Source organism: Xenopus laevis, chromosome 6S (assembly GCF_017654675.1).
Source record: "Xenopus laevis strain J_2021 chromosome 6S, Xenopus_laevis_v10.1, whole genome shotgun sequence".
Classification (NCBI taxonomy): Eukaryota; Metazoa; Chordata; class Amphibia; order Anura; family Pipidae; genus Xenopus; species Xenopus laevis.
The window spans coordinates 80,819,044-80,891,132 of NC_054382.1; the positions used below are offsets into that span (position 1 = coordinate 80,819,044).

Sequence of the window (72,089 nt, forward strand, 5' to 3'; positions counted from 1 at the left end):
AAAAAAAATTTTAATTTTTTTTTTTTTGGGGCCCCAATTTTTTTTATAAGGGGGCCCTGACCATCAATAGCTTTTTACAACTTGTGTGGGGGGGGTTACTTTTTTAGCGCTGATGTCTGTGTGGTCTTTTAACTGCGATGTGGGCGGGATATGGGGCGGAGCTTGGTCGTCAGTGTGGGCGGGGCCCAGGGGGCCCCAAAAATTTTGTTGTACGGGGCCCCGTGATTTCTAATGGCGGCCCTGGGTATGAATATGTTAGGAATTCTATTCCACCAGTGACTATAAATGCTACCTTTTTCCCTGGGCTCACCTGGTCTTTGAAAAATTTCAAACATCAAAAATATTTAACACTATCTCCTTCTCCAGAAGTAGCACTATTGTGCCTACCATACTCAAAGCTCCTACATATTTATAATAAGCTACTCTCTCAAATACTGGAGTTGGCACATTGAGTTGTGGCTTTAAACTGGTTGGCCTCAAAATTGTAATTATTACAACTGCACCAGAGACTCAACCATATTCAAAATATGCATTACCTTACACCTACATTGGAATTCTCTTTAGATGTTCTTTCTGAGAAGCAGTCTCACTTACAGAACCACTATGATCACACCTATAAACTGATATTATGTCAAATGAAATTATTTTCTTTTCTTTGAATGGCTTCATGTTAATACTATGAGGATATTATGTTGATATCTCCATATGAATGCTTTTGCAGTCAACATTGAATATGTAATGTCCATGGTATACTTTTTTCATTTTTCATTTGCATTATTATTTTTTGTGTGATAAAAACGTTACAAAAGTATAAATAAAGAGATATAAATAATGGTTATTACTATTACATTGCAGCACTGGTTCAGTTACAGTTAGGCCACAATCTGCACAGAGTTTGCATATTCTTCCTGTGCTTGCATGAGTTTCTTCCAGGCACTCTGGTTTTCTTTCTGCTCTCCAAAAACATAAAGCCAGGTTAATTTGTTCTTGATGTAACTGACCATTGTGTGTAAAATCAGTCAGGATCTTAAGGTGGCCCTATACACAACGATATTCAGTGCGTGTATGGTGGGAGAGAGGCGACCGATATCGGCAGAAGCCTTGGATATCGGTCACCTTGTCAATAGGACAGGATGGAAAGATTAATGCTGAATTGTGATAGAGGTGGAATTCTTTTGTTTCTACCTGCATATATGACGAGAAATCTTTCCCATTACCAATGGAAGAAAAGATCCTAAATGTTACATGTATGGCCATCGTGTAAGCTTTGCTAGGGCATGAACTGATGCATATAATGTATATTTTCTGTAAAGTGCTGTGGAATGTGTTGGTGCTATAAAAAGTATAATTTTTTTCTGCACACATCTGTGCCATTCCCTACTCCATAGTATCCCTTGCACTGAGGTGGGTGCATGTGTAGTACAGTAAGGCACCAAGAATTTAACGAAATGCCCATGTACCTGCCCTGGGCAGTGCAAGGCATACTTTGATGCAGCTAGAAATTTGTGGTGTGGTACTCTGCCTCCCCAGGGCAATGCAAGGGATAGCTGGAACCAGTGTAAACTCAATTTCAATTTTGCACGGTTTGCCTTCTCAGTTTTAACAGTTTCCTTTTATGTACTGGAGCCAAAATGCACTGTATACTCTAGACAGGGCATCTGTACTCATCATCAGCACAGTGCAGTGAATGAAGCAGTAGTACTGGCAGATATTATCAGTGAAGGAATATGCTGGGTGCCTAACAGCCCAACATAAATTCCAATATAAGGATCATATAATTATAGAAGAATATATATGACCAGCCTCTTTCTCCTGCTTGTTACCGAGGCCTGCCGGTGGAGACAGAAGCCTGATAAGTGTACCACTACTTAAAGGGGTGGTTTACCTTTAAGGTAACTTTAAGTATGTTATAGAATGGCCAACACTAAGCAGCTTTTCAGTTGGTCTTCATTATTTTTTATAGTTTAATAGTTATTTGCTTTCTTCTTCTGACTCTTTGCAGCTTTCAAATGGGCATCGCTGACACCCTCTAAATGTATTGTTATTGTTACTTTTTTATTACACATCTTTCTGTTCAGGCCTCTCTTATTCATATTCCAGTCTGTTGTTCCAACCAATGCATAGTTGCTTGGGGAATTTGAACCTTAGTTACCAGGCTAGAGTCCTGCGTGGGTACATTTTTTGGAACCCGTACCTGCAACCCATTCTTACCAGCTTGGACCCGCCACCTGACCGAACCCGCAAGTACCTTATCCGCAACCCGGACCCTGTGACCCGCTGACCATCAAGAATCAGGAAGTGCTGTCATTGTAAACCGGAAGTGACATCATCGGAAGTAGGCTTGATCAGAAAAAAGGAGTAAAAATCGCTATTCAAAAGATCCACGGCCCGACCCACGGCCCTGTGACCCGCACCCGGAACTTCTACCTGCAGGGTACCGACTCGCTGCAGGACTCTATACCAACTGCTTAAAATGCAAACCGAAGAGCTGCCGAATAAAAAGCAAAAAAAAATAATAAACAATGAAAACTAAATGCAAACTGTCTTAGAATATCACTCTCTGCATCATACTAAAAGTTATCTCAAAGGTGAACAACCCCTTTAAGTGGCAAGCAGCATAAAAAAGCACCCATACCACAGAGCAGAGTGGGATGCTAAACTATGACAAAAAGATTTTCCAGTAAGAAATTCTACTTTTCTACATACAGCACTGTCGGTGCAGGACAACTGAGGATTTACCAAAGCTTTCTAAAATAAGGGCAAGGAATAAAACAGAACAAAACAGCCACTAGATTGGAAAAGGTCCACTGAACTAAACTACAGTATAGAGTAATTCATAAACTCTTAGATATATAAAAGTCGAACATAAGTGATTTTTTATATAGTCAAAGAAAAACATTATATAATTCAAATTTTACTATACTGCATATGCGCAAGAGCACTGTTAAACATAAGTAAAATGGTTGCGTTCTAATAGTTTTTGGTGCGTTAGGTCCAACCCCTCCCCCACCAGGCCCGGACTGAGAATTAAAATAGGCTCTGGCATTTCAGGTACACAGAGGCCCAAAAAGCCCATATAAAGGCCCAAAAAGCCCATATAAAGGCCCAAACAGCCATCACCCGCCCACTAAATACTGACTTTCTATGGCACCTTATAGCAGCCCATCTGGCATTTGCCAGAACCCACAGATTGCCAGTCCGGGCCTGCCCCCCACCAATACTGTATCTATAACAATGGTTTTGAACGATCCTTGTTGCTGTACACTTGTATACTGTACACTGTGTCTATGACATAGTTAAAATCATGAGTTATGTTTTCTTCTGACATTGACTTCCAAAACTGGAAAGCTAATCTGAGAGACAAACAGGAGAAGGCTTTGAAGGCAGATGGTGGGAAACTGTGCTGTGTTTCAAAGAACGAGGCCATGAGGTGGACAGAAACAGCTACAGTACAGCCTTCCAGTTGAGACTGGAAAGAGATCAATCAAATAAGTGCAAAAATATATATAAAAGCTATAAACAATAATACCTCTTATTTCAACGGAAACATGCTATATTTCATAAAAACTACAAATGACTGCTTTATATATTACAAGCTAAACACCCTAGACTAGTCCTGATATGCTTTTCTGAAGCCTTACCTCATGTTTTTTGTTTCTTGCTTTGGGAATTGTGGATTGCTGTTGTGCTGCAACCTAAACAGCTCATCATATCCCGATGGAGTGCATGTGTATGTGTTCAGTAACAGAACCCTAGAGACAATCAATGAAACATCCCCACAGCACTGATACTCAGATGCCCAAATCCCTAAGCTGATGCACATAAGGGCCCAGACACAAAAGCAACAGGTTAAAAAAAAACAGTATAAATATCAAATGCCTCCACCATTTGCATACTTTAAATAAAGGCTGTTTATTATTGTGCCTTTTCCATTCTCACCACACATGATGTATACGACATAAGGTATGTATTGAGATCTTTACAGAGTTAAAATTATACCCCAATAATCAGTGTAACAGACTAACAGACATATTTCAATACAATGGTCTATTAAGTAAGTACACATTCTAAAAGCGGACATATGGAATGGGAAGGGAAATTGTTTTAATTTTTGAGTTTCAGGGGGAATGTAATCATAAAAAGAAAAAGCTATTGGTCTACTAGAAAATCATGTAAATACAGGTATGGGACCTGTTATCCAGAATGCTCGGGACCTGGGGTTTTCCGGATAATGGATCTTTCCATAATTTGGGTCTTCATGCCTTAAGTCTACTAGAAATTCACTTAAACATTAAATAAACCCAATAGGCTGGTTTTGCTTCCAATAAGGATTAATTATATCTTAGTTGGGATCAAGTACAAGCTACTGTTTTATTATTACAGAGAAAAAGGAAATCATTTTTAAAAATTTGGATCATTTGGATAAAATGGAGTCTATGTGAGACAGCCATTCCGTAATTCGGAGCTTTCTGGATATCGGGTTTCAGGATAAGGGATCCTATACCTGTATTAAATAAACCCAATAGGCTGGTTTTGCTTCCAATAAGGATTAATTATATCTTAGTTGGGGTTAAGTACAAGCTACTGTTTTATTATTACAGAGAAAAAAGAAATCATTTTTAAAAATTTGGTTAAAATGGAGTCTATGGGAGATGGGCATTCCGTAGTGTGGAGCTTTCTGGATAACAGGTTTCCGGATAACAGATCCCATACCAGTACTTTAAAACACTTTAATTTTATGATGTTACTGTTCCTTTAAGCGGGTTCTTCAAATGCTATCTGAAAACATCTCCCCAGCCCCAGCCAACAGTGGAATTATTATTATTATTGAGGCATGACAATGGTTTTAAAATGTTTGACACATAAAGGAACTGTTAAGTGTAAAAATAAAAACTTAAATAGGCTGTGTCTTCAAGATACCTATTAAACTATTACATATCTACCATTAGGGTCTGATATAGTGTTTTCACAGAGAAGTTCAATTGTTTGTGCAAACCTCTACCCTACTATTTTTTGTCTGTGTGGAAGATAAAAACATTGTTGGGAAATTTAGACAGATATATTTTGGTCTTGATGTAATTGAAAAGTGGATTTATTAAAGAAATAAAACCATTTGTGCGTAATTTTTGAATGCCAAAGTTCGCTGTGTTGGGGAATTGAACCCCTTAAAGGAACAGTTCAGTGTAAAAATAAAAACTGGGTAAATAGGCTTTGCAAAATAAATGTTTCTAATATAGTTAGCCACAAATGTAAGGCTGGAGTGACTGGATGTCTAGCATAAAAGCCAGAACACTACTTCCTGTTTTAGAGAAATGATAGGTATCACCTTCCATTGTTCGAGATATAGAAGCAAATTAGTGGTGTGCAGGGTCACATGGTAAATAGGTAAGTCAAAAGAGAAAAAATATGTCCCATAGGTTCCACCTTGCCCAAATAAAATAAAACTTAACTTTTACTTCTAGTGATTAAAATAAACCAAAAATAATTTGCTTCTAGATCTCGAACAATGGAAGGTGATACCTATCATTTCTCTAAAACAGGAAGTCCTGTTCTGGCTTTTATGTTAACATCCAGTCACTCCAGCCTTACATTTTTGGCTAACTATATTATAAACATTTTTTTTATTTTGCACAGCCTATCTATTTACCCAGTTTTTATTTTTACACTGAACTGTTCCTTTAAGGGATACAATTCCCAACACAGCAAACTTTAGCGTTCAAATATTATGCACAAATAGTTTTATTTCTTTAATAAACCCAATTTTCCACTACCTCAATACCAAAATATCTCAGCCCAACAATCTTTTTAGCTTCCACACAGACAAATAATAAATGGGGTTTGGGCAGTGTCGGACTGGGCCAGAGGGACACAGAGAAAAAAACCCAGGCCCAGACCTGCTCCCCCAATCAGACTCCCCCTTAAAAAAACACTTGCCACGCTTCTCCATGCGGCGGCGTTCATGCAGGCGCACGGTGCATCAGTATTCGTGCAGGAGCGGTAGGTGCTCCGAGGGAAGCCGGATGGGGGGCCCTGGTTGCCTGGAGGGCTCCAGTCCGACCCTGGATTTAGGTTTGCATAAACAATTGAACTTCTTGGTGAAAAACATTGTATCAGACCCTAATGGTAGATATGTACTAGTTAATAGGTATCTTGAAGACACTGAGATCTCATTTGTGTGTATATATATGCCCAAAATGAAGGCCAAATTGCATACTACAGAAAAGTAGCATGCCTCTTGTAAAATTATTATAGGAGGCGACTTTAACGGGGTACTGAATCATAAATCTGACAGAGCACATGACCCTCTAACACAATCCATTATGGATAATAAAATATCTGCTCAATTGAATAAGTCAATAAGCAAATTTTTACATGGAGGGAAACTCATCCTTTAGCAAGGGAATAAAATGAATTTAATACATAGGAATTTAATACATACCGTAAATTAATTTACCCTCAGTCCTGAAGGCAGCACTTACTTCAGTGAGAGACATCCTTCCATCGGTAGGAAAACCACCGCCCTTTTTTAAATCCACTCCTCTATAAAGGCCACCCCTTAACAGTAGTTGTCAGTGCTTAAAAAGCAGTAATGCTGACAAATTTTAGTGAAAGGGAAGGATAAATTTTCTGCCTTCGGGACTGAAGGAAAAGGAATTCACGGTATGTATTAAATTCATTTTTCCCTCACGTCCCTTGGCAGCACGAGTTAATAAGCAGTATAAAAAGGAAGGATTATTAAGACGCTGAATTAAGAAAGTCTTTTGCAAATGGCACTTCCCTGGGTGTGCCAACATTGGGTTTGATTCGAGAAAGTTTTGAAGCTCCACTGGGATTCTGTTGTACAAATTTGATCCACTGAAATGCCCCCATTTTAGGTTGACACTGCTCAAGTTGAATGTGCACGTATCACTGAAGGGACTTGTTTCTGTTGAGCTGTATAAGCAATCATGATTGCCTGTTCCCGATATGCCCACATTGAAATGGGTGATATCGGGCTGATCCGATTGTGGGCCCTAGGGCCCAACGATCGGATCATAACGGAGGCCAAACAGGTGGGCAGATCACGGGACCGTATCAACAAAAAGATGCGGCCTCAATCCGACGGATTTTCTAACCTGCCCGATCGGCATCTTCCCGACTTTTGGCCAGATAACAATCGGGAAAGCCTGTCGGGGGGGCTCTACACATGGTCCGATAAGCTGCCAAATTGGTCTGTCGGCAGCTTTTAGAACACTAAAGCTGGCCAGAAATATACAGATTTAATTTGACGAACTATCGGAAACTCTTCTGACCTGCCACTAACCATTCAAATTAAATAAAATAGTAAAAGAACAAATCAGACAATGTTCTGCCCAGGACAGCAATCATAGGAAAGTTATTCCAACAAATAGCAGTGACAGTCACCCATTGATAATGTCAGATATCTGTGCAATACATGCAAAGAAATTATCGTTATCCAACAAAAAATATTTTATCCTGTCTGATCGACTTAAACAGCCGATCACCATGGTATGAAAAACACTCGTTTTTACAAAACCAGAATGTAAAAAGTCCAGAATCATCGGGATGGATGCTAACTCTGGTGACTTGTCTCTCAAGACACCATTTTCTAAATAAAATCCAGATTCTCTGATAGATATTGTTACAGGAGGAGGGTATCAATCACTGCTGAGGATAGACCTTGTACAGTCATGGCATCCCTGTTGAAGTGGAGCAAGGTCTGGGAATTGAATTGGACTCTGTGTAAGAAAGTCCTTTCTCCCCGGTAAGAGCCACCATGAACTGATTGACAGCTGGATTAGCTCTGAGTACCAACTTCTCCTTGGCCATGCTGGAGCTATCAGTATTATTTCTGCTGTACTATTTTCTTGATTACCCTGCCGACTAGAGGAAAGGGAGGAAAAATGTAGGGTCGACTGAAGTTTGAAGACTGGGCTAAGGTATCTACTGCTTCTTCTCCTTGTCCACTTGTTAGAGAAAAAAAATTGTAATTGTATTGAATTTTGAGGCCATAAAATATATGTCCAAGAGACTACAAAGCTCGCATATTTGGTCAAACACCTCTTGGAATAATTTCTGTTGGAAGGAAAACTCCCCTATTTCTGTGTTCAAAATCATAACCAGGAATTTTATGTTTCTGGTAGGCTGGACTGCTGGAGATTGTATTTATCCACATTTATAAGTCATCTTAACCTTTGAAGACCTTAGACGGACAAAGTTACATATTCATGTGGACTCTGATTTTGCTTTCCTCAGGCAATCGTCTAAATAGGGTATTATTGAGACACCTTGCATTCTCAGATAAGCCACTGCTGTTACTTTTGTAAAAACCCTTGGAGCACTTGAAATTCTAAAGGGCAGATTTGTAAATTGAAGATGTTCCACTGCTGTGGGTTCTTTTATAGCCAATCTTAGGTACTTCTGGTCAGGGCAGCCATCAGGGGGGAGAGTTGTAGGGGGCCCAAGGGTAAGGGGGGCCCCGGCCCCGCCACACTTTCCTGATTAGCCGGGCCCCACTGCTTTCTGAGAGCTGCTGACTTCGGTAAGGCAGGGCAGGAGCACAAGGGGAGGTATCTTCTGTCCATTACTTACCCTTATTGGTCACTGAGTTTAAGTCCCGGTTGAGCTGCTCAGGGATTGGATAGTTGAGGTTTGAATTTCTCCTCCAGGTCATCCAATCACCATGCAGCTTTACCAGGACTTGAAATTAAGGGAAGAAAATGCTGTCACTGGAAGAAGATGCAGCGACCTGTGCTCCCCTCCTCCCTTCTGTAGTTGGCAGCTCACTGACAGCAGGTGGGCTACACTAATGAAATAAGTGTAACATGGCAGGGCCCCCCTAAAGGTAACCCCTTTGTGGTCCCTGTTGTGTGGTGGGGCCCTGGGCACCAATTTTTTTTAAACTTCTGGGGGGGGCAAGTTTTTTTACATGGACGTTTAAGGGGGGCCCTGGCCACCAATTTTCTTATAACGTGGGGGGGGGGCCTGGCCACCAATTTTATTAACCATGTGGGGTCCTAGCCACCAATATTTTTAATGGGGGGCCCTGACCACAAATGTTTTTTTCAATGGGGGAGCCCTGACCACCAATATTTTTTTATTGTTTTTTTAATATGTGGGAACCATAGACACCAATGTTTTTTTTAGTGTGTGGTGGGGGGGTGGACCTGTGGGGAGGGCGGACCTGTAGGTGGGGCTTGTGGTGGGCGCAGCCCAAGGGGCCCAGGAAATTTTTTTGTATGGGGCCCTGCGGTTTCTGACGGCGGCCCTGCTTCTGGTGACACTTTCTTATTGGAACATGTAAATATGAATTTTGTAAATCTAAGATTACCATGAATTATTGTTCATGAAGGAACAGTCTCCATTTTGAATCTTCTTTTCTTTATAATGTGACTTAAGAATCTACCACTGTTCTGAATTTTCCATTTAGCTTTGGAAATAGGAAGATAGGGGAATAGACCCCTGAATCTTTTCTTTTTGAGGAAATTGAATTAGAACATCTTGATCTTTGAACTCTTGGATTGCCGAAAGCATAGCATTTATTTCCAATCTGTATTTTGGAAGAGAAGTTACAACAAATCTGGTTGGAGGAAAATAGTTGAATTTGATGGAATAACCTTTCTCCAGTGTTTGCAACACCCACCTGTCGGATTTCTTTCTCCATTCTGCAACAAACCTTCCTCCGACCCACCTGGCATCAGGCTTAAAAGGGATACTGATGGAAGCTTGCACTTCCTCTACTAGATCTTCCCCTAATGTGACTGTAGGTTTGTATTTGACCCCTTGGTGTTTCTCCAATCTTGCCTATACTTGTAAAATGAAACCCTAGAAAGGAAGTACGCTTATTTACCCTTTTGTCTTGTAGTAGGCTTCTAATCCTATCCCATCTGATTTCTTTATCAACTAAAAATTCCAACTCCGAAACAACTTTTCAACTTCAAATGGTAAATTAAGCAAACAATTTTTTGACACCACATCTGCTTCTCAAGGCTTCAACCATATTGCTCTTCTGGCATTTGTAGCAAAGGCAATAGATTTTGCCAATATATCAATTGGGGCTAAAGCCGCTCCAGTAAGGAATTCCACTGCTGAGGACAACATAGGCAAATCAGAAAGTAATTTGTCTCTTGGGACTCTTTTTCAAAGCTTTATCTAGTTGCATAACCCATACCTTCAATGATCTGGCCACTGATGCTGCTGCATCAGCCACTGCTGTCAGGAAGGCTTTCCTCAAAGCTCCATTTGGCTTGCTTGTCCATCAGACCTCTGAGGCCTGTATTATCTTCAAGGGGGAATACTCCATAAAAAATATCCATATTCATTGCACCAACACCACAATCACTTCAATAAAAGGCAAATCTTTATTAGAAAAACATAATATCCATAAACAGTAAAAAACAATTAAAAATCACAAAGCACTTCATCCCTCCGCTACCAATTGTAACCTAACATCCCACAGCACTGAGCGATTAAATAGCAATCGTGCTGCACCACCCGGGTGTCAAATACCAATTGATAAGTGCAGAAACCCCCTAAAAGGTACAATTATATGCACAATTAGCATACAAAAAAAATTGCCACAATTCAATCACTAAGATGCAAGATGAGTGGGGGTATACTTATACAATATCGCTGCATTGATGTAGAAATAGCGGGGGAGTAGCATCCATCTCTCCACATATTCCGCATATTGCCTTCTCAAAAGGGCCTATGTAGTGAGAAGAGGAGGAGTTTATATCCAATTATCCAATATGAAAAGAGCAATAGCGTGTGTATACAATTTTTCATCAAGTAGCCAAGTGCTGCATGCGTCATTCGTTGTGACACTGCACACTGCTAATGTTAGATTCACATATGCGTATCAGAGTCCACATATCTAAAGTTCCTCATACTTGCAAAGTTGCATCATCATCATATATATATATAATTAAGTGCACTAGTAAAAAACTGATATTTGCCTGTTCATCAATTATTTAGTTTGGCACCAGGGACAGGGGTACAACAAAAGCTAAATGCCCAGTCAGTATTCTATGACCTGTGACCTATGCACCACTGAGTTTTGTTGACAAAGAATATGTGATTCAAAACTAAGGAATATGTGATTCACTGGTCAAAGGTCATAACACAAAGACAAGGAATATGCTTAATCAATATTTTTAGTTAACATTTGGAGGCAACTAGCCAGTATACAATTTCATTTGTTATGCTATTTGAAGCAACTGAAAAAAAGCAGTGGGGTAAAAGTGGTTAGAGTCAAACTTTGCATCATAGTTGTGACTGACGTTGCAGATATGTTTTTAAACATATCATTTTATATTTATATAAAGCCCTGTTAAAGAACTACTCATTGTTATTGGGTCTATTCAATTTTGGAGCAGTTGTTTACAACCTCAAGGTGTTATTATATTCTTGCACTTTGAAACAATATTGAAATAATATCATCTGTGACTGCACAGATGAGAATGAGCTCCCGTTCTTAATCAATACAAATGCGTTTAACGTATTAGTGGAGCAATATAACTTGATGCTAAGGCCTCTTTTTTTTTTAAGACCAGTAGCACTTGTTAGTAGAAAAAAATTTACTCCCAATGTACTCTGCACAGTGCTGATCATGTAAAGCTCCCCATAGACGCGACGATTCTTCTTGCCGAACGACCGATTTCAGGGAAGCCCGACCAATCCTTCGAAATTATCGTGCGGTTAGTGGGATTCGAACGATCGTACATCTTACGATTTTTCGGCCGACATCTGTCGGGAAATTGATCGGCCAGGTCAAAAAATCTTTGTCGGTCCCAGTGCAATCTATCTATGTTTGCAGGGCCAAGCAGGCAGCTCCCCTTTGTTTTCCTGGCAAATTGGTCTTTTTAGTTGATGGTAAATTCGTACGATCGTACGATCGTTCTGAGAAGATCGTGGTCTCACGATCAGGATCTGATCTTTTAAAAATCTCAACATCTATGGCCAGCTTTACGGATAAAACTTGCTCATATACACAGATCACTGTGTTGACAAATGCAGGCTCCAATCTCATTTGTAATTTCACAGGCTTAAGTGTAGCATGGTCGCTTGCTCTGTGTCTCCAGGTAGCCTCCAGTACACATGCATTTCTCTTCATGACCATTCTTTTGGTTCCTATTGGGCATCTGTAAGGTCAGACTTAGAAGCGATTGCACAAATCACTTCTCTGCTCAGGACAAAGAGAATGTTTAGGAACATTTTTTTTCAGAGGTTATCTTACACAAAAATAACAACTTGCATTTAATATTCTGTCATTCGTTATAAGCTAAAGTCTGAGGCTAGTTTAGTTTGATATATCACGTGATTCTTTGGATATATATATATATATATACTTAACACTTAAAAATTACATCTATTATTAAAAATAGATGTTTGTCCTTTAAAAATGAAATTACAATAAGAAAAGAACAAACGGTGAGACTTATGGCCAGGTCTGGACTGGGAGTCAAAATAGGCCCTGGCATTTCAAGTATACAGAGGCCCAACCAGTCCCTTACCAGCCCACTTCACAGTGTCTGTGTATGCCATTTTATAGCAGCCCCTCTGGCATTTGCCAGAACTCACAGATTGCCAGTAAAGGCCTGCTTATGGCAGAAAGCATCCTACCCAAGATAACACAGCCAGGAAAAATAAAAGCATTCCAAATTAACATAACTTGCACGGAACTTTGTGCCCAGTTTATACTCCTAATAATAAAGGGCATATTTATCAAGGGTCGAATTTCGTATTGAAAAAACTTTGAAGCCCTAAATATATCATTACCACAACCTACTGTTAAATTACTACAACTAAATTTCAATTTCAAATGGCAGGAAACAACTATACACTACTTGGGTATTGATATTCCCCGAGAAACAAACACATTGTATCAACATAACTATCCCCAGCTCTGGAAAAAACGGATGAGACCCTGTGACAATGGTCAAAGATGGATCTTTTGTGGTTTGGGAGAATACATGCCTTTATAATGTCTCTCTTACCTAAATTGCTATACTACTTTAGGGCACTGCCAATCCCAATCCCTGCTCATGATTTTCAAGCCATGCAGAGAAAGGTATTTCAATTCATTATGGCAGATAAACATCCCAGAATCACTAGACGAACCATGTACAGGACTAAATGCCAGGGAGGTCTAGGCGTAATTTATTTTACTATTATATAGCAGCACAATCGGTACCCCTCATACACATGCATGCATCCACACCACCTAAATGGGTAACAATGTTGAAATACCAACTACATCCAGTTACCCCATTACTATGGTGCCCTGCAGCAAAATGTCCAGAAATTACAGATCCCTTCCTAAATCATTCCCTGAACATCTGGGATAAATACAAATACCCAGCCAAACTTATCTCATCTTGCCATCCAGCAGCACATATTCTTGGCAATCCTTTGTTTCCCCCTGGCTTATCCCCCCATATCTTTCCAAAGGTGGACATCTAACGGTTTCAAGTCTATATTCAATTTTTATTCTATATCAGGTCCTAAAACCTGGCTCACTATACAGGAAATTCATAATTTTCCCCTATCAGAGATATTTCAATACCAACAAATAAATCACTTTATACATACCTACAATAAGGAAAAAACGCCTATAACAACCCACCTACTTTGAAAACGCTTGCATTAAATATCCATACGCAAAGGGTCTACTCTCATACTTGTATCGATTACTCCTTGATACACAATCCCAAAACCCTCTGTCATACGTTACAGCATGGGACAAGGATCTTAACACTATTCTAGATAAAGAAACCTGGGACAAGATATGGGAAACTACAGTGTTCTAGACATGTTTCACTACTGGAAACTGTATATAAAGTTCTCACACGCTGGTATATAGTCCCTTCTCATTTGCACAAGATAAACCCCCAATTTAGTCAAGACTGTTTTAGACTATGTGGTCAAATGGGCACCATGATGCATATCTGGTGGGACTGCCCAAACATCCAAAGGTTTTGGACCAGGATTTATACAATTTTATTCTCGGTTACACAAGTCAACCTTAGGAAAGATCCTTTAAACGTTCTACTGAATAAAAGGATATCTAACATTAATACCTATACAAGAATTCTGATAAATTTTATGTTTTTGGCAGCGAAAATCACAATACCTAAACACTGGAAATCACCCTTTGTTCCTATTTCCCATTTTAAAGACAAAATGAACTGGATAATGGTTAATGAAAGGTTAACCAGTATACTTACAGATAAATATGAGAAATTCAAAGAAATATAGGAACCATGGTATCGATAATCTTTCCCGAATACAGGAACCCCTTCACCCTTCCCCTAATTGTTTTATAATGACTATATAGTCATATATGTTTTGCTATACCCTCTATTTTTCATAGTTCAAGAATAGCTAATATTAACAGGTTGTATCACAGGTAAGTCGTACAACTGTGAGCCCACAGAAGTATTTTCTATTATAGTATACAAGGGACCTCGTAGAAAACATCTTAAAACAAGCAATGCTCAATACTAATTCAAGAAACACATCATGCCGTTGAAAGTTCTTTTTATCTATTTACTTCACTTTCTTTCTCTTTCTTTAATCGGCCCTCACTAGTCCGAGATAGGACCCGTTCTATCTTTACCTCTCCTTCTCTTTTCCCAATTTCCTTTTCTAAGCAAACATATGACGATTTTACGTGAATGTAACGAATGCTTATCTCTTTTAATTGTTAAAACTCAAATAAAAACTATTGAAAGGAAAAAACATCGAAATTCGAATTCAAAAAGACCAACTGAAATGAAGGCGGTTTTTTTGATGAATAGGTCCGTTTTTGATCGAACAGGTCCTTATCGTACGAATCAAAGGAATAGCGCATTAGATCAAATTAAATTCAAAGTTTTTCCCCAAAAAAACCCAGATTTTTCAAAGTCCACCAATTGACTCCACATAGGTTCTAGGAGGTCCCCCATAGGCTAAAATAACAATTTGGCAGGTTTTAGATGGCGAATGGTCGAAGTTGAATTTCTAAAGGGACAGTACATGAAAAAAAATTGATATTCGAATATTCAAATTTTTTTCAAATCCAAATTGAATTTGGACTTTTCCCTAGTCGAGGTACACAAAAAAATAGCTCAAAATTCAATTTTTTTTCATTCAAAATTTCACCTCGACCTTTGATAAATCTGTTCCCATCTGTGAATATGTTATTTTGTTTAAAAAAAAAAAAAAAAGATAACCATCTGTGCTGCTATATTTGCAAGTGTATTATTTGTATAACACTGTGAATTAAAAAGGCAAGCATTTGGTTGTCACTTGCTCAGCTAGTGTACCATCCTCCAGTGCAACATAAAAATCAGCTTTCTGTGATAAAAGAGGTAAATTAGTATTAAACTGGGCTGGTAACGCTCCCCTGTGCTTATTCAGAAAGGACGAAACAGGAAGGATTCATAACTACTGGAAGCAATTCAGGAAGTTATTTTTTTTATGTTATTTGCTTAGCGGTGGGAATACTGAGGTTAATGGCCTTTAACAGTTGCCTCACAGGGAAGCAAAAACAAAATGATGTATTTGATAACTACCTGCTCTGCTTCTAAACTGGAGAAATAGTTTACAGACACATAATTCCTTAACAACACATTTTACCCTTTATACAGCTTGCCTGGACAACGTTCAGCTATGGACAGTTGCCATAGTCGACTGAACAAAAAGAAACAAATAGTATGAAGAGAATAAATTGAAGGTGTTTTATAAGACCAATATATTCAAAAAGTATATGATTTATTTATCAAACAGAATTCTTCAAAACTGTCCGGCCAGGAAACACAGTGAATAAATAATCAATAAAAATACATAAAAACAGTTATTAAGTTATTCCAGGTGGGTAATCACTAGTTTGAATTTAAATAATACAGTATTTGCTCCTTGGTTGTGATAGATGCTTGCCCCAATTGTGAAATAGCACAGAAGACTGTGAGTTGAAGTTCTTTAGAAAAAAAAAAAGTTAAAAGTTATTTTAAATTTGGAGTGTGAGTTATAGTTCTCCCATACAGTAAAGCAGTATCTGGTACAAGGTACTTCTCTTAGTGGATTAACAAGCTAATTTGTATAAGACTGTAGGTGAAAAGCAGGTTTCCAAGAGGATTTGTTGGGGCGTCCCCCGCTCCCTCCTTTTTTCAAGCTGTAAATACCCCCCAAAATAATTGGATTGATGTCACCAGATCTTGCGTTCCGGTTTTTCCTTAAAAGCATAGCTGGGCATTGATTTTTAGTGGTAACCGGCCTGTTCACGCTTTCTCCACTTTGCAGGTACCTTTTTTCCCGAAGATCCAAGATGGCACTTCGTTCACTTCAGCGCGTGAGTTCCACTGCGGATTGCAATTCTCTTAATCTTTTCACGATTTCCATTTTTTTACCGATTTTCATGGTCTTCGCGATTTAGCAGTTCACGAAGTACCAGCAAACTGCCGATTTTCATGATTTTTCCGGTGAGGATCTGGTGATTTCAATCCAATTATTTTTGGGGGCATTTACAGCTGGAAAAAGGAGGGAATGGGGGACGCCCCAACAAATCCTCTTGGAAACCTGCTTTTCACCTACAGCCTTGTACAAATTAGTTTGTTAATGCACTAAGAGAAGTACCTTGTACCAGACACCGCTTTACCGTATGGGAGAACTATAACTCCAAATTTAAAATAACTTCAACTCGCAGTCTTCTGTGCTTTTTCACAACTGGGGTGAGCATCTATCACAACCAAGGAGCAGATACTGTATTATTTGAATTCAAATGAGTGATTACCCACCTGGAATAACTTAATAATTGTTTTTATGTATTTTTATTGATTATTTATTCACTGTGTTTCCTGGCCGGACAGTTTTTAAGAATTCTGTTTGATAAATAAATCATATACTTTTTGAATATATTGGTCTTATAATACACCTTCAATTTATTCTCTTGATTTTGTATTATCCTCAATAGGACCTTGAGGATTGAGGGTGTTTTTTCACCAGTAAGAAAGTTTTCCCTTAATGCCACAATACCTCAAATTAAAATATTGTGAAGGCCTAGTTTTGCAAAGTCTACATTCCATAGATTATATAGTGAATAAAGTACCCCCTCTTGTAAAATATAAGGATATTATAAGTTACCAAGGAGTTTCATGACCATATAAAAACACGAGGCCGAAGGCCGAGTGTTTTTATACAGGTCATGGAACTCCGAGGTAACTTCTAATATCCTCATATTTTACAACTGGGGGTACTTTATTTATTATAATACACAAATTTCAGTGAGTCATGTGACAGAAATGACATCAGAACTAACTGTTTATAACTGATGACATCAGAACTCACCGTTTATAAGGATATAATTTACAGGATATTCATGGCTTTTGTGTATTATATCTACATTATGAGCAACAAAAAACTGCTGTATTGTTGGTTGAGTCTAATCCACCAAACGGTTCAAAGCAATACACAGAGAAATTAACACATGTTCATAAAATTCAAAATTGAATATAAAAAAATCTGTTTGCTCTTTTGAGAAATGGATTTCAGTGCAGAATTCTGCTTGAGCAGAACTATTAACTGAAAAAAACATGTTTTCCGATGACAGGATCCCTTTAACCAAAAACAGAGTTACATAATCAAATCATTTGCCCTACACGTTTCAGTGTTCAACAGGGGCATAAAATCCAAAAATAAACAAGCAAAAAAAAAAATAAACAAACCAGCAAAAAAAGGCTTGTTTATTTTTGCACGTTATGCCCCTGATGAAGACCGGTTTACAGTCGAAACTTGTAGAGCAAAGGATTTGATTATGTAACTCTGTTTTGGTTAATAAAACATTTATGTGTGCTACCATTATTTTTCATTTTTGAGCATATACAAAGTAGAGACTTTAATGGGCAGTGAATGGCAAAAGATTTGATTATTTAACTGTTTTTGGTTAATAAAACTTTTAAATAGAGTGGGCTATCCATTTTTGAGCCCTTACCATTATTGACTGTACTGTTGGTAGGGATGCACCAAATCCAGCAGGTTCGGACTGAGAATTAAAATAGGCCCTGGCATTTCAGGTACACAGAGGACCAGACAGCCCCCACCAGCCCACAAAATACTGACTTTCTATGGCAACTTACAGCAGCCCCTCTGGCATTTGCCAGAACCCACAGATTGCCAGTCCGGGCCAGGAATCCAGGATTCACTTCGGGATTCGGCCTTTTTCAGCAGGATTTGGATTCAGCCAGATCTTTCTGCGGGGCTGAATCAGAATTTGGAGTGGGGAGGGAAAACGTGTGACTTTTTGTCACAAAACACGGAAATAAAAACATGATTTCCCCTTCCCACCCCTAATTTGCATATGTTCGGTATTCAGCCGAATCTTTCGTGAAGGATTCTGCCGAATCCAAACGAGTGCATTCAGTGCATCCCTAATTGTTAGTTGACAAGATCTTTGCAGAAAAGGGACATAAGCCCAATAAACAAGAAAACCTCTGCTAGCAAATACGAACAACTTGTTAATTACATGAATACCAACCTACCTAAATCATAACCATAAATCATTTTCTCCCCCAGTTCCACTTGTCACTGCAACCCCATGAGTCAGATTGTAAGCTCTACAGGTCATGTTACCTCATTCCACGTCATTACTCTCTCTCTCTATCGGCCATATTGTTTGTGTTCTCCCAAATACATTGCACAGCTACAAAAATGCTGGATTATAAACAAACTGTACTAATAATAGGGGGAGGGGAGGCAAACACATTATAACGTTACATAAAAGTTTGCCATCATCTTGTGTTTGTAACAATCGCAATACTTTCTTAATGGATACTAAGAAACGCTGCTTTTCAGGCATGTCCGTTACAACAAAGCCAGCTCATCTCTTTAATTCAGATTTACATCATACTCGCTGCATAGTAGCAAAGTTTGCTCTCCCTGTAAACAAGTCTAAACGGCCTGCGAACTTGTGACGCTCGCAGCATTGGTTTAGGGAATTCCCGCCCTCTGTGTGTTCTGTATTTCGTCACTGAAGGCACACTGACACGCGGTCGGATATGACAGCCAATAGCAGACGGGCACAATCGGCCGCGCGGCGTTCTGAATTCGAGCCCAGCATGCACCAATCAGAGCAAGCCAGTCAGAGTCAGGCGGGGATATGCAAATCCAGTTTGAAAAATACGGCGGGAAATCTGAGTTTCGCGGGAGGACCTTCGCGCGTAAACCGCATCCCTTCATTCATTGTCAGCTTCCTGGAGCCATTTTTCAGCCGCGGCAGTGGCGGGGCGGTCGAGCCGGGGCCCTATCACTCTCAGCCGCACAATCCATCTCCATCTGCCTCCCCCGGTGCTTGATACCCCTTCAGTGAGCCTTTCCTATGCATCCTGGGCTTCTCCTCTAACCGCATCCCCGGCTATTTCCAGCGCTAAGGCCCAGACCCGGACGAATTAAGGGGATCGGAAGGAGGGAGAGCGATTCCGGCCCGGGGACAGGAGCAGCGCTGGAGGACAGCGGGGGACACTAGTCGGAAAGATGAGAAAAGGATTCCAGGGTGGCCACGAGAAGCTGCTTCTTCCAGGGCTGCAGGGCACGGACAAGGGTTCCGGTCTGGCGGGGGGGTTCATCGCCGGGGGAGGCGGTGCGAGTGTCGTTGGCGCAGGGGGCGGCGGATACGTTCAGATTATCTCTTCCCCCGGTCCCCCGCTGCATCACCACGGACTGTGTATCACAGAACAAGCGGCCAGTTTCATCTATTCCACCCCTCACGGACCCGCTGCCAGAGCCGGCCAACTGCAGCCAGTTCTGGGGCGCCCACCGGTAATAGCACTTTCTGCTGTACTACAACTCCCAGCATCCCCCCACAACCTCAGCAGTTATATTCAGCCACCGGCGAGGTGCAGGTTCCACATTCCTCAAGCCCACACCATAAGTTTTTACGCGGGGAATGAGGGAACCCCCCAATCTGCAGCTGTTGAACTGCAAGAGAGCGAGAGTTCAGTAGCAGCTGTGTAGGCGCAAGGAAATTGGCGTTCCCTACCCCCAGCAGTGTTTAAACATTCCTACAGCTCAACTGCAAGTCTCAATGGCGCCCCGTTTTGGGTGCATTGTGGGAAATGTAGCTGAGGCGCTGGGTGGCAGTAGGTTTGGACAACCAAATGCAAACTAGTTCTGTTGCTCTGGGTAGGGCAGTGTGTTCATGACATTGTATGTATAGAAATGGTGATACAAGGTGTGGGGGAAGTGTTTCCTGTTGCACCGCACCTGTAATGGGTGCTGATAGGACTCAGGACTCCGTGCCTACTCACTTGCTGTGTGGGCTTCCTGCTGCTTCAGGCCTGAGTCTTTGTAGCCGCCCCGGATGGAGATGGGAGAGAGGGGGCAGGGGAAAGGTCACCTGGGTATTTGCAGTTTTTGCATCTGTCACGAATGGGGGGAGGAGGGGATTTATTACAAGGGGGGGTTGGCTTTTGCAGCTTTGCTTGAGATCTTAATTGTAGAATCCAGTTTAGTGTGTCAAAATGGAGGGGCATACATCATGCAGGGACAGACTTCTTGTCCTTATAGTATGTCATTACCCACAGACCCTGTACATCAGTGGAAATAGTCGAGGGGCAACTCATGTTTTACACTGGTGTTTTATATAATATCTAAGGATCTTGTTTTTAATACTTATTGAGTTGTTATAGGGTAGAACAGTGGCCTCCTTACAGGGAAAGGGTTATGTTTGCTGGTGGGTTTTTACTAACCATTGACTTCAGCTCCCGAGGCCCTGCTTCTCTCCCTCCCCCAAAACAGCTTCCTGCCAGCCAAGAGCTGTGTCACAAGTTGCTTTTTTTTTTTTTGCTTTCTCCTCCCCTCCCAGGCTGCCAATAACTCTTATCATACAGGTACATAAAATGACTAGCTATAATTCCACTAAGGAATTCATCCATGCCGGGCTGGTCTATACAGGATCTATGCACAACCACATATCCAAAATATCAAACAGCACTACCATATCCCACAGACTCCTCTATTTGCTTGTGTATGGGGCCTACCAACTGGTCTGGTAGAAAAAACATAAGATTTGATGACCCTCAATATAAAATTAATTTGGTGGTTCTAATTACAGAAAAGCCTAGGTCCCACACATTCCAGATAGTATGTCCCATAACTGAACCCCCTGAGCAGAGCTAATTCTGCCATGCTGCACTTTGCGAGTTCTAGACTTACGTTCAGGGTTAGGTATGGGTTAAGGGTAGGAAGCAGTCTGCTAGTTCTTATAGTAAAGAAAATAGCTTGTGCTGAGCTACAGTTGTGTCCCATGTGATCCTAGAATCATGAACATTGCAAATGTAGGCACTGACCATCCTTTTAACTGCATGGCTTAGTTGACTGGATTAGTGTAGTTCAATTTCTTGCTCAATCATACTGTTATTGGGCTTAGCAGTTGGATGAAGTTTGTTTGAGCTTTTTTTATTAGCTTTATACATAAAATTTCTACTGGATTGCCAAAGGAATATTTACACTTAAGGTGGCCATAGACACACAGATCCTATCGTACGAATCGAGGATTCGTACGATTTTCGGATTGTGTGTGGCGTGTGCCGACATCAGATTACCCCTAATATAGCCATGCTCATTAATGGCATATTGGGGAAAGATCTGCTCGTTTGGCAATGTTGCCAAACGAGCGGATCTTTGCGTCTATTGCCACCCTTACACTTCTTGGGGTGACCAATGTGTTTTAACTTTTTCTCGGTGTGCATAATAATCCCTTAGAACAGACAAATGGTCTGTACAATGAACTTGTATTAACGGCAAATGAGAGGGTTAGATTCACGGTGAGATTTAATTCTTGACCGCGAAGCGGAGGACTTTCTAGAGACACAACAGGTAGTGATCTTTGCATTTTTGTATGGTCAATTAAAACGGTTAACCTTTGTTTTCAGGCAAAGAGACGACTGGAACTTGGTGATGGAAGCCATCAGTATCTCTCCGATGTGCTAAAGACACCCAAAGGCAAAGGAAGAGCAGCCACACACTGTCCCGATAGCCCCAAAAGTAAGTGACCGAACTGATTTGATAAGAGTGCTTTGGTAAATTGATTCTAATTTTATGCACTAGTATGACCATAATTAATCTGCAAAGAGCAATCAATGCTTGCCTTATTATACCATTTTGTAGAAAGTCAAATTACATTAAAGGGATACTGTCATGGGGAAAAAACATTTTTTTCAAAATGAATCAGTTAATAGTGCTGCTCCAGCAGAATTCTGCACTGAAATCCATTTCTCAAAAGAGCAAACAGATTTTTTTATATTCAATTTTGAAATCTGACATGGGGCTAGACATTTTGTCAATTTCCCAGCTGCCCCTGGTCATGTGACTTGTGCCTACACTTTAGGAGAGAAATGCTTTCTGGCAGGCTGCTGTTTTATGGGTTTTTACTATTGAGTGTTGTTCTTAGATCTACCAGACAGCTGTTAACTTGTGTTAGGGAGCTGCTATCTGGCTACCTTCCCATTGTTCTGTTTGGCTGCTGGGGGGGAAAAGGGAGGGGGGGGGGGTGATATCACTCCAACTTGCAGTAAAGAGTGATTGAAGTTTATCAGCGCACAAGTCACATGACTTGGGGCAGCTGGGAAATTGACAATGTCTAGCCCCATGTCAGATTTCAAAATTGAAAATAAAAAAATCTGTTTGCTCTTTTGAGAAATGGATTTCAGTGCAGAATTCTGCTGGAGCAGCCCTATTAACTGATTTATTTTGAAAAAAATGTGTTTTCCCATGACAGTATGCCTTTAAGAATATTTCTGGCAATGGTTATGGGGGAAACGAAGTATTTGCATACTATGAATGAAGGCTGCTACTATGTCTCGGATGTTTAGTAGGACATGGGTTGGTAAGGAATCATTTACTGATTTGTTGCCTGAACAGCTATGGATGTAACCTTAAACTCATGTTCCCTCTTAATAAACTCATTAACTTCTGAAATCACGTAAAATGCTTAATGCCAATATATTCGTAATTGAAAATTAAAGGAGTGGTTCACCTTTAAGTTAACTTAATGCTATAGAATGGCTAATTTGGCAGCTTTTACATGAGCTGTTTTTTTTATTTGCCACCGTCTAACTCTTTCCAGCTTTCGGATGGTGGATCACTGACCCCATCTACAAAACAAATGCTCTGGAAGACTTCAAATGTTGTTGCTTCATATTACTCCACTCTGCTGGCCCTCTCCTATTCTAGTCTCCTTCAAATTGATGTATGGTCGCTAAGGTAATTTGGGCCTAGCAACTAGATTGCTGAAACCGGTGAGCCTCTGAATAAATATAACTCGCCACAAATAATTAAAACCAAATTCTTAGAATATTACTATCTTGCTAAAAGTTAATTTAAATGTGAGCAACTACTAAAAGTTGATTTAAAGGTTAACATCCTCTTTTAAGGTTGCATCCTTTGTGTTGCATGACATTTTTACACACGTTTTGCAAGAGCCGTATGGAAGTTTACTGCAGCTACATGTGTAGCCTGGCATCAAAAATATGAGAATTTCCAGAATTTTCTCTCATAATGGTGCTCTGTTTAAAGCTGTATGTTGTCATGGCAATACAGCTAAACATGTTAATGGGCGCAACTTGGCTTTTCTTATTATGCTTCTGATTTTGTCATACTTTTATTTACCACATTCTTATGTTTAGCTCCAAAGTCTCCCTTGGAAAAAACCCGGTATGACACCTCCCTTGGACTCCTGACAAAAAAGTTTATTCAGCTGCTCAGCCAATCTTCTGATGGTGTTGTGGATTTAAATAAAGCTGCTGAAGTCCTGAAGGTTCAGAAGAGAAGAATTTATGATATTACAAATGTACTAGAAGGCATTCACCTCATTAAAAAGAAATCGAAGAATAACATACAGTGGATGTAAGTATTTTCATCCTGTTTCTTGACTTGGCAATGAAAAGGGGAAACCCTCTTCAAGGCTAATTACACAAGAGGCTGTTTCTGTTTCTTTGTGGGCCGCTGTTTTACAGAAGCACCTGAAACTGTTCCTCAAAGACTTGCATTGGATTTTTTTTCTTTTTTTGAGGCATTTTCAGTACAATTCAATGGGAATAGACTAAACGTACGCTGATAAAATTGCACTAAACAAAGTAGCACTTAAGTTATATATCTGAATGTATAGGGTTCTGCTGATGACTAGAATTAACAAATGTACTGTGGGTATGTTTGAAATTGAAATCTGCTGATGTACCATGTGGCCAGCACATAGAAAAAAGAGCTTCAAGTTTTTTTAGCCCTATCTGCCTACAGGCCAATAACTTTCAGTATACCAGATTGGTCCGTTTATGGGTACCTTAAAGAAAGACAATACCCTCAAACAATGTAGGTCTCTATAAAAAAATATATTGCATAAAACGGTTCATGTATATGAATAACCCGTTTTCATAAAAGTATACTTTTAGTAGTATGTGCCATTGGCTAAAAATAGGAAGTTGCAGGAACTAAGGGCCTCCCTGGAATCATGATTCACGGTGCACACAAACCAAAGACAACATGCCTTATATTCCCACACTACTGTTAGTTGGAGCTCCATTATTTTTGGCCAGTTTATCTGAAAAAGCACAGAGAATATCCTAAAATGGTGACTTCATTGTGCTTGCTTGGGTTTTCCCTTGGGTTAGCTGGATAAGTTTTATGCTTATTTAGCCCAAAAGCTGAATGGCTATGGATTTACTTGGGAATTTACTGAAGCCTGTTAACTATGGGTAAACCAGGACCCCTTGCATGTGCCAATGAGAGGCCTTAGGAGACCAATAATTTTCAATAGACCATTTTTAAACGGTGCTATGACTGATCATTTATATGCCTAAATCCGTTTACACATAAGTGTTCTGACATGTCTGTCTCTTCATAATAAATTCAATCTATTCCTGGCCTGTACACTCATGCTGAGTACCCGCTACAGAATTGTTTGGGACTTAATTTATGTGGTGCTGAACAGCATCATAATTGTTTGTAATTTCACTTGATAATCCACAATTTTATTGCGATTGTGTAACTGGATAAAGGCTGCAGTCTATCAATCCTGAGCATTAAAGGGAAAAATACACTTTGACATGATTTCATTTCATTGGTTAATTTAAAAAAAAAAACTACCTGAAGTTTCAGAAATATAAATTTGATCGCAGGGATAACTCTCACCCAAGGGTAACCACTCCCTCACTTGTTCCATTGTGAAGTGATAGATTCTAGGGCAGTGGCTCACAAGTGAAACCTTGGATGTTGCACCCAGTGGCCTCAAACCAGGTGCTTCTTTTTGCATTCCAAGCTTGGATGCAAGCTTTTTTTTTTTTGCATAATTATGTTGCTCTCCGACTTTTTCATTTTACCCCCCCCCCCCCCCCGGGGAAATGCCCCATGCTCCATACTCACCCCTCGCTGCAGAGTTGCACGCATCCATCTTCCGCAATCTCTGTAAGCTGACCGTGAAGTTTCGCAAATGCGCAGTTGTCGCAAACTGCTCCAACTGTGCACGCGCAGAAATACCGATCTCAGTCGGCTTGCAGAGATCGCGGAAGATGGATTAGTGCATCTCCGCTGGAAGAATCTGCGGCGAAGGGTAAGAATGGAGTATGGGCATTTGCCCTGGGTTGTTGTTAGCCTGGAGGGAGGGGGGTCTACCTGCGGTGGGGGGATACGGGGATTTTTCAGAACAGGTTGAATTCTCATTTAAAATCCCGCTGCTTCTCATAGTGAGCATGCACAGATTCTTTGGAAAGCAGAAACCGAGAATCCATCACTTCGCAATGGAGAGAGAACTGACTTTTGAGGCTTTCTTTCCATCTGTAAAGTCGGATATGTCTGTGGGGCAAATTACATTTCTGGAGGTGCATAAACTGAAGCTTGTGGAAAAGGGAGTAGGGCATATTTTGTTAATCCTTTAATTGTTGTACTTGCACAGTTCAAACTGTTTTTACCTGATAAGTAACACACCATTTTCCCCATCTATCTACAGGGGCTGCAGTTTGCCTGATGATGGAGGCAACTTGGCAAAATCTCAGGAACTTTCTAAGGAACTCTCGGAACTTGCTCAAGAGGAGAATAAACTGGATGAGTTGATAAAAAACTGTACTCTAGATCTAAAACACTTAACGGAAAATGCAGAGAATCAGAGATATCCTTTTTATACATGTGGTGTTTTTTTTTGGAGTAATACATGTGGAGCCGTTGGATTAACCATTGCATTGACAGCAGTCAATTAGTGTACATTGGTCAGTATTTTTAATTGGATATATTTGTATCTTTAGGTGGCAAACATTTTATTTGATGGAATAGATACTAAGTTGTCAGTCAGGTCTCTGCTACGGATGGTCACGTGCAACGGATCATTTTTTTTTTTTAATATATATTCCATGTGTGTGAACAGCTACCTTTCTATACTATAGTGACACTATCCATTGAGCCACATTAACATTCTTTTGTTTATAAAGACTGGTCAGATTTGTATTTGGGCAGTAACCAATAGCAACCATCAGTGATTTTTTTTTTTTTTTTTAGCAAGGAGTACCAGGATGGCATACATCTGGTTGCCCTTGGTAGCTGCCTTGGTGCAAATTTGCCCAGTGTTTATAAATGGGCCCCCAATTGTGTTAACTTAAGTAAAGTGCTACTTGTTATGGATAACCCCAACTGGGTCCAGTACATGTGTGGCTAAGTCAGGCAGAGATCCACTATGCCAAATGAGAATCATGTATGACCAAATTAATAACTACTCTGAATTACTTCAAACGACTGCACAACTGTATGGCTTTGGCTGAAAACAGGTGGTGGCAGTTGCTGCAAATATACCATACCTCATTGCAATCTACCCAGTCTTTTACATAATGTTTTGTTTCATACCATTGACATTCATTTTAATCTTCCTGATATTTTTGCCTTAACTTAAAATTACATTAGCTTATGTAACATATCAAGATATACGCAAAATCAGCGGCCTTAAGGAACAAACTGTCATTGTGATAAGAGCCCCTCCAGAAACGAGACTTGAGGTGCCTGATCCAGTTGAGGTAACCAATAAAATTTGTTAATATTTAGCCGTATTTTTTTTTTTTTTTTGATTCATCATACTTAAGGGGAAAAAGGGGACATGTTTAGTTCAACACAAGATTTTTGTGATTAGGTTAACGTTACATCAAGCTTAACAGCAAAAACTGGGTAACATCCCTCATAATGGACTCCTAACTAAACAAAGGACTAGAGTGAGTTGTGTACTGGGAATCTTAACAAAACTGGGTAACATCCCTCATAATGGACTGCTAACTAAACAAAGGACTAGAGTAAGTTGTGTACTGGGAATCTTAACTATCTACCTCACAAATTCTATTTCTAGTTCTAACTTCTGAATGTACCGTATTGTCTCATACCCTTTTGTGCTTCAGAGTTTGCAGATACATTTGTCCAGCAGCCAAGGAGCAATTGAGGTGTATCTGTGTCCTGAAGAGAATGAATCCAGCAGCCCAGTAAAGCAATGTAATCAAGATCACAATGGAAATGTATCCAAACCTAAACCACACACCAAAGGTACAAAGTGGTTTTCACAATTTTTTGTACACCATTTCCTTAGAGGTACCGAATCTTTGTGTAAACTAGTCAGCCCATAATGAACTGAATGTGTTTGTTCTTTCATCTTTTCTTAATCTGCCAATGCAATATGCATAACCCTAAAATGTTGAACAGCAGATAACTACAGTGTGAAAGCATTTTACTTTGGGATTATGCTGTACATGCCCAAGTTGACTGCCATAGTAGTTTAAATCCAAAATTGGCAAACCAACTGGGCATGTATGGCATTTTAGGAATGGGCAACCCATAATGCAATTATTTAACTTGTTAAATATACTATATTTGAAGTGCCTACTTTGCTCTAGCAAAAGCAAAGGTTGTACAAAGTCTTATCCAGGATAAATTTATAGTACAGAATATGTATTCATTGTATAGATGGAGAGATCTGTAAATAGAAATGGTTGTGCTTGAAACCTCACCTTTTTTTTTTTTTTTCCCCCCCCCCCCAATTCCCTCCTATCAGATTCTCTGTCACCTAACATGGAAAATGTGAATGGCTCCGTGGAAGGGATATCCCCTTTAACCTCTCCAACCAACCTCCTTCAGCAAACAGAAGATCAAATATCTTTAAATTTGGATGCCCCTTTTGTAAACTTGCTTCCTCCATCAATGCAGGAAGATTACCTATTAAGTCTTGGTGACGAGGAGGGCATAAGTGATCTATTTGATGCTTATGAGCTAGAAAAGCTGCCATCTTTGGATGACTTTATGTGCAGTTGATTGTCACACTAATTAATCCATTTTACTTGAACACCGTATGATGAACTAGTCTGCTTTTTTCCCTCCCATTCTCTGTTTGCAAATGATCCGGAATGTCTTGCTAATAACCACACCACCACCTCTCCTGAGCCATCCCAATGAGCCATCTAGAAGAATTGAGTATTTGCTGCTTCATCAAGGCTATGCAAGATTTAGGGGGTGACTCTTTAGGGTCTACCAAGGCCTTAACATTCAACAGCTCTTGCTGAATTTTCAGGTCTCCCAGTGAATCTTAATGACATTGCACTCAGCCTGTGCCTTGGTACCTTATGGCTTTGCCCCTCCCCAATAAATGCCAGTCGTTTGGGAGAGTTGTGGGTTTTTGTTTTTTAATATTGCCTACTGCATTATTTATCAAATGTTTTCAGCTGTTTTACAAAATGAATTTTATTGAAAGACGGATGCAAATAAGGTTCCAGTTCCTTCATGAATTGTGCTTAGCTGTACTAAAGTGCCTGCCAGTTGTTTTTTGTAACTAGAATTAAATTTGATGTACTCCAGTTTTTACAGTGCTTTAATACACAAGATCATAAACCGTTCATATTCCATTTTGTTCAGGGCGGGTATGCTGCAGAAATTATTAGTAAGCATTTTCCCCACTAACCACTTTAGATCTTCCTTAGGTTTCAGCCTTGTAAGGTAATGTACAGACAGTTGCTTAATTCTCATTTTGCTGGTTGTAAAGTCTCTACTTGTAATGTTGAATGCTATTTTTTTTTTTTTTTTTTTTTTTGCAGCATGTTCTGCATTAAATGCAGGTAAAACCAAACCTGCACTTTTATAGCATTTGACTTGGGTATTGCTTTAATGCAGTTTTGCATTCAGCTATTCGAACATTTCTGTTGATAAGTAGTGGTGGATGTGAATTTAGATTGCAGAGTAAAATATCTAGGTTTCCTGAATCTGTCATTTCTATCATGCACACTATTCTGAACACAATCCAAGTTTATATGTCGTACACAAGTGTCTGCAACATAGATATGTTGTATGACGGCCGTTACCAACAGGTTTTGTGATATGTGGGCTTACAAAACGGGGAGTGTATGCAAAGAATGCCAATAAGTTATGAATTATTTTTTTTGTCAGTTTTTAAAGATTGTATAGATGTCTGCATATTTAATTCATGAGGTCTGTGTAAATCATAATTTTCAGCTTTGTGCTGAAGCAGGCATCTTATTTTCTGGTGCGGAGTGACCATTCTAAATTAAGATTTAATGTTTTATTTAACTTTTTTTTTATTTTTTGGTCTTGTGGATGAATTTTTGTGAGCATGTTGCTGTGTGATAAAAATGATTCTGGGTGGAGAATCTTGGTTTCCATATTTATAGGATTTGAAGGAAGGCAAATGGGTGGATGATTGTAAGGAAACTTCAGTTACGGGATTTATTTGGGTGGGGGGGTTGTTTGGAAATTGATAGACTTTGTGGTTACGCTAAAACAAATGTAAAATAATGTAAAAAGCTTTTAAATACTATTTGTACATAGTCATTACAGGACCACCTGTAGTTTAGCTTTGTTGCAACTTTGAATGGATGTCCTTTGAATACATTTTGTAAAGTAATTAATAAAATTTTTCTAAAGTCTTTGTAATTACCTGCAAATTTGTTAGACTGAAATATTTTTTGTGGTATTACCTGTAAATTCAAGCACATAAGCTGCAAACATTTGCAATTAAATTTATTTGGATCCTTTTCAGATTTTAGAATTTGCCCAGCTCCTCTTGATTGCCATGTAATATAGTACAGGTATGGGACCTCTATTCCGTAATGCAGGTTCTGGGGCTTTGTGGATAACTGGATCTTTCTGTACCTTAATGTACCTTAAGTACTAGAAAATCATGTAAACCTTAAACTGATTTAGTAGTTTGCTTCCAATAAGGATTAATTATACAGTAGGTTTGACTCATGTACATTTTACTGTTTTATTACAGAGAAAAAGGAAATCATGTTCTTAAATAAAAATCTGGATTACTTGGATAAAATGGAGTCTATGGGAAACAGTGTTTCCGTAATTCAGATAACCGATCCCATACCTGAAATGAAAGGGCCAGGCCAGGATCTGGCCACTGTCCCTAGCAGCCCAAAATGATGGCTCTGTGATGCTACAATTTGTTATTTTAACTATTCATTACCTTCCTATTCAGGCCTCTCCTATTTCTTTCTCTCCCCCTGACACTGCCTGATTGCCAGGGTAATTAGAACCCTAGAAACCAGATAGCTGCTGATATTTCAAACTGCAGAGCTGAACAAAATTCTAAATTCAAAAACCTTGCGTAACGACCAATTGCGGATTCTAATAATGACCTGCTTAATAATAAAAGTTAATTTTAAAGGGATAATTCCCCCTTGGTTGTTAAAGGAGAACTAAACCCCCTTGCTAATAAACTCCTACCCTCCATAGCCTCCCCCCCCCTGCACAGGTGTTCACACAAGTAAATGCCCCTAAGCTGGTAATTACCCCTCATTGCAGAGCTCACGGGCACCATCTTGCAGCGCTTCTGTAATCTTCGGGTCCCTTCGGCATTTTCCATGGCTTTCGTCGCATGCGCAGTTCGGGACCGGAATATTGCTACAACTGCCCATGCTCCGATACGGCACTTACTAAAGATTCCTGAAGTGCTGAAGATGGCCCCCATGAGCTCTGCTGACTCTGCAATGAGGGGTAATTACCAGCATATGGGCATTTACTTGTGTGAACACTTGTGCGGGGGGACTATGGAGGCTAGTGGTTTTATTAGCAAGGGAATTTAGTTCTCCTTTAACCTTCAAACACTTTTCTGTTCAGTGTTTCAGATAGTTCACCAGACTTTTTCCAATGACTTTGTATTTGTGACCGGTTTTATAATATTTGAAGAGTAAAGTTTCATTCTTCACCTTCTGAAGCAGCTCAGTGGGGGTCGCTGACTCTTAAGGGTTCTAAATTGATACATTTAGTTGATACATTTGTTATCTTTAGCCTGCTGAGCAGAATCACAGCAACTATTGTATTTATTCTTACAGCTGCCTTTAATGTAGAGCTGGCCATAGATGCAAAGATCTGATCGTTTGAATCCTCGAACGATCAGACTTCCCCCATCTCCCGACCTGCCACTAACCATTCAGATCAAATAAAGTAGAAAACAGATCAGCCGATGTTCTGCCCCTGACAGCAATTGTACGAAAGTTATGTCCGACAAAGCTGGTGACAGTCTCCCACTGAAAATCGTCCGATCTGCAATACCCGCAAAGATATCGGCAGCCGACAAATCTTTTAACCTGTCCTATCGACCTATCTCCGACGGAAATGTCGGGCCTCTCCACACACGGTCCGAAAATCGTACGAATCCTCAATTTGGATCAGATCTTTGCGTTTAGGGCCAGCTTGACTAATATTCTACAGATACTGCTGAGATGTATTAATAAAATGTAGCAAATTGCAACAGTTCAGAATGCTCCTGGATTACTAAACGGCCAGACACTAGAGACAGAAACTTGAAACTTAACATTTTGGGAAAAAACACTGGTAGAATAATGTCCTGGTTGGAATGGAGGATACTTTTGGCACAAATTTTCAAGTGGTTCTCAAGACTACTTTGTCCTGATGAAAAATTAGGTGTTCCTCCGCCACTGCATGCATTTTGCTTACTCTTCTCGTGTATGTTCTAGCCACCAAGAAAACGACTTTTTAAAGGAATATATAAAATAGGCTGTGCAAAATAAAACCTGTTTCTAATCTAGTTAGTCTAAAATGTAATCTTCAGGTATGAAAGCTGGATTTGTAACAGAACGCTACTTACTGCTTTTCAGATCTCTATCTCTGAGTTAGTCAGCGACTTTAAGGGGAGCCAACTGGGACATACTGTAACTGTTAAGTGAGTTTGCAATTGATCCTTAGCATACAGCTCTCATTCTAAAGCAAACTATTATGACCCATGTGCCCCCCTCAAGTCACTAATTGTTTACCAATTTGTGGAAACCAAGAGACCTGCAAAGCAGGAAGTACTATTTCTGACATCCAGTTACTCCAGACTTTATACATTACATTTTTGCTAAATAACTATTGGAAATGTTTTATTTTGCACAGCCTACTAATTTACCCAGTTTTTTTTATTTTTACACTGTACTATTTCCTTAAAGGGTTGGTTCACCTTTGCGATACCTGATGTACAGAGTGATATTCTGAGACAATTTGCAATTTGTTTTCATTTATTATTATTGAAGGTTTTTGAGTTATTAGGTTTTTATGCAGCAGCTCTTCAATTTGCAAGTAAAACATGTTTTACTTCCTTGTTTTGTGACAAAAAGTCATGCAATTTCCCTCCCCCAGTAATTTGCACATGCAAATTAGGATTCAGTTCGGCCTGGCAGAAGGATTCGGGCGATTCCAAATCCTGCTGAAAAAGGCAGAATCCTGAATTCGGTGCATCCCTACTGGTAACTAGGGTCCAAATTACCCTAGCAACCATGCATTGATTTGACTAAGACTGGAATATGAATAGGGGAGTGCCTGAATCGTAGGATCAGTAATAAAACGTATCAATACATTTGTAGATTTACAGAGCATTTGTTTTTTAGAATGGAGTCCCATTTGAAAGCTGGAAAAAGGCAAATAACTATAAAAAATAAATAATGCAAGCCAGTTGAAAAGTTGCTTAGAATTGCCCGTTCTATAATATAATAAAAGTTACATTAGAGGTGAAGCACCCCTTTAAGTTCTGTGGGGGTACCGACTAATGGTTTGAAGGGGTTATCCATTAACACTTGCACACAGGAGACGGATCCCACAGAGGTACTCTGGATTTTATTGGAGCATTTATATGGTTTGCTGCTTGAATAAATTTTATTATAATTAGGTCTGCAGCCAATGGTTTATTCAAATGGGCTGACAAAGCAGAAATCTGAGATTATAGCGTATCTTTTCCCCTGATCCGATTTAAGAAATTCTACTGCAGGAACATTAGAATACACAACCAGATGAATATCTCTTTGTTTACACCACTCCTTGTATACACTCTAAACACTGTAATACGTGTTCGAAGTTGAAACCTTCCTGGATTGCAACAAAGTATCTTCTCCTGCTTCAGACAATCCAACTTCTAAATTCCTCCTCTCAATAGCCAGGCTGTCAACTGTAGACTGTGAGGATCTGGATGACAAATGGGACCTTGAGATAGCAGACGAACTGGCAGTAACCTCCAAGAATTGACGATTGCCATGTTCTGGAGCTGGACAAACCATGGCCAGCTGGCCACCAAGGGGCTATCAGGATTACTCCAGCACGGTCCTGTCTCACCTTCCTCAAGGTCTTTGGGATCAGAGGAAAAGAAGAAAACAGATAGTCTAGATGAAACCTCCAAGGTTTGGAGAAGGCACCTCTCCCTTCTGCCCAGTGATCCCAATTTCTGGAAAAGATCTGCATCTTTCTGTTGTATGTGGAGGCCATGAGGTCTATCTCCACTGGGCCCAATCTCTGAGAAAATATTTGTATCTAATGCCCACTTCCCTGGATGAATTCTGGATCTGCTCAGATAATCCACTTTGATATTCAGTTGCCCTCTTGCTGTTAAATGTCAAATTGTTCTTTGCCCAATGAAAAATCTCTGTCAACCTCATAAGGGACATTGATCTGGTACCCCCTGTCTTTTCAGGTAACTCACAACTGTTATATTGTCTGAGTGAACATTCACAGACAAGCCCTTTAGATGCTGCTGATAGGTCTGAAGGGCTTCCCAAACAGCCTGTAACTCTCACAGAGAACCACTTCGATGACCACTTCTCTTTCGACCACCCGCCCTGGACTAAATAATTGTTGATAACTGCACCCCAGGTTTTGAAATTGGACCTTATTCTTAATTGTTTTTTGGGGGGAATGCCCAAGTATCTAATGAATACATTTTTTTTTACCAATGGTGCAATCTTCCAGATCAGACAACATATTACTTACAGTATGTCTCAGGGTGTTCTCTATCTACTCACCTGTGGTTGCGGATAGATCATACGGACTCTCCAAACATTTTTTTGATCATCATAGAGGGGGTCTTTAAAGTTTTTGGCATTGAACAGCTTCATTATGATGGGATTAAGTATAATTCAACAAATACATTATACAAAAAAAGAAAATTACTGGGTCTATATATTACAATCTTTAACTCCAAAGGGTCTTATAAAAAAAAAAAAAATGTCTAATTTTATAATAATTTAGTGTTGAGATTCAAACACTCCAAATGTCTGTAGTACATAAAACCATACAATCAGTATGAGATAAAATGTATTGCTCGGTATGCGCTTTGCATACTTGCCTACTTGAATTGATGGGAGCCATTTTGGTTGAGGGCACCTGGAGTTACACAATACGTAATCGGGTATTATATATATGGAAAGAAGATCAGCACTCACTGTAGTTTTGGTGAATTCGTGTTGATTTATTTGTCAAAAATCACATCTTATCCGACGTTTCGGTCCCGCATGGGGACCTTTCTCAAGGATATAGATATATATATATATATATATATATATATATATATATATATATATATATACACACAAAGCCATGTGGAGCCGGCACTCTTGATAAGATGCAGTAAGTTGCCTGGGTGCACAATCAACCAACATCTCTATACAATCGCAAAAAGGGGATCAGCACTACTCAGGTCTTAAAAATTAAACAGAATTTAGCAGCAGATATATATATATATATATATATATGCAACTAAATGTGTGACTATTTTATCAGTGTTTGAATAGCGAAGTGAATAGTGTTTTTGAGGAATATATTTTGATTGTATACCCTTGAAGAAGTCACTGTTGGGTGATGAAACTCATTGGATTGTGACTCCTCTTATGGTTTACTGATATGCTATTGATGCATTCAAGATTGTGGATCAAGTGCATTTTATTCAATTAAATTCAAATTTTAAAAGAGATCACACTGGGGCAGCGCACCCTCTTGCAATTAGTTTTATAGATCTTTCCCAGCTCGACCATCCGTCTTATGAGGCTGCGGCTAGAAATTAATTGGCAGAACTACTAATTGAACTTTTTTCTTTTATTTCAAGAGAACTCCACTGGATTTGGCTATATTAAAAACAGACTTTTTTATTAGCCTGATCTTCAGCCTAACCATAGGGGCGGATTTACATAGCGGGCACCCCAAGGCCTGTTGACGTTCGTCGCACCCATTCCCTCCCTTTTATTTGTGCAAATTTTCATCATCTGGACAGGAACAATGTGGATTGGCGCATGAAAAATTAAACTATTTTATCGCCTGCGCATCCACAGAGTTTCTGAACTCATGTGGCAATGGATGGGCAGCATTCCACCCCCTAAAATCCTGCTGCTCTAGGCCCAGGCCTTGGTGGCCTTTACACAAATCCTGGCCTGATCATAGCACCCCCTTATTATTGATACATTTTTAACTGCAGCCCAGACTGTTGGTGAGCAAATTTAAATATCCCATGAATGGGAAAACACGGTTGCTTTCTATAGGAACAACCAGCCACTTTATTATTCCTGGAAGTGCCCATCTGTGAATCCTTCAATTCTAAAGCATTCAGCATAGACTCTATTAAAGGTGATACTAAGTCCAGGTCAAAATTTGATTGATCAGTTGTCTCATTTTCTTCCTCAGAATCGTCCAACTCTTCTTCAGAAATATGTACAATCTAATCCAAATCGCAGATGAAGAGCAGACCTCCTCCTGAACTTTAGGCTTTTTAAGCAGCTTATCCATAGCTCTAGATCAGTGATCCCCAACCAGTGGCTCTGTGCCAACATGTTGCTCACAAAACCCTTGTATGTTGCTCCCAGTGGCCTCACTTTGGTTTCATTTCATTGCATTCCCTTGTTTCTGCGCCTTTTCTCACCGCCGAAATCCATTGTGTCCCACACCCAAGTGGGAATAAATCCGGGTGCAGGCAGAGCAGGTGCAGCGCAACAGTGGGACAGTGGATTCTTGGCCGGTGGAGAAACACAGGTTATATATTTTTTAGCATATTTAAGGTGCAGTGTTACATTTTACATAACAAAACCCAGGTCTCAAGCAAACCAGATAACAATCCAATATTGTACAATTTGTTGAAGTCCATGAGAAAGGGAAATATTTTTGGAAATTCTGTAGATGAGGGAATGTTAGCTCTGCAGGAGTGTTTCCGGCATCTGATTTTAATAATGGATCTTTTAGCCCTACAGTGTTGTTCTGAGGCACTAAGGGCCAATCGGAGAATCTAATATTGAGGTCCCACCAACCACTAGGAAACCCTAAAATATGTTCTTACTGAGATATCCCATGTATTAGCAAACCAAAATGTACAGGCATGTAAAGTATATGATAATGTTACCTAGGTGCAATGCCATGTGGGTTTTATTATAACACGTTAATTTGTACTTAAAAAATTCTATTCACGGGTCTCACAGGCAATTTATAACAAAAATAGCATCATGACATGATTTGACTGACACCTATTATTAGGTCATAATTGCCACCCTCTGTGGCACCCCAATATGGGAGTTGCAACATTCCATTCCACCATATGTCCTTATAAAGTTCAAAAGGGACTGCTGGGAGTCCTCCCCCTAACAAGCTTATGGACTCCCTTAGAGAAGGTAACTAATGCTGCTATGGGAGATAGAAGGTGTATCCTCCTCCAAGTCTGTTGGACTGCTGTCCTCACATACTGGTTCAAATGTTTTACTTCCTACTTTCTTCTTTCACTATTTCCATTACATAACTAATCTAGGTTCTGCCACTTCTTGAGTCAATGACATTTTAATTTTCTTTTATTTCTCTTTTACTTGATCTGCTACTTTGTTTCCACCTTATTTGCTTGGTCCTGCCTCTTATCAATGAAGATAAAGCAACAGTAGACACTAATGAAATTGCTAACAAAAGTATATTTATCAAAATAAACATGTATTAATCGTTTGTTTAACACCTTGTATTTACCAGAAGATTGGCATAGCTAATAGGACCTCTGGTATGTTAATGTACTACAGGTATGGGACCTGTTATCCAGAATGCTGATAACGGATCTTTCCATAATTTGGATCTTCATACTTTACATCTACTAAAATCATGTAAGCATTAAATAAACCCAATGGGCTGGTTTTGCTTCCAATAAGGATTAATTATATCTTAGTTGGGATCAAGTACAAGGTACTGTTTTATTATTACAGAGAAAAAGGAAATACTTTTTTATAATTTGGATTATTTGATTATAATCTAGTCTATGGGAGACAGCCTTTCCATAATTCTGAGTTTTCTGGATAACGGGTTTCTAGATCCCATACCTGTACATTTTTTATGGTAATGAAGTTTGCTGATGTCATCACCTGTGTCTCACATTTCCTTCCCACAACTGTGTGTTTCATTTGGCACCGTTTGCTGAAGGGGAAGGGGAGCCATCCATCACATAATTGTCAATTTTTTTATCATAGAATAGCAACGACCATATCATTATCCTCTTATGGTTTCTGGGCAAAGGGTTATCTACCAGTCCTAGAACACATTTCTGGTAAGCGAATGGGAGGGAGTGCTAGTGAGGCCATCAAGTATTTTGTTACCTTAGACCAGTATCTGTGAATCATGAGGCACGTCCATATCATATGCCAATAGGACCTGTCTCTATCGCCACATCTTTTACAAGTGGCTGAGGGGATTCATCCCATATGGTGTAATCTGTTTGGAGTTAAATAAATTCTTAGGAGGACCTTATATTGAATTAATCTGTCCCTTGAAATTACTAGAAACTGGTAGAGCTTGTCTGTGGCTTCCTCTCATTGGTCTGCACTCAGACTAGGGATATTTTGCACCTATTTTTAGCTGCTTGAAAAAGGGCCGGGGTAGTGGATGAGATTAACAAATATAGAACAGAGACCATTTTAGAGGTATCCTCCTTCCCCAGCTGTGTCAGTAATGGGGATCCCATTAATCCATTTCCTTGGTCCAAATTGTGCTCTGAAAATGGTATGTACATTAGCTGTAAAAATCTATACATAGGTATATGCTGTGTATTTATACTGTCCTTAAGGACTATAATATCCACAAACCTTAAGTTTACCGCTATGTCCCCTAGATATATGACATCTTTTGCAGCCTAATACCAAATAGCCCCTGAATCGCGGAAATGTTGCAAATTAGAGTAATTACTGGGGGCTTTATTTTAGCCAGTTTTAAAGTGATTTACCATGCAACACATGGAGCCCTCATACAGGGTGGAAGAGGCTAATGGTCTATGGGCTTCCTGTTTAGTTTCGCAAGGCCTCTAGAACTTAGGAATCTGGCCTGAAGCAGCACAATAGGATTATCTAGTTCTTGTACGAGCCACCATTTGTTATAGATGAACTGGGCTGCCACATAGTAGTTGTATTAATTTAGTAGGTCCACCCCCCCCTTGTCTAGAAAGGCTGATAGAGTAGTAAAGGAAACCCTGGGGGTTTTGTTATACCATAGAAATGTTAGTATTGTATATGGCCTGCACTGAATCATGTTTGCTTGTTTGGGGAATTGTGATATACTGTACATACAGGTATTTCAGGGAGGAACACCATTTTTATGATATTGGTCCTTGCCCATATCATAAGGGGGAGAGAACCCCGGGTGGGGAGGTTAGACAGCTGTTGCTTAATGGGAGTTATATTCATAGGGATGAACTGATCAGGGTCTGAGTGAATATTTATCCCCAGGTATTTAAAACCCATCTCAAGCAGGAGTCTGCTGCCTGGTGCTGATTCAGGTTGCCATCTAACAGGAATATAATGGTTTTATATTCAGTTGTGGAGGTTGTCACAGGTCGTAAAAGAGGAGAAAATATTCAGCAACTCTGCTAATGAGGTATTAGGGTCAGCTAAGTAAAGCAAGACATTGTCTGCATATAATGATATTCTTTCTTTCATGGGACATGTTAGGCCTTTCAGATGGATGGATTACCAAACCTGGATGGCTAACGGCTCAGTGGCCAAACAGGGACAGGGGGCAGCCCTGTCGGGTCTCCCTGCTCAGTGGGAAGACCTGGGTAATGTATTTGTTCACCTGGTTCTGGGCTGTGACGTTATTATACAGGAGGTTGAGCCATTTAACAAAATGTTTACCAAAACCAAAGTGGTAAAGCACCCCCCACAAGTATGGCCATTCAATAGAATCAAATGCTTTTTCAGAGTTCAGATTAAGACAATAAGGACATTGGCAAAGGAGTGTGGTAGGGCACCCTGATCATTTTCCTGGATTAGACTCACATAGATTACTAGCGACCCTATCACCTAGCGCCCTTTACACAATTGCCTCTTGAATTTCTTTGGCTGTTGTTGGGCTGTTCATCATGGCGGTAGATGTTGGATATAGTTCAGGAAAGGGTATTTTATCTAAGAATCCAGCTAATTGATGGGGAGAGTATTAGACATGGGATTGGTAAAGTGGGGCATAATATTCAGCAAATCTAATGGATATCTGTTGAGGATCTGTCTAGGATTCAGGGGGTAGATACCTTGGACAAATCAGCTAACAACCTTTCCAGTTTTCTCCACTTGCTCAAAGCCACGTCAAGAAGTGTATAGCAATTTCTTTTGGTTGAGTTCAGTCAATTTGCATCTTAACTTAGTTTGGGCCTGAACTAGAAGAGTATTGGTTTCTGTCGTAGGCCCTGCCACGTGGGCTGCCTCTGCCTTCACCATTGCCTCTATAGCCTGTGCAACCTTCAATTTAGTTCTAGTTCTTTTTTTTTTGCACTCAAAAAGTTTTTTTATTTTACCTCCAGTTCACAGAATAAAAAAAAATCATACTTTCACAATTGTACAGTATCTCCATTGCAAATGATTAAACAATGTGTCTAAATGCGATATGACTCAAATGTTGCTTACAGTTGTATAATAGTATCATTGCAAATGTTTATACAGTGTGTCTAAATGCAATATAACTCAAATACTGATTACTGAACCGGATAAAAATAAGAGAAAAAAGAAGATATAAAAAGAAAAGGAAGAAAAGCAAGAAAAGAGAAAGAGAGAAAAGAAGATAGATCCCCCACTCCACACAGTACATAGGCAAAGCATAGCTTAAAATATTACCCACTATAGCTCCATGATATTATTGGAAGGCAAGCTGTTTTGTAATTATATAGTTTTTCCAGGGTGTCCAAATTTCTGTAAAATTGTCCATATTATTTTGTATACGATCGGTAAGCTCTTCCATTGCGCATATTGCATTAATTTTGTGCAAAGTCTGTTGCCACGGTATTTCTGGAGATAACCAGCTGATTGCCAGGGTCCACTTAGCAGCCGAGAGAATATGTTTTGTTAAATGTCTAGCTGACCTATCAAGCAATACAATTGGAAGATTATCCAACAATTGCGATGGATTGTCACTAAACAGAGTTCCTGTACCAAAGCATGCACTGTATGCCAATGATTTTGCACCTTGGGACAATCCCACCATTTATGAATTAAGGAGCCAATATCATTGCAACCACGAAAACAAAGAGGTGAATGCATCTGTGAAATTCGATGTTTTCTTTGAGGTGTCATCTACCATCTGGTCATGAGCTTATATGAAAGTTCTTTAATCGCCACATTCTCAGGTGCTTTCTTAGTAGCCATCCAAATTTTATTCCATCCATTGCTAGGAAGCATAAGCCATTTCGCGTCCATTTTTCAAAAAGTTGTGCTTGCAGCCCTGGTGCAAAAGAAGGATTACCTACAATAGTTTGTTGTAAAGAATTAGGTTTACATAATAAATAACGGTATTTACATGCATCCCAAATCCGCAGAGAGTGTTGTACAACCAAATTATGAATTCCAAACTTATTTCTTTCCCTATGATCTGCCCACAAAAGATTGTTAGTCGTTAAGGGATGACAATCCTGAGCCTCCATCTCAACCCATACTGTATTAGTCGGCAAAAGTTGCCATTTGACCAACTGGCCAATCTGTGCAGCCTTATAATAAAGCAGTAAATGTGGGGCCCCCAAACCTCCAAGTATTGGTTTACGATATAGTACCTGACTTGACACCCTAGGTTTCTTATTATACCAAATATAAGACAATATCTGTTTCTGTAAATACGCAATATCTTTTAATGGGACAGCTATTGGCAAAACCCGAAAATAATAAAGCAATTTCGGGAGCCAGGTCATTTTAATTGCACATATACGGGCTAGCCATGAAATTGAGTAGCGTTTCCAACATTCCAATAACTTCAGCAAATGCCTGATTAAAGGCTGGTAATTAACTTTATAAAATTGCGAGTACCGTGGAGCAATTAGAACCCCTAGATATTTAATACTGTTAGAACATAATATTAAGTGGAAGTTCAAGGGTATTAATTGAAGTCAGACATATTAAGACCCATCTTTTCAGATTTATGTGGGTTTACTTTCATTAGTTTGAGTTCTTACTGCATTAATGGATGAGTTCACCCCTGGCCACTGCTTTAAAGGAGAACTAAACCGTACAAAAATAATATGGCTAAAAATTACACATTTTATATACTGAGCTTATTGCACCAGCCTAAAGTTTCAGCTTCTCAATAGCAGCAGTGATCCAGGATTTCAAACTTGTCACAGGGGTCACCATCTTGGAAAGTGTCTGCGACACTCACATGCTCAGTGGGCTCTGAGCAGCTGTTGAGAAGCTAAGCTTAGGGGTCGTCGCAAATTCTCAAGCAGAAAATGAGGCTGGCCTGTGATAGAAGTTGATGCTACAAAAGCTGATTATTAAATGTTGATGCTAGTTGCCCTGGTTTCTGTGCTGCCATGTAATAATTATCTGTATTAAAGGGGAACTCCACAAAAACATAACTTGAGCTTTCTAAAAAGTAAACACAATTTTAAGCAGCATTGCAGTATACATTAATTAAAAAATATGCAGACTTTTCATGATTTGTAAAGATTTGGAACAGTTCCCTAAGCCTAGCCCACTGCTCTCCTTCTGATCTGTCTGACTACTTTGCTGAGCTGGCTGACTGCCGTTACTTTGTATCAGCAGCCATCTGTCCTAAGCCTGCATCCTCCAAACCCCACAATTCCCTGCACACGTGATAAGGAACGGAACATCATTGTGCAATGCATTGTGGGTTATGTAGTTCCTGCATGCTGTCTGTAAGCTGTGAAGTAGTTGTTACAATTTGTAACATCAGTGTTTTAGGGTAGGACTGCACGAACGATTCTAGCACGATCCAACGCGCTGCGACAAAACGCATGTGACTTGTCGCATGTGACAAAAATAAGGAAAGAGATAGCATTGTCTCATGGTGTTGCAGCTTTGATGCGACGCGACTATCGGACGTGACGTCGAATCGCGCCGGAATCGTTCATGTAGTCCTACCCTTAGTCCCTCATTCCATGCCAGGATTTCTAATTATGCAGAAAGAACTGTTAAACAGCTGGATTTAATAGAAAATGGCATTTATTCATACTTTTTGAAGAAACCGATAACGGTGATGTGTATATTAGGGATTTCTGTGTTATATGGGCCTCTTTATCAAATTTTGGTTTGGAAGCAGGAGTTCCCGTTTAATTACTAATTGGCGTTATATTGTGACATTTATATTATATGTCTACTGTATATTGTGAGTCGGCCCCTCAGCGCATGTGCAGTGAAGCAGCAGAAAAGCAGATGGGGGGCATCTTTGGAGGCACAGATCTTCCCTGCTAAAGGGCTGTGGTTGCCTTGGGCTGATACAGAAGCCCAAAACATAATGTACAACATTTTTAGTCTATTTCTTAAGTTAATCTTTAGTTTTCCTTTAGAGGCGTCCCACATTACTGGGGGTGGTATTCTCCTGCCAGTAAAGTTCTGCTGTTTGAGGTACCTTTTCTGCTACAACCTCCTGGGCAAGCCAGAAGGGACTCTCGGAGAGCCTTGATTGTACAGCCGGAGGGTAATAATGAGGGGAGGATGGTTTGAGATGGACCTCGTGCCATAGTAAATTTTTGAGATCCAAGGGGGGCATTTCAGAGGAGGCTATGTCTATTTTTGAAAGGCCCTGGTGAGTGACAGAGTGACAGGAGTAGGTCTGGCCGTAGGATTTCTGGCCCTCCAAACTTTATAAAGACAGAGAGTCTGCCCAGCTTTTAAGTTTGGTAGAGTTACTGTATATTGAGTTGATCTTATCAAGAGCTGGCGTAAGACCCCTATTAAAATCTCCCAGCTCAGCATTTTGCAAAATGAGAGCTAGAACATCGGTAGCAAATAGAGGGGTTATATATACATTAATCAGTATAAATTCAAAAGTTAGGAGCTGAAAAATAATAAGTATAATATATCTTCCATAATGATCTGCATGTACTTGTGAGTTGGGTATTTTTCTTTACTAAAATTGCCAATCCTCTCGCATGAGAGGAGAAAGTGGCAAGGTATAGCTTTGGCACCCAACCCCTTTTTGAAGCAAGCATTTTATGACCTGTTAAATGTGTTTCTGGTGGGCATACAATTGCCAGTGACAACTGTTTAAGGGCAGTAAATACGAGGGCCTGCTTAATTTTGTCACTGAGACCTCTAATGTTCCATGATACCATTCACCATTAACTTTAACTGAAAATGTGTACAAGTTTGACCCATTGCTGCATGAAGAGGGGATTGTAAGGGGGTGTGGGGGAGGGATGAAGGTTAGGAGAAACCCAATGAATGCTGTCCCACCCTGCAAACTCAGGTAAGTCTTGACCTTTGAATCAGCATAGCTTCCACTTGGGAAGTGGTAACCATTCCAATATATAACTAACAATATGCAAAAAGTTAAAGAAAAACATGTAATATTGTGATATAACTCAGCATACCTCCAAGTCTAAATAAGTTCACATCAGTGGCCACTTGGGCTTCAGGGCATGGGACCAGTTACCATTTATCAGTAAGGCAATGCCTCGAGATTATGACTTAGAGCATATACTCATGAATTTTCATTGGGGATGCAATGCGGCTTTGTGTGTGGTCCCGCATACTGTGGGCTATCGAGTAGTATTGCTTGAAAATATTTTATTTTCATATTAAACAAATAAAATCAGTATGACAGCAAATTATATGCAGACGAAGAGAATATATTATATTCGATACAATGGCATAAAACTAAATACCTTTAAAGAAGACTAACAAGAATTAACTAAAATTAACTAAGCCAGTGGAGGTACATATAATAAAAGAAATAAAGAAAAACGTCCATTCATCGTATTGAGTTGTATTAAGCAGCATATAAGTGGCCATACTCGTGACGCCCTTCTAACCAGCCAATTGCTTCCTGAGAAGTGGAGAAGAGTCTTGTGTTGTTCATGTCAACTAGTCTAAGCTTTGCCATAAAAACTGTAGAGTACAGGATCCACCGCTCAAGGAGCTTCCTTCTTACTTTTCACTCTCTGCAGTTGAACCGCCAGCATGAAGTCAGGATCGTACATGATTTAAGCAGCGACCAGCACCAGGTTGCATTTGTTTCAATATAATGTCCCTGTCTCTGTAGTTTACACAATCATGGTGCGTGTAGGAGCCCCAGAAGAAAGTTATTGTGCAGAGATTGTGTGTGCAAGTTCCACTAGGAATAGATGAGAGATAGTTGTCCGGTCGGTGCCTAGGTGATCTTTAATTAGCTTTTCCAAGAACAGTTCCTGAGTAGTACATAGTAACATAGTAAGTAAGGTTGAAAATACACATGTCCATCGAGTTCAACTTTTTTCTTTTATTAACTACCTATCTGCCAGTTGATCCAGAGGAAGGCAAAAAAAAACCATCTGAAGCCTCTCCAATTTGCCTTAGAGGGGGAAAAATTCCTTCCCGACTCCAAAATGGCAATCGGACTAGTCCCTGGATCAACTTGAACTATGAGCTATCTCCCATAACCCTGTTTTCCCTTACTTGCTAAAAAGCTATCCAACCCCTTCTTAAAGCTATCTAATGTATCAGCCTGTACAACTGATTCAGGGAGAGAATTCAACATCTTCACAGCTCTCACTGTCAGATAGGTAGTTAATAAAAAGTGCATAAAAAAGGTTGAACTCGATGGACATGTGTCTTTTTTCAACCTTACTTACTATGTTGCACACACAATCTCTGCACGATAACTGGGCAGCAAACTGGAAAATGAGGTTCAATGTTGATAAATGCAAGGTTATGCACTTTGGCAAAAATAATATAAATGCAAGTTATACACTAAACGGCAGTGTGTTGGGAGTTTCCTTAAATGAGAAGGATCTTGGGGTCTTTGTAGATAACACGTTGTCTAACTCTGGGCAAAGTCATTCTGTGGCTACTAAAGCAAATAAAGTTCTGTCTTGCATAAAAAAGGGCATTAACTCAAGGGATGAAAACATAATTATGCCTCTTTATAGGTCCCTGGTAAGGCCTCACCTGGAGTATGCAGTGCAGTTTTGGACTCCAGTCCTTAAGAAGGATATAAATGAGCTGGAGAGAGTGCAGAGACGTGCAACTAAATTGGTTAGAGGGATGGAAGACTTAAATTATGAGGGTAGACTGTCAAGGTTGGGGTTGTTTTCTCTGGAAAAAAGACGCTTGCGAGGGGACATGATTACACTTTACAAGTACATTAGAGGACATTATAGACAAATAGCAGGGGACCTTTTTACCCATAAAGTGGATCACCGTACCAGAGGCCACCCCTTTAGACTAGAAGAAAAGAACTTTCATTTGAAGCAACGTAGGGGGTTCTTCACAGTCAGGACAGTGAGGTTGTGGAATGCACTGCTGGGTGATGATGTGATGGCTGATTCAGTTAATGCCTTTAAGAATGGCTTGGATGATTTTTTGGACAGACATAATATCAAAGGCTATTGTGATACTAAGCTCTATAGTTAGTATAGGTATGGGTATATAGAATTTAATTAAAAGTAGGGAGGGGTGTATGTATGGATGCTGGGTTTTGATTTGGAGGGGTTGAACTTGATGGACTTTGTCTTTTTTCAACCCAATTTAACTATGTAACTATGTAACTGTAAAAAAACCCTTCCGAATATTTAGGCGGAACCTCTTTTCTTCTAATCGGAATGGGTGACCTCGTATCAGCTGGAAAGACCTACTGGTAAATAAAGCATTAGAGAGATTATTATATGATCCCCTTATATATTTATACATAGTCATCATATCACCTCTTAAGCGCCTCTTCTCCAGCGTGAACATCCCCAATTTGGCCAGTCTTTCCTCATAGCTAAGATTTTCAATACCTTTTACCAGCTTAGTTGCCCTTCTCTGTACCCTCTCTAATACAATAATGTCCTGTTTGAGTGATGGAGACCAAAACTGTACGGCATATTCTAGATGGGGCCTTACAAGTGCTCTATACAGTGGAAGAATGACCCCTTCCTGCCGTGAATAAATGCCCCTTTTAATACAGTTCAAGACCTTATTTGCCCTTGATGCTGCTGACTGGCATTGCTTGCTACAGCCAAGTTTATCATCTACAAGGACTCCAAGGTCCTTTTGCATTATGGATTTGCCTAGTGCAGTCCCATTAAGGGTATAAGTGGCTTGGATATTTTTACATCCCAGGTGCATGACTTTACATTTATCAACATTGAATCTCATTTGCCACTTAGCTGCCCAGATTGCCAGTTTGTCAAGATCATGTTGCAAGGATGCCACATCCTGGATGGTATTAATCGGGCTGGATAATTTTGTGTCATCTGCAAACACTGATACATTACTTACAATACCCTCCCCTAAGTCATTAATGAACAAGTTAAATAATAGTGGACCCAATACTGAGCCCTGAGGGACCCCACTAAGAACCTTACTCCAAGTAGAGAATGTCCCATTAACAACCACCCTCTGTACCCGATCCTGTAGCCAGTTTCCTATCCACGTGCAAACGACTTCATTAAGCCCAACAGACCTTAGTTTAGAAAGCAGTCGTTTGTGGGGCACAGTATCAAACGCTTTGGCAAAATCCAAATAAATCACATCTACTGCCCCCCCCCCCACTGTCCAGAATCTTACTTACCACATCATAAAATGCAATCAAATTCGTCTGACATGACCTATCCTTCATAAAGCCATGCTGATTGTTGCTCATAATGCCATTCATTAGGACAAAATTTTGAATGTGATCCCTTAACAAGCCTTCAAATAATTTGCCCACCACAGATGTCACATTTACTGGCAAGGCTGAGATCGTAATCCCTTTTTAAATATTGGAATAACATCATCTTTTCTCCAATCCATAGGCACCATACCAGATGACAGTGAATCTGAGAAAATCAGAAATAAGGGCTGGTCTAAAACTGAACTAAGCTCTCTTAGAACCTGGGGGTGTATGCCATGAGGCCCTGGAGCCTTGTTTACATTAATTTGTATTAAAGCTTTTTGAATCATATCCCGAATCAGCCACTGACTAGATTGAGTTAAACCATTCGTGCAGTTATAAAGTGAGCCTGTGAACCCAGACTCCTCTATTGTATACACTGAAGAAAAGAACTGATTTAACACATTTGCCTTTTCTGTATCTGTTACAACAATACTGGTACCATTATTTAATCGAGCAACACTCTCAACCTGCATCTTTTTACTATTAATATTTAAAAAACTTTTTAGGGTTAGTTTTCACCTCCACCGCAATAAACTCTTCATTTCTTTTATTAGCCTTCCGGATTGCTGATTTACAACATTTATTACAGTGTTTATATTCATTAAATGCAGCTTTTGTCCCTACAGATTTGTAGTTTTTAAATGCCTTTCTCTTCTTTCCCATTAACTTCTTTACTTCGGTATTAAGCCACACAGGATGATTCTTAGAGCTTCTATGTTTAGTCCTTAAGGGAATAAATTGAGAACAGTAATGATTTAATATCATTTCAAAGGACAACCATTTCTGTTCTGTGTTTTTAGCTGAAAACCTAATGCCCCAATCAATGCTCTGTAGGGCAGCCCTCAAGGCACTAAAATTAGCTTTTCCAAAATTCATGGTTTTTGTTGCCCCCAGTATATTTTTGTTTTTTGCACCAGACATTAAAAGATATAACATTATGGTCACTATTACCCAGGGGTTCAATGACTTGCACATTTGCTATAAGTTCTGGGTCATTTGAGATCACTAAATCAAGAATAGCATTTTTTCTGGTAGGCTCCTCAACAACCTGTGCTAAAAAACTGTCGTGCAATAAGTTTATAAACTTGTTCCCATTAACTGATCTAGCAGTACCGTTGCTCCAGTCAATGTCTGGGTAATTAAAATCCCAAATTATCATTACTTTACCTAAACTAGCAGCCTTTTCTATTTGCATGAGGAGCTTTGTCTCTTCCTCCTCACTTACATTAGGGAGTCTATAGTATACTCCTACAATTAATTTGCTGGATTCTTTACAATTGGTGAAGAATTCCACCCATATGACTTCTGCCCCCTCATTTTCTAACATAACCTCCTCCTTTATATGAGCTTTTAAATCCTGCCTAACAAACAGACATACCCCTCCTCCTTTTCTATTGCCTCTATCCCCCCGAAACTAAGTATAGCCACTGATATTAACTGCCTAGTCATGCGACTCATTCAGCCATGTTTCGGCCACACCAATCACATCATATTTTCCTTCCAACACCAGCAGCTCCAGCTCTCCCATTTTACCAGTCAGACTTCTTGTATTTATAGAAAAAATGTGTTTAGTGGGAGCACTTACCGGACGCTGAATTCAAACGTGCTGCACAGCCAGCCGCCATCCCATGCGGTCAAAAAGATTCCAAGGACAAGAAGAAAAAACAGCGGAGCACCGTGAGAATCCAGTAAAAGTATTAAAAAATGAAAATTTTATTTAGTAAACATATAAAAACAGATTACAGCAGCCAGGGTTCACTGCTGCTGTAATCTGTTTTTATATGTTTACTAAATAAAATTTTCATTTTTTAATACTTTTACTGGATTCTCACAGTGCTCCGCTGTTTTTTCTTCTTGTTCTTGCATTTATAAACATACATTTAATACTGGTACCATATTGAACATATGACATGTGGTCCTCCCTATCCTTAACAGTATCCCCAGCCAAATCTCCTCCCCCATTTTCCCTTTCTTAGCCCACTATCTCATCTAACCTGTCTTCAACTGAATCTTTTACTGAATCCTCCCCCCCACACCTAGTTTAAAATCTCCTCCAACCCTCTAGCCATCTTCTCTTCCAAAACAGCTGCCCCATCATCATTGAGGTGCACTCCATCCCTAGCAAAGAGCCTGTAGCCGACTGAAAAATCAGCCCAGTTCTCCAAAAACCCAAAACCCTCCTCCCTACACCAATCTTTCAGCCACGCATTAATCTCCCTACGCTCCCGCTGTCTCCTTAGTGTTGTTCGTGGCTCAGGTAATATCTCTGAGAAAATTACCTTGGAAGTCCTCGCCCTCAGCTTTGCACCTAGTTTTTTAAAATCATTTTTGAGGACTTCACCACATCCTCTAACTTTGTCATTGGTACCTATGTGTACAAAGACCGCTGGGTCTTCCCCAGCCCCTCCCAATAATCTGTCCACTCGTTCCACCACATGCCGAACCCTAGCACCAGGCAAGCAGCAGACTGTTCGGCATGTAGGGGCCTTGCGACAGATTACCCTATCCACCTTTCTAATAATTGAATCCCCTATAACTAGAACCTGCCTTTCCTTCCTTGCACTCCCCCCACCACCCGTATTAGAGCCACTGCCTCCCGGGGTGCTCCGAGAGTCAGCCTGCTCCATACACGCCAGTTCGGAGTTTTCCTCCCCAGCATCTTCAGCCAAAACGGCAAATTTGCTGTTTTGGCAAACTGTGGACCAGCCCCCCTACTCTTCTGTCCCCTACTTCCCCTCTTGACTGTCACAAACGTTCCTCCCTCATTAGCCTCCACTACCCCTTCTCCTCCCACCACTCCACTAGCCCCTTCGTCAATGCAGATATTATTCCCACTCTGTCTCCCTTCTAAGTCATTTGCTCTGGCTTTACACTGTCATAGCTGGTTCTGGAGTTTGGTAATTGTTTGGGGGAGCTCTCTCGTAGTGTCCTCCAGGTCAGAGATTCTCCGTTTGGATTCAGTGGCACACTCCCACAATTTCTGCAGGTCTCGGAGCAGAGCTAAGTCAATCTTCCATCCGGGTGTCAATCTTCACCTCTACTGCGGTTCTGGTATCCCGAATCACTTGCAGAATTTCTTGCAGGATGGGTTCCACTTGCTCCTGTGATTGTGAGCTTGCAGTCGTAGGGGGAGGAGCTAACTAATGGAGCGGGCACCATCTTGATTTTGGAGCTGTACATACAGTATTTATCGAGTTTACTTGCTGCTGCTGCACCTGCTTTCTTATGGCCAGTTATCCTCCAGGCAAAGTGAAGTGTTAGGCACCTTGACAGATTTAGCATGTGGATATAGCCGGATTCTCTGTAACGGATGAGCTGAGTTGGAGCTCCGGGAAAGCACGTCTGCCTACATGGGCGGTTATGCCACACCCTCAACCAGGAATTGATTTGAATGAAGGAGAATGTGAATTGCAAAGAGCCTGATTTAAAAAAAAGTAGCAATAACAATAAACATATGGCCTTTCAAGGCATTTGTTGTTTGGATGAGTTCAGTGATCCCCATTTGAAAGCTGCAATTACTCAGAAGGAGGCAAATAACTAAAAAAATATTAAAAAGAAAAAATGAAGACCAATTGAAAATTTGCTTAGAATTTACCATTATATAGCATACTAAAAGTTAACCTGAAAGTGAACCACCCCTGTAAAGGAGATCTACCCCCCTACCAAAAGCCCCCTTAAACTGCCTGCCATTTTCATCCCCTCTCCCTCCCCATCCTGTCCATTAGTCAAAAAACAACCCCTTAAAAAAAATCTGACCCAAAAATGCACAGCAGTGCAGCGGAGCGCCCGGGAACCATATTCCGTCACTTCATATTCTTTCCTGCATGTAACAAAAAAATTGTTAAATGCCGAAAAGGGCATGGAAAATTGTGGTTTCACTGTATTATTATGAGGATGAAATAATTTTTGAACTATAATATAACAAAGCAATGTTGATGGCATCTGATTTGAAACAGGGGTCCTCCTTAACCTTGTGCTTGTGTATTATACCAGATAGATATAGAATTATAGATAATATACAATTACATTGTCCCTTATTATGGCAAGGCCGCAAGGTTCAAACGTAAAATTTCTGCACCTCCCTTCGCCTTTCCTATGCCAATTCCTGCTTAGTGGTGCAGAACTCCCTAGACGGTTGGCACACGTCAATCATTGAAGTATCAGCAAAATGGAAGAGAGTCGCACAAAACCATAATTGTTGCAGGTGGGGAGCTTCCCCTTTTATTTTTCACCACTAGTGAATCAACGTTTCTGGGGGTTTTTCACCCACCGTTCATCAGGATGATGGCCGCAAGATTCGACATCAACTAAAGTTACACAAAACTTGAATTGGAACAACCTGTAAAACCTTTGCTTGAATCAGGCCAGAACTAGGGTAGGCAGAAGAGGCAGCTGCCTAGGGCGCAATGTTAGGGGGCGCGCTCTAAAATAGTTTTCTGCCTACCCCTATTCTGGGGGCAGGGGTCCTGGTGCAGCTGCAACCCCGGTAGTTCCGTCACTGTCTTCAGTCATTTTATAATATTGATTAAATTAATCAAAAAGTGAGGAAAGGGAAAACAGGGGTGGTGGCGGTGAAAGGACAGTAGAAAAGGGGTAATAGGGGTAACAGAGGGAGGACTGGTGGAAAGTGTTGTGTTGGTGAGAGAATTTACAGTAGCAAAGGGAGGGGGGCTGTCTGGAAAGGTTAACTGTCCCTTGATAGACCTATACGTGGCAGATTCCATGAATAAAAGTCATCTCAACCACACTTAGTAATATTTTGTATATTTCTCAGGAACTGTGTTTCTCATTTACCTTATAATGAAAAAAGAGAAGGAAAGAAAAAGGACCTTGTTTTGTAACTGTATCAATTACTACACCTCTATAATTCCAACACTTCCCTCAAAAAGATAATTTAGTTTCAATTCGTTGTATGGTTTGGAAAAGGATACCCTTATCTTATTGCAGTTATCCGACTTGAAACTATGTTTACAGTCTCTGAGATAAGATGATAACACCGGGTTAGCAAATTACAATGTTGCTTATTATTATGGTTTGGTAAATTTAACTCCTCTCTACTGGATATAACAAACCATGTGCAACATTCACCTTCAAAGACCTCTCAATAAATATTTTTAATAGAAAAAAACTTATCAATTAGTATCGTTTGTTATTTTATTCAGGTTTAACCCACAAAGCAGATAACCACTAGAATTAAAATTCGGAGTTAATTACTCCCTATTCCATCAATTTAATTTAAGGTGCCAGTGTTTTATAAGGATTCCAATTCATTCATAAATTAATTAAATTCCCTCTCAATGTTCTAATCAATTTAACCAATAAGTGGGTTTGCTATTACAATTCATTAAAATATACAACATAAAGTGACCTGTGCAATCTATTAGATTTTTAATAATTCTGATGTGCTCTAATTAATAAAGTGCCATGTGCAGTCAATTAATTCACCAATTCATTTGGTGAGTTGTGCATAAATTAATTAAGATCTAAAAGTTAATTATTATGGTCACAATTAAAAAAAACCCTGGTTATCAACCTCTTGATTAAAAGTTGAGGAAAAGTGAAAATTGTATAGAGGGTGGAGTTGCTCCCAAGAATGTAACTAATCGTTTTTTCTAAGTCTGTCAAGCTTACCAGTATAATCCAGTCGTAGAAGGAGCTGGAGCCGTAGATAGTGAACCCACAAGCGCCTCACACAACCGCTACCCACCTGGAGTGGAACAGGGTTGTGGAGAGTAGCCAATGAGACGATAAGCGAAGTACAAGGGATTAGGCAAAGTCGTGGTCAGGAGGTCCGAGGTCAGAAGGCAGGCAGCGAGATTCGTAAACGATGAAACAGACGGGCAGCAGGAATCGTAGTCCGGGTACAGTCAAGGGTCGATAACAGGAATTCAAGAAGTATAGAGACGCTAGGGTTTCAGTTAAACAACCTAATAACCAGGCAATGCATCTCAGTCTGAACCAGGTTTAAATATTGTTAGTTTGGCGCCAAACTGGCGTCTTTCCGCTGGTGTCGCAGTACTGACGCCAGCACGTCCGTCTTAGGCGTTTTCACCCGCGTCCTTGCGCCAGCGACCGGCGCCTTCGCGTCCGTCGCCGGCGTCCTGCGTCACGCGCCGGCGCGCATTAACACGCCCGCGCCTGCGCCGAACAGAACCCGGACCCAATTCCTCACAAAGTCCCTAGGAGCACCACAAAGATGTAGAACGACAGGAACTGTATGGCTGCGGTCTCAATTGTACCTTCCTATCTATATTGGAGAGGCTAGCTTAACCTACAAAACCGCAAACCCCACAGTCCTTAGAATAGAAGATAGATAAGTAAAATGAGTCTGAGAACGTTATTAATAAAAGTTTTTCAATGGTCTCAATCCCGCCCCACCATCCGGTGATTTAAAGCTAAAAACAAGGAGACCGTCAGTTGCCCTGACGTACATTTCGCAATTCGCTTTTTCAAAAGGCAATTGACGGTCAACTGACGGTCTCCTTGATTGCTTGTGGGAACTGATTAAAGTAAAAGTGAGCAAAAACTTTACCCTCTTACACACCCATTAACATTTATTACACAGCATCTTGGAATTATTGTGGTTTATTAAATAATGATAGTGGCTCCATGGCTCCCCGCCCCAGCCAACCCTTTTACTGTAGCAGCTAGATTTGCCACCTGGCCGGTAAAAATGATGGTTGATCCCAATGTTATTAATAGAGAAAAAATATAAATATATAGGAAGGCTGGTATTTTTTTCCAGAAAAGGTGGCAACCCTATAGCCAGCACATACATCTTTTATCTTCTCAATTGGGGATGGGGGGGCAGCAATTGGGTGCAGGGAGTGCACAATCTAATGCGCCCATGGGGAGTGGGTCTGGGCCGGCGGAGCCCACAAGAGCTGAGGCCTATTGTGTTTTTTTTCCCAATGTCCCATCTCTGACTCTGTATGTGCATAGGATCCTATTGTACCTAGGGTTGCCACCTGCCCAGTATTTTACAGGCCTGGCCAGTGAAAATGATGGTTGATCCCAATGTTATTAATAGGGAAAAAATTATATAGGAAGGCCGGTAGGTTTTTCTGGAAAAGTTGGCAACCCTAACTGTACAGCTGGCCATAGACGCAAAGATCTCATCGTACGAATGGAGGATTCGTACGGTTTTCGGAACGTGTGTGTAGTCCCGACATTTTTCATCTGGCGGAGATAGGTCGATTGGACATCTCTGTGTGTATTGCCGATCGTACAATTTTCAGTGGGAGACTGTCACTAGCTTTGTCTATCGTACGATTGCTGTCAGGGGCAGAACATCGGCTGATCTGTTCTTTAACTACTTTATTTGGTCGGAATGGTAAGACTTTGATCTGAATGGTTAGTAGCAGGTTGGTAGATGGGAAAGTCCGATCGTACATTGATTTGTACGATTGGATCTTTGCGTCTGTGGCCAGCTTAAGTCTACCATTATCTCTTGGAATGTGCCTTGTTCCCTACATTTAACTAACAAACTATAAAAATATATACAATTTCTACTAGTGTGAGTTAGCTGCACACAAACTATCCAGTAAAAAGACATTTTAACAAACTGAGGTTTGCTGCTGTTCATTTCATTTCTTATAAACAAACCAAAACTGTTGTTGGCTTATAAAAAATAAGTAGCAGTTTCCAGAAAAATGTAATCTATAAATGCACACAGAGCACTTTCATTTTTAAGCCTTCAATGCCCCTAGAAAAATTGCATTTAAACATAGAATGAAGTTGTAGCTGGACTTGGGGACAGTTTGCAAATGTACATCTGCTAATCAGTCACTACTATGAGAAATAACAACAACATAAAGCAACTAATGTGGCGAGTTACAGATGACTGGCTCCAAAACACCACGTGACGAATTGGTCATTGTTTTTTCTTGCAGCCTTTGGCTGCAAGAAAAAAAAAACAGACTTCGAGACTTTAGTCTGTATGTCCCTAGTGCGCCTCCGTACGTTGCGTCTTGAAGGGGGCGTGGACACGTGTGTAAACTCCAATGGTGGAACTCGTGGGAAAGTTTTAGGCTGTTGCGAGCAGTTCGTGCTGGGGAGACGATTTGGCATTAGGAAGCGTGAAAGAAAAAGAGACATTTAATAGGTGAGTGGACTGAGCCGTGCAGAAAGCCCCAGTACTTCCGTGTATAAGTGGATCTCTGTAGCTTGTTGTTTGGAAGGGAATGTAGCAGAGAGTCTGTTCCTGCTGCTTCTCCAGCTAAATCTATGGTCCCTGTGTCCCACTAGCTTCTCATGTGTTGCTTAATAAGTGTGGTTGTTCAGTGACAGGATTGTAGGGTCCTTTGCTTCTCGTGTTCCCGCCTGTCATGGTGGCTGGAGCTGCCTGTCCCACGTGGACTGAATTCTGCTCCAACTTTTGTATAATATAACGTGACTTAAAATAGATCAGTGGAAGGGGTATCAATGCATTTCTTTTGCCTTCTGTATCCCTGTCAGTAATGGAGAGGAATCATGACCATGCTGTCCTATACGTGTCGCCTTGTTATGGACTAAAAGCGGCAAACCAGTGTTTTGAGAGGAGAGCTGAATGCAAAAACGACAGATTTCTCCCATAGACAAATTGCTGGCTCCTAGTTTTTGAAAGGAAAGGATATTTTTGTTTGTATTCTCTAAAGTGATACACTGAAATGGCCTCTGTGCACTTTTCAGAAAGAATAACATTTTGTAACAAATTAAGTTTGTTTTGCTATAGCTGCCAAAACGGCTTGACTGAGAATCAAAAAAGGCCCCTTGCATTTCTGGTTTACTGGGGCCCAAACAGCACCCCCCCCCATCCAATACATTTTGGCTTTGTCAACTTATAGCAGCCCCTCTGCCATTTACCAGAGTCCACAGATTGCCAGCTTGGCTGCCAACGTGAGAGCGAGCGGGCAACAAGGGGAACGTTTCTGCACAACAGTATAGAAACACATGGCACATGTGCAACTGCATTAAAGTCAGGGCGACCGGTTTTAAGTCCTGGATCATTGTTGCTATTGAAGAGCTGAAACTTTAGGCTGGAGAAATAATGTCATTTATTGCCATATTAATTTTTAGGGTTTAGTTCTCCTTTAAAAGACCACACAGACATACGCGCTAAAAACGGTAACCGCCTCACACAAGTTATAAGGGGGCCATCAATGGCTTTTTAGAAGTTAAAAATAACTGTGCTGCCATGGCCCCCCATAAAAGTTTTTTAAAAAAAAACATTGGTGGTCAGGGGCCTGTAGAGTATTAAAATAATACATTGGTAGCCAGGGGTTTAATAAAATGAAAAAAACACAATGGTGTTCAGTAGAACTGAACTTGTAGCTTCAGTACTTTCCCCCGACCGGGGAAAGGCTTGAAACTTTGCTGAATTTGGTCTGAGCCATTTGAAAATAAAGGCTTTTTATCTTCACTGAAAAGATGCTATTCATTACACTATTGGTTATTCTGCAGTGATTGGTCGCCACAATAGAACGTGCATCTGCATGCTTGGGGAGTATTGTGCCGACAAGAATTTTGAGAACATTTGGACACTTGTCACTGATCCTTTTTGTAATTTTTTTTAGTAATATGTTTTTAATTTTTTGATAACAGTATGCTTGTGTAAGCCCTCAATGTGGGATTTCCTCCATTCTTATACTGTTTGTTCCTTTAAGTTGTTCAACATTTGGACAAGCCAATGAAATTTGGGAGAATCTAGTCTGGTCAGATAGAGACCAAAGTTGAACTTTTTGGATGTCCTTGCACCAGAGGCGGGCCAGGCAACCCGGGCGCCCAAGGCAACCCAGCTGCCAGCTCGCCGCCCTCCCTTCCCGCGTCACACACGCATGCGCAATCACCACACAGGATTGATCAGTAACGACGCTCACACATGCGCAGTAATGCTGCTCGCGCGCATGCACAATATCGTTCGGGGGACATAGCCTACCCGGAATTCCAGGTAAATTCGATCTAGTGGTAGGCAGAAGAGGTAGCTGCCCAGCGCCCCCTAATCATTGCGCCCTAGGCAGCTGCCTCTTCTGCCTACCCCTAGTTCCGGCCCTGCCTTGCACACACCTTGTTTGGAGGTGAAATGGCACTGCACATTTCAAGTTAAGTTTGGGGACATCACAGTGTGACTTCATGTAATTCAAGGAAAGATGAATGGAGAAATGTACTAGGACATTCTTGATGAGAATCTGCTACCATCTTCCAGGATGCTAAAGATGAAACAAGGGTGGACATTTCAGCAAGACAATAACCCCAAACACAAAGCCAAGGAAACTCTTCATTGGTTTTAGAGAATGAAAATAAAACTGCTAGAAGGGCAGTCAATCACCCAACTTGAATCCAGTTGAAAATCTACTGAAAGAACTGAAGAACAGAGTTCATAGAAGAGGCCCCTGGAACCTTCAAGGTTTGAAGTGTGGAAGAACAGGCCAAAATTACACCTGAGCAATGCACGTGACTAGTTTCTGCATACAAGGAGGCATCTTGAAGCTGTCATTTCCAACAGAGGCTTTTCGACTAACTATTAAATCCATTTCAGTTAGCATGTTCAATACTTATTCCTTGTGTCATTCCACTTTACTACACAACTTAATTTATGCACTTATTTGTTCAGTTCTTTGTACGTGTGGGTTACTTGGTTTGTTACTGACATCTGGTGTAAATTTCATGTCAATAGGCCCATTTAAAATATGTTTACTGAGAAAAAGATTGACGTGTTCAACACTTACTTTCCCTGCTGTACACTACCTGCATTTGACCCTTAACCAGAGAGCCTGGTGCTTGCCCATATGGAAAGTCTGGGCTGTACAGGCCTTTTCCTTGGTGATAACAGTGTTTGGTTGGGAAGATCTTCTATTCAGTCAAAGGGTGTCATGGATACCCACCTGAAACAAATTGGGGACCTATTTGTGGTCCTAAACTGTAGGTTAAGCATTTTATTGGAACTTTTTGCATGTTCTCACTCTCTTAATATTCATTCACATAGTGCTTCCATCTAATGTAAATTTTGAAAAAAGCTTCTTAATAAAGATGTGAACAATAGAACAAACTGCAATAATTAAGTGACAAAATTGAAAATGTAATGTGTCTGAAACATAGGTGTGTTTTCAAAACCATGGGTTCCATAAGCTTGATGTACAGTATTTAGTTAAAACTAATGCAGTGAATTTCATCCCTGGCTTTATAACCAGATGCGCAAAAAAAGTCGTACATTCACACATTTTACAACTCCCAATCACAACCTTTTTAAGCACTTGGACACCTAAAATATGCCCCACTAATTGATCCCTGCCGACATTGAGAACCCAAGTTCTTTACTCTCCATCACTTGAACTTTTCCAACTCTCCCCAAACGGGCTCTTCTTATCTTAGATTGATTGCCATCTTCATTATTACAAATTACCAGATGCTGGCTAAGGCTAGCACTATCAGGCAGAGAGTGGGAAGGCAATGACTCAATGTCAGAGATTCTCACTGGATTGGCAAGATTGTGTGCTGACTGTTTGAGAGGCCTAGATGGCTTTTTCAGATTCCTTACTTCTGTTCTATACTGCCAGACAGTGTTAAAGGAGAACAAAAATTAAAAGCATGGGGTACCAAAATGTTAGCCACCCTCCATTATGAAATTGCTCACAGACAGATACAAGAGGCTGATGTAGTCCTTGGAGAGCAGGACATTTTAACTTGCTTGATACAATGATAGCACTTCTCAACTCCCAGAGATGTTTTTGGTACTGGTTTATCCATTCAAAGATGCGGGACCATAGGACAAGACTTCACAATTCGGAGGTATGCCATGCTCCCGTAAATCGAACACTAAGGGTGTGATTTATAAATGAGCAATTTTTTCGTGGCGTCCATTTTGATGCTGAAAACCTGAGAAAGTCAAGGTAAATAAACTGATTTATTGTGCCCTGAAGCTGTTCCAAGTCTGAATCTGACAATACACCACCACCTGCCAAATTCATGTAAAGGTCAATGGCAGATTTACCCATAACCATTTGAAGATGTTTTAACCCTCACGAAAATTATTTTGAGGTTTCCACCTGGCAATCCAAAAAATTCAAGTTTTTTCCCAATTCTGAGATTTTTATTGCTAAAATTGGCAACTCGAGGATTCTATTTTGGTTAGACTTGTTTTATTTAAAAGATCTGAAAAATTTTGATAACCTCCTAAGTGAATAAGTAAAACCTAAATGTAATTTTGTTTACTTTTTATTCTAAATCAACAGCAGTGCATTTTTGGCTTTGTATATACATTTCATGCAGAATTCATTTTTACATGCACCAAATTAAATAAGTAAATGTAAAATCATTGGGGGTACTGAAGTGTTAGGCCTCATCCAATTGCAGTGAAAATGTAGTGACATGAATATAACTCCATCATTAGAGAATGCAGCCATTATTTCAACATGCATTTTCATACTCTTCATGTTAACTTATGTCTGTCCTGTGTCCTTGTTCATTGTTGTTTATTCCTGTGCATACAGGATCTGAAAACTGTAAGAGCTTGTGTACTGTGGATCTGATAAAAATCTAAATGCAAGTAAAAAATTGGTACAGTCTTTAGACTGTACCAATGCTATGATGCAGTTTTTTAATCCGCTTTGTAGCTTTTTGCGAGTGACTTGTTTGTAGCCTTATGGGGGGAATGTAATATGTTTACGGAAGTTTTTGCACTTAAATGCCTTTGCGAACGACCATGTTTACACGATTTTTGACATATTAAAGACCTCGCAAGTTTGCGTCCAAATTGCTTTTGTGAATGTTCACAGTGTATGTAATATTTCGAAACCATTTCGCAAAGCATTTTTTGCAACAATATATTTAACAACTCCAAAGCAGGTGTTAGTGTCGCAATGCAATAAAAGCCTAACAGAATATTACATTGCAGCAGGCAACTTTTTATTCGCAAAGTTTTGCTCTTTGAGATTTTTATTACATTCCCTCCTAAGTCTTCAATAAACCTTGGTATTTAAACAAAATATCGTGCTTACTTTAGAGAGGGAGGATGTTTACCATGTTTTAAGAATTTTATAGTATTTAATGTTTTCCCTTTTCTGTTTTTTTTTATACAGCCATAGTACCCTTGAATGAAACTCGCACCTCTTGAGGTGAGTACTTTGAAAGAGAAGTAGTATTTATAGTATAGTATTCATAAAAGTGTGTTTGCTTACTCTGACTATTTAACAGAGCTTGTTTCATATTCTTTAATATGAAGTATGCTTAACATTCAAACTGTGCCTTCATTAATGCAGTATATGTATTGGAGTTTTTCGGTGTGCTTCTATGTGTGGTTACTAAAGTTTGGAGGGCGATGACATTCTATAAGCAACCTCCATTGTAGTGTGTGGTCCTTCGAATGCTAGCATGAAATTATATGACGCTTCATGTCTAAGACCGCACTGAACCAGCAAAATTCTGAGATTAGCCATTAGACTTTATAGCTGTGCCTTTTTCCTAAAATGTGATCAGAATGTGTTTTTCTTTGCTTGCATGCTCCACCTAGTGGACCAACTTAGAATCTGAAATATGTACATGTTATGTGTTTGTAAGTTAATAAAAGTAACTTGTCATTGTATCAAATATATATATATATAAGGTCCGCAAACTAAAATAAATGTAGAAAAAAAGAAAACTTTATTTTTTTTACTAAATTTTTTTATTTTACTTCCAGTTCACATAATAAAGAAACATACTTTAACAATTTTACAGTATATCCGTTTCAAATGTTTATACAAATGTGTATACAATGTATCTAAATGCTATATAGCTTATACATTGCTTTCTGAACCAGATAGTAAAAAGTAACAAAAAAAAAAGAAAAGCAAGAAGATAGTAAGAATAAACAAGAAGCAAGAAACAGAAAAGATATATTAGAATATGGATCCCCCACTCCACACAATAAATAAGCAAGACATAGCTTAGATTATTACCCACTGTAGCTCCACTATATTACTACAAGGCAAGCCGCCCTGTAACCATATAATCTTTCCACGACATCCAAATTTCGAGAAAATTGTCCATATAATCGTGTATACGAGCAGTAAGCTCTTCTATTGTATATATTGCATTGATTTTGTGCAAAGTCTGTTGCCAAGGTATATCTGGAGATAACCAACTAATTGCCAGATTCCATTTGGCAGCTGAAAGAACATGTTTAGTTAAATGTCTATCTGATCTAGTAAGCGATGTAATTGGAAGATTATGCAATAATTCCCATGGATTTAACGGAAATGTCACCAAACAGAATTCCTGTATCAAAGCGTGCACTTTATGCCAATGATGTTGTGCCCTGGGACAATCCCACCATATTTGAACTAGAGAGCCAATATCATCACAGCCACAAAAGCAGACAGGCGAATGCATTTGCGAAATTCAATGTTTTCTTTGGGGTGTCTCATACCATCTAATCATAAATTTGTACAAAAGTTCTTTTATCACTATATTCTCAGATGCTTTCTTAGTAGCCATCCATATTTTATTCCAGCCATTGCCAGGAAGCATTATCGGTAAATCTCTCCCATGCGGTGCAATAAGCTGGGTTAGCTTGAAAAGTAGTTGAAAACATCTGAGTATAAAGTGTTGAAATCATACCTCTAGTATAAGTGGGGAGATTTTGCATAAAGCTTCAAAATGGTATTGTCCTGGGATGTCATATGAATGAGGTCCTGTACAAAATGTAGAAAACTGTTTTCTTATGAAGATATTGCTAAAAATAAACAGACTATAATTGTTACTCATTATGTGTTGGTTTTCTGTTCCATGCCCAGGCTAGCATTTTAACAGCAAAGATCTGTCCTTCTAAATATGCCCCTAGTTGCTACCCAACATTGCTTTCTTCCGATTCTCAGAATATGCTGTTGGCTGCTTAGAAACAGACTAATGTACAAAAAAAACATTCACAATATAAGATTAGTAAGTAATTCAAATTGATATTGCAGCATAGAAAACAGTGCTTTCTTTATCAGATTGACATCAGCCCTGTAGCAACAGTCTCTGACAGCTGTAACCTCACTTTCTGCTGACGGATTGATGATTTCTTCTGCCCATTATGCTTGGCTTCTCACCAATAGCCCAGAACATGGGCAGTATCACTGACACAAGAAATATGCGCTAACAAGATCCAGAATGAAGAACTCCTGTACACAACTTTAAAGGCCTGGATCATTACAGTTATAGATCTGCTTAAAGTGGTGGTTCACCTTTAAAGGAAAACTATACCCCCAAAATGAATACCTAAGCAACAGTTTATATCATATTAAGTGCATATTAAAAAATCTTACCAAACTGGAATATATATTTAAGTAAATATTGACCTTTTACATCTCTTGCCTTGAACCACCATTTCTTGATGGTCTGTGTGCTGCCTCAGAGCTCACCTGACCAGAAATACTACAACTCTAACTGTAACAGGAAGAAGTGTTGAAGCAAAAGACACAACTCTGTCTGTTAATTGGCTCATGTGACCTAACAAGTATAGTTTGATTGTGTGCACCGTGAATCATACGATCCCAGAAGGTGGCCCTTATTTTTTAAAATGGCAATTTTCTATTTATGATTACCCAATGGCATATACTACTAGAAAAGTATATTATGAAAATGTTTTGTTTACATGAAGTTTTACATATGAGCTGTTTTATGCAATATCTTTTAATAGAGACCTACATTGTTTGAGGAGTATAGTTTTCCTTGAAGTTAACTTTTAGTCAAATGGCTAATTCTAAGCAGCTTGGCAACTGGTCTTTTTTTTTTTTAATAGTTTTTAAATGATTTATCTGACTCTTTCCATGGGGTCGCTGACCTCATATGAAAATGTTCTGTACACCTCCACACCACATTTATTGTTATTGCTACATTTTATCACTCATCTTCCTATTTGGACCCTCTCCTAAGCAATCCGTATTTCTCAAAGTGCTTTATTTCATAAATTACACCAGCGTTTTGGCTCCTGCTTGCAGACTTTTTTTTTTTTTTTTTTAAAAAGGCCCCAAGCAGGAGCTGAAACAACCAACAACCAATTAACAATACAAGTGTTAAGAAGTCTTCTGCTCAAAAGAGTTTACAATCTATAAGGTTCTTAAGCTTATGTACATTTTACAGGAAATGCCTGCTGTCTGTGAGTCTTTGCTGGATGACATTGAAGATATGGTCTCCGCTACAGACCCAAAGCCTCATGATCGCCAGTCTGCTAGAAAAAACATAGTACCCAGAGCACGGAAAAGAAATAAAAACAACATTCAAGAGGAAGAACCCCCTGCTGATAGGTTTGCTCATATTTTTAACCTTTATGATTCCAGTTTTGCTATTTAAGCCTTTGCTGGCCAATGGTTTTGCCATGTTAAGGCGGTTAAGATTGTTGCCTGCTGTATGGAAACTTCCATATGTTCGATTTTTGCCTTTCCATCTTTGTGACACATTGTAGCATAGCCATTTCTTTTATATTTTGGTCTCTGTTTAACAAACATTCTAGGGCAATGGAGTCTTGTTACCTCCAAAATTCTTAAATTTTTGCTACAGAAAAGGATAATTTAATATATATGGTATTTTGTTTTGCTTCTGAAAGTTTTAGAAATAAAAGTATTGCATGCAGAGAGAATTTTATGTCTCTGGCTTTTCCGTCTGGCAGCCAGTGATCCAGGTGCAGATTCTGTTACAATTTGCTACATCAGTTGATACATTTCTCAGCAGCATCAGTGGGATGTTGGCAACTATTATATCAATTATAACACCTGCCTTTAATGCAGGCATGTCCAAAGTGTAGCCCGTTTTCAAATTTACACAGGCCCTCAGTCTCCATCATGCAATTAATATTAATGAGGCCCCTCAGCACAGTGCGATCAGGAATCCTATAGAATAGTAATATTAAGGCACGTTAGTGAAATGATCTGCCAATAACTGGCACGTAGAGACGCGCTGTTTTCACATACTTCTTTAGGGCTGAAGGTGTCAATAGACATACTGACGTGCTAGTACAGTAAACTAAAGAAGTATGGCCTCACTATGTTCCAGTACGTGTCTATTGCTAACACCTTCAGCAAACAGACAGCAGTATAGACCAAGTGGCAGATCATTTCACTAATGTGCCCAAATAGTACAGCTACAATTACTCAATTTAATGTTAATGCTTCAATGAATGTCGGGCTGAATGGTCGGCCCCCACACATTTTTACCTCACCAAATCTGGTCCTCGTTGCAAAAAGTTTGGGCACTCCTACGTCAATGAAAGTATGCTCAATAGGGTCAAAGATAAAAAAAAATGATCAACTTATGCAAAAGTCTTTATTTCCAGTGAACTATCCAAACACCACTGAAAAATGCATTAAAGGTGAACTGCCACATAACTGTCTCCCGATTTCTGCTAGATCAATTTTTTATTGGTATTTTGTTATAGAAAAGTTCAATATGTAGAGTCAGAGTATTTCAGTTAGCGGATTTCGCCCCCACGTGGCACTAGCCAAAGGGCATTTTCATGTATTGTATTATATTCATGCGTTTCCTTGTGGTGGTTTTTTTCTATGTGTTACACCATGAGTTAATGAAAACCATTTTTCCCCAGTAAAAGCTGTACCCTCTGGGCTGTACCCTCTGTATTTGTCAATATGTATTTTGTGGTCACAGCCTCATTGCACCCCCGCCTAATGGTTTTAAAAATTAGTGGTGAGGACAACGTTCCCTTGTTTGTTATAGTTATACAGGAGCAGTGACCAGCTCCATGTTGTAGCTCCTATCCTTCCCAGCTATAGTCAGGTGATCCCACTGGTGTCAATAAAAGGGCAGCCAAGTTTGGGAGTTTTACTTTGAAAGCAGCAAGTAAGTTGCAGGTAAAACTTAGTCCCTTTGTAAAATGTATAATGAAGCAATAGAATTAATGAATCAGATGAAAATTGAGATTAGGACTGGCCAGATATGGGATGACTTTGATGTAGTTGGCCAGCTTAAATATATTGCAATATATGGACAAACAATCCCTGTTTTGTTTAAAGGGTAAGACATTTTTTAGTAGCAGTATGCACAAAATGTCTGTCTTAAATATATTGATAATGGGTTGAGTGCAGAGGACTCTTGTATTTGTCCCTCTGGGCTGCATGGAACATTCAGAGGTGTATCTGATCACTTTTTATTTCTACAATACACATTAAGAGCTTGTTTGTGCTTGTAAAAGTCTAACATCTTGAAAAAGTGTGAATGGTCAGTCTATACCAATGGTTGTCTGACTTAAGAGATTCAGGCTGTCCAAACTCATTGGAGGTCCAACAGTGGACCACACTTCACTCGTTACAATATTACAGATCTAAGTTTACATCAATCATGAAGATACAGTTCCAACAATATCATACCTTACCCCAGTTGACTTAACTTGAACTTTCAGACTTAAAAGGATCCCCCTTTTCTATAATTTTGCAATTGAATGGCTTAAGCATCACTGAACTCTTAACATTCAAACAATCCTGTAACCCTGGCACAAAAATACTATCAGCCATCGACCCTCATTTGTGTGTTTAAACAGGATGAGCCTTTACCCCATTGCCCAGCAGCTCCCCTGGGTCTTTCTCAGCGACAACTATACTACCATTTTCTCCTATTCCCCCCCCCCCCTTTGGTTCTGCAACTATAATTTTAAAAAATTGATGGAGGAATGCTTTGTGTATTGTTTATTTTAAAAGACATTGCTGTCATAGAGCAGCACAGATTCCCATTAATCCAGCCCTCAAGATCAGTTTTGCACCTGCCCCTCCAGCATCTTATTCCCAAACCAAGGGTATTCATTTAAATGTGTTCCTTCCTTTGCTGCTACAGTAGCTTCTACTCTTCTGGGAAAACGTTCCACTAGAGGATGGAACTTTTTTGTTTGGTCCATTAGTCTTGGTCACTAAAGTTGACCCACAGTCTGCAATCCAGTTTCCCACAGGTGTTCCTTTAAATGAGGCCAAGGCTCTTTGCTGGCCAGTCAAGTTTTCAATCACATTGCCTTCTTTTGTGCACCTGGGCTTTGTGCTGAAACGAGCGAGAACCTACTCAAACTATTGACTCAGTGGCATGTAATTGTAATGCATATCATTCTACTCTAGCTTTATACGGTTTGTTCACCTTTGATCATTTTTATTTTTCAAATTACTTTCTATTTTCAGTTTGTGAGTTGTTTTCTAATATTGAATTATATAGTTTCTTTTTTCATCATCTTATTTCTTTCTGAAGCAGCTTTGGGGCCATCAACTCTATAATTTGTTTTGAATAGACACATTTAGTTGATACATTTCATATCTTTGGCCCTGCTGAGAAGAATCCCAGAGTTTTATTAAAGGCAAGTGTTTTGCTAATTGCTGCAACAGTTGCTAATATTCCAGCGATGATGCTAAAAAATGTAGCAAATTGTAACTGCTCAGAATCTACATTTGGGTCACTGAGCTGCCAGATTAAAGCCAGAGACGGGAGAATTAAACGTTAAACTTAAATTTTGGAAAGCCCGTAAAAATTAAAGGATGAAAGAAATTTATAAAGTTCTTTATTTCTGGTGAACAATCTGAAAACAACCCAACTGAAAAAAATGTTTGGAAGGTCTGCTTTCAGTGGAGGCACGGGCCCTAGTCCAAACCATGGAAGTCGGGCCTAGCCCATTCCTTTGTCATCCTGCCAGCTGGTTAGGCTATGTTTCCATTGCTATAGCTTTCAATCAAAGTGACATTTACACAACTCGGCAGTCAATGTTCAAGCTGAGTGTGTTTCCGTTTAAATTAGAGTAAGTTGGTGCATGCACAGGATGGATTTTGCTGCGAAATGCATTTTTGTGTTGAAATCTGACATGAGTACACACTGACGTGCTGATACCATGTTTGTTACGGAATACACTCCTTGTTGGGTGGCTGCTTTGATGGGCGTTTTCTACACTGGTGTTTCTACTCCAGTAGATGAAACTCTTTGCATACCATAGGTCTAAAAGTCTTGTGCTTACCCGTAACACTTGGAGCTGTTGCATGGAAAAATACAGTGTCTATTTACTCTCCCTCCCCTGTGTGTACCCATGTTTTAGCTGTACCCTATGATTAGGGCATAGCAGCTGCAGGCATCAAACTTGCCAGGGCTGCAGCTGGAAGAAATAACTACCTATGTGTACATGCCCAAATAATGTGTGTATGCTGCATTTTAATAGAAATTCACCAATCGTTAAATCTTTTAAATCATAGGCTTATTTTAGAATAAATGTATTGGTTTAATATTGTGTGCCTCCGCAGATGGAGGAAATGTTTCTCCTATTGGTTTTACATTTAAGTATGCATTGCAGTCTAATGCTTTCATTTTATTTTCACTCTGAACTTTAATGGGACCATTACGTCTCATCCAGGGACTGAACACCTTCCAAGTGGCATCAAGTAACAAGCTGTAAATACATGGGAGCAGCACGGCATTCGGAATTCTGCTCTGTTTGTTCAGCTTTGTGCAGGACATCATCATTCTTCAAACCATAGTTTAGTGGATCTGTGCTATTTCTTTATTCTGTTTCCTACTCTTAAGGATGTGATGATAACAGCACGGACCTGAAATGTTCTGAAATATTACTCCTCACTTCCAGCTAGTAAGCTCTGGGATTTGCTGAGTGTTTTATCACCAGATCTGTTATTATAATCATGAGATGTTTGTGGAGTTTATTCCAGTCCAAAGCTATAAAAAGCACATCTTTTTTAAATAAAAGCCCTGCAATTTATTACAGCTGGACCATAGATCTATATGCAGATCCTTTGTCTGTCATGAAAACCTTGTTTAAAAACTGTACGTGCCCAGAAACAAATCTGCAAATTGAACCAATGTGTTTCCCACTGTTGGAATAGAGATTGCCTCTTATAATTTGTATGCCTTTTTGTAGGGTGTGCCGATAAAGATTTTATGTTGGGATGGAAGCTCATTAATGTTTGTAGGACTTTAGGGGACAGTATATTTGGTTTTGGCCTCTCGTAACCAGGTTTCTTTTGACGTCTGTTATAGTTTGTTCTAACTGGGCACAGGGATGTTCTCCGTATAGGATTTTTAAAAAAATGTTCATTCTGTATATAATCTTTTAAGGATAACAATGTTTAGTGTCTGGTGTTTTATTGCAGCTTTGTCTCTGATTTTGGTTCTCAATCCCATGTGTTTTTGAGTGTGACATTGCATAAAGGGGTCATCCATTCAATATTGTTTGAATAATGAAAGAAATTGTTATTCCGATTAACTTTTCAAGATACATTAACAGTATTCAGTGCTTTTCAATTTTAAGGGGCAAATTTATTAAAATGTGAGTTTAGATTTTAATAAATAAAACTTCACCCACGTTCTATTCATCCCTATGGGATTTGCGGAAGTGTATTTATTAAATGGTGAGTTCTAACTTTCACTCATTGCTAAATATGCTTCTAAAAATCCCATAGGAATGAACAGAGCGTGGGTGAGTTTTTAATTAAAATATAAACTCTCATTTTGATAAATCTGCCCCAAATTTGATTGGTTGAAAGCAGTATCTGACTGTGTACATCACTGACAATGTTGCAGAAGCCAGTTGATTTTTAAAGGAGAAGGAAAGGCAAAGCTTATACACTGTCTCCTTCAGCAGTCCTCATACTATACACGGTGATCGCTATATTTTTTCCCCTGAAAAACGTTTTCTAAGAAAGATGTCAATGGTATAAACTCACAAGCTGTTTAGTAGAACAGAGCAGCCATCTTACTAAAGGACCTGCTCCTGCCTTCTGCCAGCACTCAATAATGCTCATGTGCCAAAAATTCCTTCCCAAGCCGGCCACGCCCCTGCAGGACGGCAGACGATGTCATAGTTTACTTAACATACAGCCACTGAAAAGCTGAAGCACACACTCTCTACGATCCCTCTCCCCAATATGATCCTGCTTGCAGCTCAGTGTAAGAAGTAACGGGCACGAAGGAGTAGAGCTATGTCATTGCAACATTATGCTTCAAATCCTATTGGCTGGGGGGCGGGCTCACTGGGGTTATGCAAATGAAAAAAGGATTGTTTCGGACAAGAAAGAAAGGGAGATTCAAATTAAAATCATGCGCAGAAGTACAGAATATGCGGTAATGCGACTCCTCAGTGCCAGAGGCAGCGGGTTGGGAACAACCGAGGATTTTGACTACGTCACCCAACGCTCGTAGTTTTGGATTGTTGAAAGAAGATGAGAACAGAAAGGAATAAACAAATACAGCTTTTAGTTGCTACTACTTTTAATGTGAGACGGGGCTAAAAATCAATCCCCTATGCTAGCATTAGCTGTCTTTTCTGCCTACACCAAGAACAATTGTCTTCCCGGGTGTAGGCACATTTGACTGATTTTGGCAAAGAAGCAAGACTGTACATTGGCATTCCGAAATCAGCCACATGTGCCTGCACCCGAGTTGTTCTAGGTGCAGGTAAGAGAGGATACTAATGCCAGCGTAGTGGTTGATTCTGGCATTAGCCTTCCTTTCTCAGCTGTAGTTACAACTTCGTAGTAGTTTAAAGTCATTTCAAACCATAGTACTTTAAAAACCCTTGGCTACCTCCATAGCGTTTCCTCTTCCCTGAAACTCACATCTCCAATAATACCCGCTTTGCTCATCATACTTGACATAATTTTGCCGATTTGCTCATATCCGAAGATTGTGCAGTTGAAGCAGAACCCAGCCCCGGACTTAATCTACATGTTCTTGTGGTTGTTGACCACTGGGAGATGCACATCTTGTGACACAAGATGGTGGCTGCCAACCACCTGCGCTATTTGCTTGTTTTTTTTTTTAAACTGGTATAGCAAATGGGCCACTGTGGTATAGTTCAAGGGGGTGGTCTCTAAAGGGGAGTACATTATTATTTTTTAACTCCTCTCATATTTGGGGAGGATGGCTGCTATAAGTTTGCAAAACTGGTGGGTGTTGACACTTCACCATATTGCATGTACAATAATGACTGACTGTGGCATATCCTGACATACATACAGCTTGCACCAAGATTAATTTTGTGTCTGGCTGCCCAGACTTGAAGCTAGGATAGGCAAATGGCACTTCATTAACTGTAAAGCTCCCCAACATTTTTTATTTATCCATGTTTAGTCTAAACTGTTTCACATGCTTAAAATGAATAAAGGGTGTCCAGATTATGCATATGCCCCAGTACCTATTTTCTTTGTTCCTATGTTGGTGAAATGTAACCGTGCATTAACATTTGCAAATATGTTCTACTATTTTTCACTTACAAAAACATGTATTTCAGCAAGGGTTGCCCAATCTTTAATTTTTATTCTTTTTCGAACCTTTTTAGGTCTCTGCACGTATTGCTCAGACGATGTCAATAGGTGATTGTCGCTACTATTTATCGGACATAGCTTTTGTACGATTGCTGCCTGCCAGGATATTGTCTTATTTATGTTTCCTACTAATGTAATCTGAATAGTTAGTTGTTGATCGGCAGACTGACACGAAAGAGCTTTTGTCGCTGAAAGAATAAAATCTGTACATCTATGGCCAGTGTTAGGCTGTTTAGATTCCTTGCTGCTGATTTTTTTTTTTTTTTTGTGTTGTGAGTTTTTAAGTTTACCCAAGCAAATAGCATTTAATTTAAGTATGCCTCTTTTAAATCTGTAGCATTACTTGTTCCTTTTTCACAAAGACTTCGCTTGCAAGGCTAAACATTTACTTTCATTTTAATATTTTGTCTATATATAGTTTTTTCCTGTGACCTGGGCTGACCTGCTGTGTTTTTGTAGTAATCTGTGTCCAGGATGTCGGACTCATTGCCCTCTAATGATTAGTGGCACACAGCACAAGAGTAAGAAGGCTTGTGCAAATGGCAAAATGAATCCACGGTCCAATTATAAGCTTACAATGCTTGCCGGTTTTGGTATTGTAGGTCAGACAGCTGGCAAATAACTCTTATCTCTATGCTGTACCCTGGAAAAACCTTTCCACTATTTCCAAACTTGCCAAATTACAAAAAGAAAAGTACAGCTTCCAGTTCTTGGTGAAAATAAGAATGGGTTTCCATACTTGCTTAAAGATTTTAAGGACACTAGATAGTTTAGTCTTGTCAAAGTTGTTAAACCATTTTCGAGGAAAATAAGGCCTGAGGAGACTTGCCAAGCTATTTTAGTTCCATGGGCTTGTTTTGGGTACTTAAAATCAACTCTCAAAATAGCCCCATGTGCCACTGCGCTGAAACTGAGCACATCTTTTATATCCTTTATTTTTGGTTATGGATCAGGTCAACTTACCAGAGAGAGACATAATTAGTACAGATTTCCTGTCTAGAAATAGTGTTGGGGTCCCCTCCAAAAAGATCCGTCTTCTAAAAATGCCATTTGTTGCTCTGAAATTACCAGCAAGTGAGTAAAAGTGGCCTAGACATAACCATTACTATCTTCCTAGAAAAGATTTTTTCCATGAAAGATCATTCATTTCAACACACATACAGTATAGAGCTGAATTGTCAGATATACAGGTAAACATACCGCATGCCCTCATTTGTACTGGAAAGTTCAATTTTCTCTGCACTGAACAGCCAGAAAAAGAAACAAAGTTTCTAACTTAATTGGCTTTTGACGGAGAGCCCCGAACAGCAACAGCTGCAGATAAGATACTTTTGTAACAATTTCTAGCTAAGTAAATAAGTAATTGTAACAATAGGAGATAACAGGTCCCTTGGGAAAAGTTAGACTCTAAAGGGCAATTTACCTTCATTAGCAAAACTATAATAACTGGAAAAAAACACAGAAATATGTTCAAACTTTCAAAAGCTGGCAAATTTTGTAAAGCTAACATGGTTATTAGGC

At 39.7% G+C, this 72,089-nt stretch overlaps 2 protein-coding genes across 2 annotated transcripts in view; both read left to right on the forward strand.

Moving 5' to 3' along the window:
* Nucleotides 1-19,195: 19,195 nt before the first annotated feature.
* On the forward strand, nt 19,196-28,840 carry e2f3.S (E2F transcription factor 3 S homeolog). Its single transcript, NM_001088517.2, has 7 exons — nt 19,196-19,794; nt 21,909-22,020; nt 23,661-23,880; nt 25,976-26,134; nt 26,912-27,026; nt 27,399-27,540; nt 28,046-28,840. The coding sequence occupies exons 1-7, from the start codon at nt 19,510-19,512 to the stop codon at nt 28,300-28,302; spliced, it is 1,290 nt and encodes a 429-aa protein (NP_001081986.1). The 5' UTR covers nt 19,196-19,509; the 3' UTR covers nt 28,303-28,840.
* Nucleotides 28,841-55,341: 26,501 nt separating this feature from the next.
* Nucleotides 55,342-72,089, forward strand: part of cdkal1.S (CDK5 regulatory subunit associated protein 1-like 1 S homeolog) — a 553,340-nt gene continuing 536,592 nt past the window's right edge. The window contains 3 exon segments of the mRNA NM_001091487.1: nt 55,342-55,429; nt 60,381-60,416; nt 63,406-63,569. Of these exon segments, the coding sequence (NP_001084956.1) occupies nt 63,409-63,569 (161 nt within the window). The 5' untranslated portion in view covers nt 55,342-55,429; nt 60,381-60,416; nt 63,406-63,408.

Bases quoted from the DNA above. Each gene is read 5' to 3' on its own strand.
- e2f3.S (NM_001088517.2), top strand. From the start codon at position 19,510: ATGAGAAAAGGATTCCAGGGTGGCCACGAGAAGCTGCTTCTTCCAGGG. The intron at 22,021-23,660 runs GTAAGTGACCGA...TCTTATGTTTAG, and splicing joins CTGTCCCGATAGCCCCAAAA to CTCCAAAGTCTCCCTTGGAA. The intron at 27,541-28,045 runs GTACAAAGTGGT...CCCTCCTATCAG, and splicing joins ACCTAAACCACACACCAAAG to ATTCTCTGTCACCTAACATG.